This window comes from Dysidea avara, chromosome 2 (genome assembly GCF_963678975.1).
Source record: "Dysidea avara chromosome 2, odDysAvar1.4, whole genome shotgun sequence".
Taxonomy (NCBI): Eukaryota; Metazoa; Porifera; class Demospongiae; order Dictyoceratida; family Dysideidae; genus Dysidea; species Dysidea avara.
Window position 1 is genome coordinate 3,134,197 of NC_089273.1, and position 72,089 is coordinate 3,206,285.

At 35.2% G+C, this 72,089-nt stretch overlaps 2 protein-coding genes across 2 annotated transcripts; both read left to right on the top strand.

The window, feature by feature from the left end:
* Nucleotides 1-3,372: 3,372 nt before the first annotated feature.
* On the top strand, nt 3,373-30,267 carry LOC136246432 (probable serine/threonine-protein kinase DDB_G0271682). Its single transcript, XM_066037870.1, has 4 exons — nt 3,373-3,474; nt 26,261-26,383; nt 26,835-26,910; nt 28,843-30,267. Exon 4 carries the CDS (start codon nt 29,013-29,015, stop codon nt 30,159-30,161), a length of 1,149 nt encoding a protein of 382 aa, XP_065893942.1. The 5' UTR covers nt 3,373-3,474; nt 26,261-26,383; nt 26,835-26,910; nt 28,843-29,012; the 3' UTR covers nt 30,162-30,267.
* Nucleotides 30,268-39,742: 9,475 nt separating this feature from the next.
* LOC136246353 (uncharacterized) lies at nt 39,743-40,585 on the top strand. The gene has a single exon (XM_066037745.1). It carries the CDS (start codon nt 39,743-39,745, stop codon nt 40,583-40,585), a length of 843 nt encoding a protein of 280 aa, XP_065893817.1.
* Nucleotides 40,586-72,089: the final 31,504 nt, after the last annotated feature.

The following is a 72,089-nucleotide window of genomic DNA, read 5'->3' on the forward strand; positions in this document are numbered from 1 at the left end:
GTGGAATGAAAGTCAGGTGATAAAAAGTGCTCTAAATTTTGAGAGTAAGTTTGATCTGTTACAATTCACAAGAGAAACTTTAACAATAGTTAGTTGGATAATTATAATTCAATATGTGCTGACTCAACACCATTAATTTTGTAACAAAGAATTTAGCCCAGCTAAGTCTACAAACTGGCTGTACAATAGATTTATTCATAGTTTGTTTTGTAAATTATGTATGCAGCTATACAAATTTTGTACATGTATTACTAATTAATAAACACAATTAATTCTCTGTAAAATGTATGCGCATAAAGTTCAGTGATAAGTAGCTGAAAGTGGTTTCATTCAATCTCAGAGTGATCTGTTTTTTAAAATTTTCTTGGGGAGGGGAGAATGCTCTCAGACCCCTCTACAAGGCTTGTGCTTTGCATTGCAGGGATACTACACCTCTATCTTATGGCCATACAATTTCAGAAATGTCCAATTAAATTTGGCCATTCTGTCCGAGCAATAATTTCCCCTTAATAATAATAATAACTGTATATTTATTGTATTGTACAGTGTGACATTATCACAAGATTTTAGGTCATATGCAAAAGGGTATTGTCCCTAAGAAGCAAATCAGGTAAAGTGTATGTCTAACTATGATACCATTATTTCTATCCTGGTACTGCACACCCAACTTTGTAAGCAAACTAGCCTGAGAAGCACCAAGGGGACATGCAAATCACTGCAGAAACAGCTTGACTATTCTTTACCAGCAGAACCTCAAACTGAACTCTTCAGTACTAAATGTTGGAATGCTACGATGTTGAAAAGAAGAGCTTGGTATCACCACTCACACTGTGCGCTAAAGATTTTCATGTTTTGTCTGCCTTTCCCATTGTAGAGTATGTAACAAGAGTATCTCTCATTCTTGGTGTTACTTCACAATGTGCTTGATCATACATACATCACAAGTAAATTTTGTTTATTGATATCTCAGTACTGCAACATATTCAGAGTTAGAGAAGTGTTTTTGAAAATTGCTTGATACAAACCACCTTATTCTATAGTATGGAAATTTATTTCAGTTGAAATTTAAAAATATTTATCTACTCTAATAGAATGGCCACAAATAAAAAGAGCACCAATAACAAAAGGATTAAATGAGGGTATAAGCATAAGAAATAATACTGTATGTAAAAACCCTTGATTTAATTTAGATCTTCCATTATCCATCTTCAATTGGAGAGTCGGAGGAATTAGAATTTTTGTGCACTTAGTTTTGAATCAGAAATCACAGACACAGGTATCTGTATCTTGTCCATGTCTTGATGAGCATCCAGAAGCCAAAGTGTAAAATGCATACAGTACACTGAAAAAGCCTAACACTGAGTGTGCATGATGTGATCAGCTACAGTCATTTTCACACATACCTAGAGATCAACTTTCTGTTGTCTCCAGTAACAAAGCAGTAGACTGCCAAAGTTTCAGCCTTTCGTGTTGAATGGTCTTGGAATTATGGCATTACATATTTGGAACACAATTTGCACAGCAACTATAATGCCAAAGAATACAAGGTACTTGATTAATCGAACATTGTACTCATGAAGCTGTGAAGGCAGTACTTTGCTAAATTTCTTCACTACTGCCTAGTAAATCCATTAAGGTATACTGCTTTCCCTATATTCCTCTGTTGTGCACAAAGAAGAAGGTTATTGCAATAAGAAATTACTATACTAAACTTATCATAAATAACTCAGGTACCCTTCACTGTACAAAAATATAACAAAGATGTCTAGCTCCCATGAATAGCAAATCTGATGGTGTATAAGTTTTATTAATTTGAGACTAGTTTCACTGCATTCTGAAACAATTATAACTTTTATGTTACATGCATAGTTTTACTTGGTTTTAAAATAAAATTTTGCATAACCGTATGTTTTTGCTCAGCCAGTCACAGTAATTATTTTTAAATGCAGATCACTCATTTATACCATTTCAGTATAAAGTAATACACTGCTAAGATACCTACAATCTACTATTGATGTAAACCAGAAAGTTCATTTTCAATTAAGTAGCTTGCTACAACTGTATATATAACTGTTTCCAGAACATTAATAGGTTATTTAGTACATTTACCATTAATTTTAGTGTATCCTGTATAGTTTAGTGTATAAAGTCTGTCAGTGTACCCATATATCCATTAAGGCATCTTTTATTACCCTTTGAAATATCTCGGCTTTGTCTCTTAACTGTATGCTTAATAGTTCAAATAAAGTGACCACAAGGTATTGATATTGTTTGTCATTTTAAGATGGTTGTTACGTTGTAGCTCTGTAATTGGATAACCTCAACAATTTTAACAAGCTACAGTAACTCATGATTTTACTTTCACCTTCTCATTTAACCTACTAGCAATGTTTACTTGCTATCCCTTTTTACCTGCTACCTGCATATCACCTAATCATATAGTATGGAAACACTAAATTGTAGGAATCATGAATATTTCTGTTTACTAGCTCAGAAATTATAATATAGCTTCAATGCATCTTGGCAGTGCAGTATGTGTAGTCAAAGTTGCTCTGATCATATTGTCAATGAAATTTTCTGCTGACTAACTAACTAACCAACTAACTGTTGCCTTCAGACAAGTGTTACACTATGGATTGGATGTTAAATATGTTAAGTATCCAAAAGATGCGTTGTTGTTGCCATTAATAGTGTTTTGCAAGGGAACAGTCACTACAAGTGATACCATAAACAAGCATGTTAACTAGTCAGCCTCAACTCTATACTTGTGCCTTTGTTTACAATTTTACAATTTTCTGTGATTTGAAGTATATGATTAACTAATAAGTTATCATTATATTTGCTGAGGACAATTGTTTAGGCCTGTGTCAGATATGCCAGCATAATAAAAAGCATAATAGGCTGGAGAGCTATGCCAGCATAATGCTAGATATGCTAGCATAATGCTAGCATATGCCGTACTAGGTAGATATTTCAAACTGTGGAGCTTAATTAGATTGATGCTCCATAAAAGAGCAAGCAGTCAATGGAAACTGTAAACTGCAATAGAGCACTCAAATACATTGTACATAGCTCCTTAGATCAATACTCTCTAATAGAACAGTCACTTTGTTGTGAAATACTCTACTAAGAACATTCACTGATTAAAATGTTCCAATATGATTGTATTAACCTAGGAGCATAATGCAAGCATAATGGGAACACTGAAGAACATAATATAATTATGTAAAAATTTTGGGAAATTCCTGAAAATATTTTGGGCAGCATATTTGACTCTGCCTACAAGTGTTAATAACTACACTATGACTGCTGTGATATAACTGGCTTATATCAAGTAAAAGACTGTCAGTGCTTTGATGTATGTGTATACAGGTACAAAGGTATACTGGACTACACTATTCAGTGCAGCAGAACAAGATAGACTGCGTCAGACTATATTTACAACTAGGAGCTGATATTACTATAAAGGATGCAGTAAGTAATTGTTGTAAATGTTTATGTATACACTAAACTATTACTTAGTCATGAGCCTTATTTGGTATTAGCTAATATAAACTTTACTATAGTGTGTTTTGCTAGTTATAGTAGTAGTAGTAGTAGTCTTTCCTACACACATTAAGTAATTGACTAAAGTATTACAAAGTAAGGAGGTGTTCAGTAAGATAATGTACATATTTGGAATACTCCAAGGCATATTGTTTAAAATTTTTATAAACCAACTGGTACTATGCATTCATCTCCATTGTCTGTTATGTATTTTTAACTCAAAGCATGTTTTAAAGACTGTATCATTTTGTGGTATAGTAAAATTGCACTTGTATATAAGTAGTAGAGAACTACTGACCTTGGTAATCATATTAAATATTCAATTTATGTACAAGTAATAAATATGTACATTGTAGTACAGCACAGATTTAATGTTTAGGCATGTGGCTACATATTATGCTTTTAAAATTGAGTACTATACATTTGGGAAGTGCTCAAAATGTGCTTTGGAAAAATTAAATTATGCCCATTTTTGGCCTGTTAAATGATGTATATTAGACCATTTACTTTGATTTTCATTCTTAAATATTGCTCTATTCTTATAGCCGGTTAACATATTAGAGAATTTCATTATTCCAAGTGACTACTTTAATAGAGTAGTGAAATTGTGTGACTGCTCTATTGCAATTGTTGACTGTTCTATTATAGTATATCATGTAATTGTACAATTTGCAGATTTTCTCATTGTTAAAGCTTTACAATTGCTTTAAAATGCTGGTATAATGTCTGGTTCCCAAACATACCTATTCCCAAAATTATGCCTACAACCCTTGCAATGTTCCCAGTCACAAGGGTAATAATCTGTCTTCAACTGTGAGTGATTTGTGACGTAAACCCTCGATGCATTAAGACAACAGCTGAATGATTTCCACAGGTAAAGTTTGCCAGAACTGTAGATAAGGAAGCGTAAGGTGAAGCCAAAACTGTAGCACAACATCAACTTGTTTGAATCATGTTTAAGAGTCCAGTACAGCAGGTAGAGGCAGAGAAACACAAGGAGAAATGATTGTGATGGCACCACTGGCAAGATATGCATAAGATAATTATTTTCCCTGCCAGGTGGATAAGTGACTCAGGAAAAGTCTAGCAGTGATGCTATTGTTTGTTTCCTGGTACTGCTAACCAAGCTTTGTAAAAATGCTAAACCAATCTTGCTTCATAGGAGCATAATGAAGTGTGGGTTTCGATAGCATGAAGCACTACAGCCAACAACTCCATACTTTTTTGAGTAGAAAGCTTTAGTATTCTTGGAATGCTACAAAGTTGATAAGGAGAGCTTGGTCTTACCACCTGCACAATAGACTTTCACTTTTTTTTGTTTACCTTTAAAGTAACAGTTCTTGCGATTCTTTGTTTTATGTCACAATGTGACATATGCAACTAAAGATTGTGGCTTAATATATGCATGTCACTATATAACAATGTATTTGATTTATTTAAGGTGTTTTTGAACATTGCATGATGCAAGCCACCTATATATTCAGGCAAGTGAACTTACCAACCTATTATATACTGGTATAATTTGTGCATAATACAGTAGGTGACTGATACATCAGCACTGTAGTATAGTGGACACAATAATTATTCCTTACTTTAAGTTATAGTCCATTGTCAAGAAAATACTTACATGCTGTAATAGAACAGTCAGTAACTACTTTGTAAAGCTGCCAAATGTCAAATTTATATCATGGACAACAATTCTTTTCTTCTAATCATGAGTTAAAGTTAATAATGGCTAAGGCGTATTTACTGTGAACATAAGTAGTTTATACTTTGAACAGCAAATATTTGAAAGCATAATAGGTTGGTACCTAGTTAAACACTGTACATTAATACAGTCACTCTCGCTGTATCCCAGGGGCAGAACCAGCAGCTGGCAAAGGGAGAGACACAAACAGGCTAAGTTGTAAGTGGTTGGGGAGACCAGATTATCTTGTTAGTTGCTGTATTTTTGAATTTTGAAGCAGCAAAAAATCACCTCTTAATAGTATCTCAGTGTTGATTTTGCCATTTTTTCCTTGGCAGATGGTTGTGAAGTCTTAAAAGCTGTTTAAAAGGCTATTAATGTCTTTAAAAGCAGCGAAACACAATAATTATTTTAGAGGTGCTTAGTATGTACGAAGGTGTTGAGTGACAATTTTACGGCTAGTTTGACTGATTTGCTTTGATTACTGGTGAATTTGTAACAATAAATGCTAGTAAAAATGTGCATATTTTCATGCGTTATAAATTGATCTTGGCCTGACATAAAGTTCAGTATTTTAATCAAAAATATAACTAACTATATGGCTACTCCACAAGGTAAGGGGCGAGATTAGGGATGGGGGGAGGCGGGGGGTCATTTGCCCCAAATGTCCTATCGTGGATCTGCCATTGTATCCTGTTTCATACAACTTGGCACATGCATCTCTAGCAACACAAATATACATACGGATAATGCAGTAATGAAAAAATTGAAATATAGGTTCAACATACAGTTATTGCACTACTGAATCTAGCCTGTTGGTGTGGATTTGGTGATGAAGTTACTGTATATACCTGAAGGCTGCTATAGTTTATGCATGTATGAATATTAGTTATAGTAGTCACATTATTTTAATATGTAAGCTATGTAGATGCTGTAGAAGAAAAGCCATTCACAATTCCTAAATAAACAAATACTCAACTACACAAGACTCTTATTGGAGACTCATAGAATATGCCATTATAATTTTGGGTAAAAATAAGTAGTACCGTATTTCTATATTAATAAACCATTAAAAATATTTCGTCGAAGCTAGCATCTGACGAAAATTAATTACGCAAATTTTTTTTTACCAACGTAATATTAGAGAAGTTGAATAAATTCAGTTAACTGCTTTCTGGCAACCTGGATCGAAGCTTGGCCATTGGCGTTTCAAGAGTATGTTTTTGCTGCAGTATTTTAATAAAGCAAGAATGGCCTCCTACAGCCAGGGGTGAGGTGCCGCTGGGTCCTCGCCTGGAGATTTCGCTGCCAGCGATAGCTTTGGCAATGATGCCATGCCATATGATAGACAGCTACTACAGGACCCATTAAATGAAGTATATATATATACGAATATATAAGTTGCATGGAATGAACTTCTAGCTACAGCAATTCCACTCCAGTCCACTCGGCTTGAGTTTGTGACCGGCGGACAACTCTCAGCCTCGCTCTCAGCTGAGGCCGGGTGCAGCCTCCATGGAATGGAGATGCCACACTTAAGTTTCACTGCTTGTTATTCTGCTTCTCCTACATTCAAAAAGGACAGTATAATTTTAACGAATTAATAAAGCTACATAATTCATTGTTAAAAAATTTTCGTCGCTTGAGGACACTGGTGAAAAAATTTAAACACGAAAATTTCACTCGTGAAAATTTCTCACAGCTTAAATACGGTAATACGCCTCTGTCATTTGCCAGGATAATTAAGAGCATAATAGGGTAATATTCCAGCATAATTCTAGCATATTATGTGGATACTTCAAATTCTTGAGGTTAACTTCTGGAAATGGATTGATACTATGTAATAGAGCAGTCAGTGAAATTGCAATAGAGCACTTAAATGCATGATACATAGCTCTTTAGATAGATAATCTCTAATAGAACAGTCACTTTGTAATACTGTAGAATACTCTAATGGAGCATTTACTGATTATAATATTCCAAGATGGTTGTAAGCAATGTTTTTGACCCACAGTAGAAGTATAATGCAAGTATAATGGAAGCTTGAAGAACATAATTAAGGCCTGAGTCAAATATACATTTACCTAAACTGCTTTCTGAATTTTCCAAAATTTTCACCTATTACAGGATGCTCCCTAAAGAGTGGTAGAGTAGTGCTGCACCACTATACCTTGTAAAATACCTTTGATGTGGTTAAAAGAATGTATATAATAAACAAAATCTAATGGCTTTGATGTTGTTAGCAAATTTACACTTTCTGGGGAAGGCTCTGTAGGTAGTATGGGAGAGTGGCTAAGCAAAACAAGTTGGTGCTGTGCTGCTTCTAAAAATCAGGTGCCATGCATCTAGTTAACTCATCTGGAAATAACCAACTATGTATTACTGATTTATTACTTTAAGGTTAAACATACTGCTAGTTTGCCTTCTTATCTAGGTCCTGGTGGAGCCATTTCTAAGAAATAATATTTCTAGTGCTTGTGACATGACTTTAAAATGGACCACAGTGTCTTGTTTAAAACCACTTCATTGCCATATTTCAGCAACTACACACATTATTCTTCTTGTCAGTCCCTCACAAGTGATGTTCTTCAAACCTTAGAATCATCATGGTTCTTCATTGGTCTGATTTTTGGTTCATAGTTTTAACTATTTGGCATGGGGATAACTCATACTTCTATGACAACATTTGAATTCCATGTCAATTAATGAGAAGTTAAGAATGCATAAATATTTAGTAACATTGGATTAAGAACAAGTTGATGTAATGCTACTTCTAAAAACCAGGTGCTCATGCAGTTAATACTATCCCATTCTAACCATATAGTAATCAACCATGTATATATTTGTACTATATATTCATGCTATTGTTATTATTAATTCAGCTAGACAATTAGATTTGTAATTACTGTCATAGTAATTTAGCATATTTCATAATTCATGAATTATTTTGTAATGCGGTAATTATGTTGCTCTACACTGCTAAGGAAGTTTAACTATAACAAACCACTTTAAACAGCAAATTACGTACAAAAGTATCTTCCCAACTGTTTTATAGTATGTCTATCATGTTTTCTCACACAAATTGTTTAGAGAAAGCCTCGAGGATTCCTATCATTTTTGTTCTAATAAGTATGGGTGACGGCTCCATTTCTACCCAAAGGATACACTATCTCTGGTATCCTAAGAGGCCTTTGATGTTGTTTTAAAGATGTTAAACGTCTATAACACTGAAAGGGAAGACCGTTCACCAAGTATATGAATAGTAGCCATACTTGTTTTTCAGACCACCAAGAAGAAACCAACTCAGAGCAAAGTTTACCTGTGCGGAAGTTTAAACAGATTTCATTTCGCCTTTACTTCTTATGTGCAAGCTGCTATTACCATTTATGATTTTGCTCACGTTGGTGCATACAGACAAACATAGGTAGATAGGTACACACACACACACACACACACACACACACACACACACACTAGGCACCAGCCTATTATGCCGGTATAATTTTGAGCATAATAGGTGCCTGAAAGCATCAAGCATAATGCTAGCATAATAGGCAGAATAACTGTCATATTGTAAGCAAAAATGCATGCCACAGAATAAGGTTGACTTACAATAATAAAACAGTCGATTCCACTTACATGGCATTAAGTAATTATCTGACACGACTGTTATTATAGTTTACAATGCAGCCAAATTCTTAATGCACAACAAGCACTTTTTACATTTAACCAGTTGCTCATAAGCCAAAGTTTATTACTATCCATAGAAAGTAACAAAACATTGGAACTGTGGCAAAAAATTTGAGCATAATTATGAGCATAATAGGTAAATATTTTGAGCATTGCAGCATAGCATAATAGGCAAAATTAAAAGCATAATAGGCTGGTGCCTAACACACACACACACACACACACACACACACACACATAAACACACAGCACACACACACAAACACACAGCACACACACACACTTTTCTGAAAACAATTTCAGTAAACCAGGCGTGCGCCCAACCTGGTTTAAAAAATCAAAACCCCAAATCATGAAAAACTGATATATAGTGTACACATGGGTTTACGGTATCCTGTGAACTTAAACAATAGGTTTTTGGTTGTGCAATAATACATAATTAATTTATTGCAATTCTTGGATTTAGTAATTCATGAAATTCTCATAATTTTTTGATTGTGCCTTGTTATAAACAAGCCACTCATTATGCATACAAGTATCTTTTATAGTTTAACTATGTCGTTTTTTCTCACAAATTCTCTAGACAAAGCCCCAAAGCTGCTCTTAATTTTTTTTCGTGTACATAGGGGATATGCCCCCTTTTAGCCACTGTAAGGGATAGGGTAGTTTACAACCTACACCATTGTTTTCAGTTGATAAATGCCTGTAAAACCTGAAGGGAAAGTAATTCACAAAGTCTGAGGAGAGTCACCACGCCTGTATTTCAGACTGCCAAAAAAGTCACCTCAGAGCAAAGTTTATCGGTGTGGAAGTTTAATACAGACTTCATTATGCTTTTACTTCTTTTGTAAAATCTATTTTTATCATTTAATGATTTTGCTCACACTGGTGCATACATACAAACATCTGTAGATAGATACATAGATAGATAGGTACACATGCACACTTTTTAGAAAACAATTTTACTAAACCAGGCATGCACCCACAGCCAGCAGAATCAGCATTCTGCTGGCTGTGGATGTGTTCCTGGCTTAATAAATTATTAACTTTGATAAAAGCACCAAATATGGTACTGTAACAGTATTTGTGATTCATACCAACAGTTAAAATTACCATATCACACACAAACAACTCAACAGATAAAACCAATAGAGAATATGGAAGACATAAAGTGCTCAAATGTGCACATATAAAATATTACATCTTTATTGCCAAGCAACAGATGGGTCGTGTCCATCCATGCAGGTCAGTAGGTCGTATTCTTATGAGGCACTTTTGTAAAGCCATGGTTATGCAGCATGCTATGGATTGTGTTTGTACTTTTATAATGAAATATTGGCACCTACAGAAAAGCAACTAAAACAGTTTGTGTTATCATAATTCAGTTGCAGGTCTAGGATTTTTAAAAGGGAGTTTCTGAAAGTTAGTATAGCTGAATAAGGCATTTGATGACATTTCTCTAGAAAATGTTGCAATTTAGAAGCTCTAAGATCAGATTTTAGACTACTTTTAGTTAGCAATTACAATAAATCCAATGCTTTAAACTGTAAGTACTATAGCTAACTATAGGCAATTGGTGACTATAAGCTGTAGCTTTGATTACTCTATTAGAGTAGTTACTTGACTGCTCCATTAGAGTACCTCGGTCTTTTTTAATGCAGAGGGAAATGAAAAGTGAAATGTTGCTAAGGATTTAATAGCTATAAATGGTTTCAGTTAAGTGCAGCTGCATGCATGCTACTGAAATGCAGTGGTATATAGCTGTTTGATATGACAAATTGTCAGTACAGCAATGTGTATGTATTTAGACTGCCACCGAGCTAAATTTAAAAGGGGATTTCTGTTGAAACCCCAGAAACCCATCTAGATCCACCACTGTAATTTGAAAGATATTCTGACTGCACCTGTAATATTGGAATAAATTCATGTTATGTAAGACCAAAAGACCAAGTTTGTAATTATTACCCATCCAAAAACAGCTTATAGCTGTAAAAAAGTGTGCATCCAAGTAAAGCAGAGTTAACTGCGACAAAAAGTAATGATATCATAATGCGGCCATGTGCGAGGTGTGCAAGTTGTAAAATTAATATTAGCTAATCAGATAATACAATGTTATTGTTAAAGTGTTAATGAGAACTATGTGATGCTGCTAGTTTTTAAGTGTGTGAGCATCTTCATAAATGCCACATAAATTTAATTCTCAATAAAGCAATGTGTATAGATTCTCTGATAGTAATAAATAGTTTGAGTTTGGCCACCTTTCCTTTGTTCATAGCATTGCTGTATACAGGAAAGGCGGCCAAACTCAAACTATTTATTACTATCAGAGAATCTATACACATTGCTTTATTGAGAATTAAATTTATGTGGCATTTATGAAGATGCTCACACACTTAAAAACTAGCAGCATCACATAGTTCTCATTAACGCTTTAACAATAACATTGTATTATCTGATTAGCTAATATTAATTTTACAACTTGCACACCTCGCACATGGCCGCATTATGATATCATTACTTTTTGTCGCAGTTAACTCTGCTTTACTTGGACGCGCACTTTTTTTACAGCTATAAGCTGTTTTTGGATGGGATTTCAATACTTTTTGTTAGAATAAGCAATGCACTGTTGATAACAGTAGGTGAGTTTCCATGGTTTTGACAGAAATCCCAGATTACAGTGACAGAATATTAAAATATAACTGTAATTTTAGTGGCCAGGGCCGCCCACATTGGGGGTAACTGGAGTATTTTTCCCCCTACCACAGCCCAAAAGGGGCCACTTGAATACCTGTATAAAGAAAGATCGATATACTCTAATAGAGCAGTCAGGATCTAGACCCTTCCTTGCCCCTGGGCCCCTCTTTAACTCTTTTCCCTGGGCCCTCCAATTTCTCTGGACGGCCCTGTTAGTGGCATGCAACTGCAGTCAACTAACACCCATTTTAACTAGTAAACCCTTAACAACACTTTGCCTTTCATCTTGTACTGCATTGAAACGATCAAGATACTCTATTAGAGCAGTCACAAAACAGCTGTAACACAGCAATCAATATTTAGCATAGTTACAACTTCTGCTTAGCATCGGATTGTATAGTTTAAATTACTAGCTACTTACAGACTTTACAATATAAAAATATGGCACTTGTAGAAATGTGACTGTTCTATTAGAGTATCTCGATCTACTTCAAGCATTGACTAATTCAAGTGAAGAAGCTACGCCCCTGCCAAGAGATCTTGTGAAATGAAATGAGAATAGTAAAGAAAAGGAAAGTATGTACAGAGACAATAGAGGGGCGCGTAATTATGTCCTGTTGTAAATAAACGTCTTTAAAATTTATATTACTACTAAATAAACGTACCAGAATAGGCTTGTGTGGCTGTTGTCTCCAAGGTTGTCTCATTACTTGTCTTTTCGTGTTGAAGGGATTTAGTCGCAATTGGTGAGTTTAACTATACATGTATTTGTGTTGTAAAACTTAATTGTAAAAAGGCGATTAGCACATATCATGATAAACATGTATTTGTCACAGTAGAGTCTCTCACGAAGTCACGATTATTACGAGACATTGGACCAGGGTAAAAAATTTACTGCTATATTTAGAGGTTGTAGCGTTTGTATATCTTAGTATCTTAATAAATAATCCCCCATGATCACTAATCACTAATAGTACAGTGAAAACTGGTCATTATTCAGGCCGTATGGACAAAATTTTCTAACCTTGCCTTTTAAAGAGGTGGCTGCATTGTGCGGCCTTAAAAAAAGGTAAGAAGCATGCTGTTCTAACTGGCTATAGAGATGGATTTAGTGTATGACAGTGTATGAGACAGTGAGTGCTGGCAGCAAGGGGGCAGCCAATCTGTTAGAGCACCTAAAGCACTGCTTCAGACATAGGCAGTTGACTGTCAGCCCCAAGTGTAAAAAGTTTCACTATTGGTCCTTATAAGCTCCTGATGAAGAAAGTGATGAAGTCATTATCCATAGGATATATTTTTCAGGGTATCCATTTCAGTTCTACAATATAGTAGCCAAGCATAAGATGAACATAACACAGCATTCCAGTAGTTTAGTGGTGACCACAACACTGCCTGAGTTAAACTGTGGTGAGATTTGAGACTACCAGAAGCCCTGGAATGTCTTCAACACATGAAATACCAAATATCTAATGCCTGGCTTTCATCCACAGTGGACCTGTCTTGGTGGCCACTTGTACAGAAGGGAAACAGCTGCCACACAGTTTTGCGAGCGAAACAGCTAGTTGCCACACCCCTTAATTATCAATTTGTAAAATCTTTAGCAAAATTGTGTGTGTGAGCAAGTGCGATGTGGCAGTGCCGTGTATATGGTTGCTGCCTAGCAGTGACACATCACGAGTATTGAAGTCACTATGCGTTACTGTATCATCCATCTAAATACAATCTCTGAATGTGTCATTTTGTGTAGAGAGCAATCTTCCACAAGAAGTGACCTGCAAGTTTCAGTGTATATTGTTAACCATTAATATTGTTCACAATATTGTGAACTATATGTACAGTGAAACCTCACTTAGTGGCCACCTCTTTAATAAGACCACCTCATTATATTGGCCACCTCTAGTAGGTCCCAAATATAGCTAAGCATTACTTATGACCTCATTAATAAGGCCACCTTGTTATTCAGGCCAAATTTTTTGGTCCCACAGCCTGCCATATTAATGAGGTTTCATTGTACTTATGTGAATTTTTATTTTTCGTAACTTTTCTTCAGGTTTACTGATGGGCACTATGAAGCATTGTTGACTGGTACGTGTATAATGTGGTGACTTGAAATGCTAAAACAGTATGTAGCATGTCTTGTATGTACATGTAATGTGTTGTAATGTGTCCACACATCCACACATCTTAGAAATAAATATAATTGTATTCTCTATAAATAGTCAGTTCCATTGTGCCACTGGGTCATAAGTTGGTTGAGTATGGCTCATCCAGGGAACTTGAGTCACATTTTGTCCTGGCTAAGTGGATCTCATCCACTGACAGAATATACAAGATCAGATCACGTGTATAAATTACGGTGGAACTTGTTTATTGCCACCTTCACTCATTCAGCAGGTAACAGTGTATAAATTCTCAATTGGAATTGGCTTTTCAAGAGTGGTTGTCTTTCTATACTAGTGGCCATTAAGATAGGTTGTACTGATAGAGTGTACATACTAGAGATGCAACAATATCCTCCACTTAGTGTCGTTTGATAGTGATGCAATGGAGACTATGTATTATTGCATTTAAATACTATACTATTATATTGCAACTCTAGCACGTATTTATAACAGGAATGTTTGTTAACTGTTCAGACATACTGGAGCCACACCCACTCATCTGGATTCTACAAATGGAGTCATACCAACTTGTTGTCATCATACTTACTCGTTACTCCCATTGTGTTTGGATGAATATACATGCCGTCATGTGAGACTTGCTACCATGGCGGGCCACTGGAAAACATTTGCATAGCAGTTATATTACAGTCATTACTGTACAATTCTTACATTGTTGTTGTGAAAAGTGTTTGGTATTCATGTGTCTCCTCTGTATGTTGTAATTACAAGTGTAATTTTGTGTGGGGGTGCTATAAAATGCAATAATGCATGGTGACAATTGTATTAGGCGATTTTGCACACTTCCTTTTAAGCTAGCTACATGTGCTAATTACTCACAGCTTGTGTCAACAACTGGTAACCGCAGTTGTACTCTTGTGTCATTCTTTAAGTCGCGCCCTTAGAGGACAAATTATGTGGGGCGACTAATTTCAAAACGAAGGATGGTATGCAGCACCATAGATTATATCTATGGCAGCACACTTCTTGGTGGCTATATGTACTGATTAACTACATAGAGCGCTAGTTCATCAATACCCAGTGACCGCAGTTGTGCTCTGCATCATTCTTTAAATTCCGAGTAAAATTCTTAGAGAGCAAATGACGTGGGGGCGACTAAATTCAAATTTCAAACTAGCCATTCTCGATAACAAATGTTTCAATCTGAACGAAACTTTCAGAACAGTTTAAAGACACATTGTCCTACATGCCAAGCGAGTATTGCGGAAAACAACAATCTGGGATTTGTATTTGGCCTCTAGGTCGACTGAGGACAACTGAAACTTCGTTTGGTGCTGAAATCACGACTGTAGGGTGATCATGTATGGTGAAATCGATGATGTGAATCTTGAGGTGATTGAGACTGAAGCGATAACAGGGCGATCAATGTCCGGAATGCACAAAGGAACGCAAGGCATACACCTGCGGTTGCGTCTAACCGCATGCGATAAAAAAAAATAATAATAATAATAAAAATGATACTTCCCCTTTGATGTCGGCAACCTCGATCACGAAACAATTGGCATGGATTTGCTTTACTGCTTGTGTGGTAGTTACTAGTGACACGATGAGTTCAACTCCAGAGTTTCAGAGGGATAGCGTAAGTGACGGGTGGATTACAGGAAGGCCGAATTTGACAACGTTCGTTCTTGTAAAATCCTCAAGTAGTGGTCGCGTCATTTATTGTCTGCGGCGCGCGTTTCTGCTTTACTAGCCGCGCGACTCACTACCGTGAGTCTTGATCATAGCTTCTAGATCAACTAGAAATGGTTTAATAGTTTTAAAAGATTTGAAATATTACTTTCCTTTATAGTTAAAATAGGCTGTTTTCGCTTTAAATTTTTCTCAATCATTATTGGTTCATGGTGTGTGTATTTGCTATGGTTTGGCTGCAAGACCACAAAATTAATGGTTCTAGAAAAAAATCAAGAAGTTATGATAGGCAGTGGAATTTTGTGGTCTGTTGCTGTCGTATGTGGTATGAACCTCCAATACTCACTCTTGACCAGCCCATGCAAAGGATTGTACAATAATAAAGTATCCTAGTACAATACAATGTAACCATCTGTACAAAATTACTGCAGTTACTGTTTTTTGGACTCATGGATAATGATCCATTAACTCAATAGGTGGCATGGCTACTATACAAAGTACAGTAGGGCATTGATGGGGCAAATACTTGCTACTATTCGTTTACACCATCCATGTTACATGTAATGTGCATAACAATGGCCAACAGTACACTGCATTTCTACCCCAGTCAACCCTCCAGTCTGCCAGTTTATACCATTAGTTTTTTAGAAAAGGTGCTTTTAAGTGTCTTGTAAGTGAAATGGAGATCTGCGGAGTTAGCTAGTATGCAAAGAATGTACCGTATATGCACGTACAAATTTTTTAATGTTTACCCATCCATATACATGCCTGATAACCAGAATAAAAAAAGCCAAGTGGGTATGATTTACAATCTCAAGATCTATACACAGTAAGTAGATTTGTACCTGTTGTGCCAGCTTAACTAATTTAAAATAATCAGTTTTTTGTGAGTATACTGCAATAAGCCATTTACAGACATAGTTTTGGAATTATTGGGCATCCAAGGGAATAATCAGTGGACTCTGATGGCTATCTCTTCTTAATATGATTAAACTGAAAGTTGAACCAGAATTATTAACTATGAATATAGACAGAAAAGTTTCTAAAAGATCAACATACACTAAGAGAACATTCAAATACTATAATGGAGCAAGTCATGCCATCTCATGTTAAAATCTGCTACCATTAATTGGAACCGAACACATGATTACCTCTCATTCTGAGCCTTGTATATCTTATACCACTGCAAGTCACTGAGCACATTATTGTCTAAGTCTCTATTATGTACATAGATGCTATAGTCTGCTGTAATATATAGGAACTTACCTAAATGCTAAATATTTGACCTCTGGTTTTTTGACTTCTTTGGTTTTCCATCAGAAACTTGCAAATGTGCAGTGAGAGCAGGAAGGTCATTACCATTATCTGTAATCTCCAGTACTCTCAACAGTGTGGCCAGCTATAATAGTCCAGATTAATGTAGCTACGAATAGTCACACTTTAGTTCAACTTCTTTAATATCTTGTGAAGACCAATATCAAAGAGTCCACTACACATTTCTTCCAATTCAATGAGAATATTTTGGTTACAATACACAAGGTGGCTACTTTATGTATGCAGCAATCTTGAAAACTGAAATACACATGCTCAAGATTTTATTGTTTAGACAAGTAGTAGAACAGCATAGTGTGATAGTTGTGCACTTTTTGATACAATTATGAAACTTTCCATATAAGTTGTACTCCTTGTGACATATTTTTTTGATATAGTACCATTGCATATTTGACCTTTGGTGACATTCACAGCCATTTTTGTATTGAAAATTCACCGTTTTGGCTTTATCTCCCTGAGGCATCATTTTGCACAGTTTCAAATTAAAGGTGTTGCTATAATGGACTGCTCGGCTTTTATTTGAAGTCAATAGGTGATTGCATTCCAAAGTTATGATCATTAATATTAGCAATGAAATTCTATGAATTACTTATTCATTAGTAATTTACACCCCAAGGACAAAGAATTTTTAAAAAATGATCATAATTTGTAGTGGAATGAGATATTAACTTCAAACCAAAGTCAAAAACAGTTATTAGATTAACACCTTTAATTTAATACCATGTATTAACAGTGTAAAATAATGCCTCAGGGAGATAACGACAAAATCATAATATTATTAATTTTCAATGAAAAATGGCTATAAAGGTAACCAAAAGTCAAATCCATGATGGCTCTATATTAAAATAAAATGTCACGAGGAGTACAATTTGTGTGGAAATTTTCACAATATTATTGTATCACAAAGTGCACAAAATGCTTATTTTTTGGTGCTGTACACTCTACTAATTTTAATGGTTCAATCTTAAATAATGGCAAAATACAAGCAACAGTGACATGTAGGCTATGATGAAATAACAGAAAATCATTGAAATAATGTGACCAGGCCTGTGAAAATAGGGAATGTGAACACGTACAGGTAGGCCTGCATCAAATATGTCAGCATAATAAAAAGCATAATATTATACCAGCATAATGCTGGAATATTAGTTTGATATTTCAAACTATGGAGTTTAATTCCATGAAAATAATTATATCGATACTCCCTAATGGAGTAGTCAGTGAAAACTGCAAACTGAAATAGAGCACTCAAATGCATTGTACATAACACCTTAGATTGATACTCTCTAATAGAACAGCCACTTCATAGTAACATACTCTAATAGAGCATTCACTGATTAAAATGTTTATGACTGATGTTGCTAACCTAGGGGCATAATGAAAGCATAATGGGAATGCCTGAAAAGCGTAATAGGTGAAAATTTTGGGAAATTCCTGAAATAATTTGGGCAAACTTTTGAGCATATTATAATCAGGCCTACATTCAGGGTAAATCTCGATGCTAGAACAGATTATCTGTATTATGTAACTTGCAGTATATAGCCAGTTTAATACTGAATTGACATTGAAAATTGTGTGGCTATAGCTTAGTGACATAAAAAGTTAAAACATAGGAATCTTTATGTGTCCACAAGCTGTATTTTCGTAAGACTTATCACAAACAATATTTCGCTTGAGAGTGTTTCACTGCATGAAGATAGTCTAACTAACTTTGTTTCAACTAGTTGTGGCTGGAAAGCTAATTAGCTGATGTTTATGTCGAAATATGCTTCTTATATGCCTATAAATTACTTCTGGAGAAATTTATCAGAAAGGAGTCTTGAGAACTGAAACAACTAGCTCCAGTATTGATGGTTATTAATTAAGCACGTGGAAATAGTACTGTAGGTTAGATACTGTGTGACAATATAAGGGAGACATTTTTCAGGAGTACCGGAAGGAGTTATCATTAGACGTGACCAGATTTGTGACCGAATTTTGGATATCACCCATAGGGGTGCGTGTGACACCTAAAATATTTGTGACTGAATTTTGTAAAAGGAGTCTTAATGTCACATTTTACAAATGGAATATGATTAAAATAAGACATTACTAACATCTACTCAGCTTTACAGTGATTGGATCAGTAGTGAGCATCCTAAATTACACAAAATCCTGTAAAATATTGTACTAGGTGTATAAGTGCTTTAATGGCGACTCATATAAGTGTGGATTTCAAATGTACATTAAGACTGATTTTCCAAATTGGGTCACATTTAATGATCAAATCACAAACTTTATAGTGCAAATCTACTTGTTAATGGTTGTAAGTCATTCTCAATACATTAAATTACAAGCAAATTCTTGAAATTGTTTAAGACTGTTCCCTACTCTTATTAGCAACTCACTAAACATAATTATTTCACGAGTACCCATATTGGTGATTTTCCAAATTCAATCACATTTGTGGCTACACATTTTACTTGTGAGTAAATAAAATGTTGTAACAGTTGTCTCCTTACACTGATTAAGCTGCTGTTTCTGTCAAACTATAGTCGGTTACTGAAGCTACAATCATGGAAAATTTCATATAGTATTGTGCTGTGATATAAAAGTTATGAAGTTTCAAAGTTTAAAGTATGGGTCGAATTTTGTGCATGAAAAGGTACCTTTTGCAAATCCAGTCATAAATTTCAGGCCCAAGCCTATATAACCACAATGATAGAATATACAAATGGATGACATGTTTAGTGCATAGTATGTATTGTGCACCCAGTACCATTGGATTACAATGGCAACAGAGAGATGATGGTATCAAGAATATATGCTTGCCATACCATTACCATGTCTATTGCAAGCACAAAGTTAACAAGGCTTGAGATTTTCACCATAAAAACATTACTTCATCCTGACTCTGACTGATACCTTTTGGCATAAAGCAATATGTATGATGCACCCATCACGGACTTGCCTTTGTCCTCCTTTGTTTTCCATATCTTTTCGCTGATAATGAAAGTAATGGTAGTGCACCAATTGTTTGTGCTCCTATTTCAAAATAATAAAATGAATATTGTTCATGATTTTTGCATCACTCCTCCAGCAGTTGAAGTAAACAGATTGGCTGTAGAGTAGCTTCAGGTATTGTTAAAGTGTAGGTCAGTGCAAAGGGCAGATCATATAGTCAAAGACTATAATATGAAAGGACTGTATTTAGGCTTGAGTTTATTATGCTCCAAAATTTGCCTATTTTGCTTTTTGGCATTTCCCCAATTTTCTTCCTGTTATGCTCATTTATATGTTTTTCAGAATATGCATTATGCTTTTATTTTGTGTTTTTATTCTTTGTGCAGAGAAGTTCTTCATATAATATGTACGGTGTAAATGGAGAATTGTCACTACAACTACAACATACAAATCATATCAATAGCTTGAAATAGGATGTACTCCAGTGTTTATAGGAATATTAGAGCAGGGGGTCTGGGGGGAATATCTATAGTCCATCAGAAGCTATAGACATTTTATTGTCTAATATTTGATTTTTATGTAAATAAAATATTATGCATCATTTCTGATTGATCTTCTGAATTGGTATCCAAAAGACAGCAGCTGCTCAGTGTAGTAATGAACTTGCATTTGCATCATCATGCCAAGAACATATTAGCCTCCTGGGAATGAACACTTGATGGCTCTCATTCTCTGTTGCATGCAAGACTGTTCTATTAGAATGTTTGACTGTTCTATTAGAGAATCTCGATCTTTGTAAAATACTTTCCTGGTTTGATATTAACCTCAGTTTTACCCCATACCTCATGCACTATTTTCAATGTCCAGACATTCACTAGCTATCTGACTCAACACTAACCTTATTATCATCAGAGCTTCTACCGCATTGCTTTCCAATCGAGCTTCCAATAATCATAATCATCATATCAAACAGTTAGACAGTTATTTACTAGATTTAAGATTTATTTTTGTATAAGACATTGCATTAATTGGGTATACAGACTGTACCTTTACCAGTATTTAATCATAAACATATCACATTTTATTCAAAATTAGACGATGAGACGTGTTATATAATACCAAATTCAATGATTGAAGCTCAACTGAAGTGCTTTGCCATGTCTTGGTGCTGGTTGGCACATGACTACACATGTCCTATAAAACTCAAACTCACAATGAAAAATATTCATTTAGTCAAGGAGTGTAAACTTGTATAGTTGCATGTTTTTCTACTCGTTATCAGGAATCATTTCACCAAAACAGGTTAGCCCTTGACTTTGTGACTGTTATCGGAGAAGTTATACTTATTGTGGCAGAAATTTGCCCATTATGCTTAATTATACCAGCATTATGCTTTTCATCCCCTATGATGTCAAAAATTATGCCAGCATAATTGATGCAAGCCTAACTGTATTTCTTATTAATAACTAGTATAGAGGTGTATTTTGTGTTGTACAATTATAGTATCATACATCTGGCACTATTCTATCCTTTTTGATGTAGTGCTATAGTAGTTCACTAATGATGAATAAAGTCTACAAAAAGTATAATAAATACTTTGGAATTTTACAAACTAGAAGGAATCATTACAATAATAAAGTGCTTAGACAAGGGGAATCCATAAATTGAAGTACAAAAAATTAATCCTTACATTAGCCATGCTTATCATGGGCTAATACAGGAATTGTATTTGTACTTCAGCTGATGACTTACCTCAGAGATGGATCCAGGTTTGACAAGAGGGATGTATCATTATCAGGGTAGTAGGTACAGTAGCTTTATAAGCTACCCCTAGAAGAGTTAAGTGTTTTACATATTTCAGGACTGAACTTTTTAATGCAGAGTAGATTTATGTAGCAATATTTAAATCACAGTAATAAATCATACTTTCTAAGTGTTCTATATTGATGAAGAGCTGCATGTAGGGATCAGTATCAGTCACGAGTTTCACTATAGAACCTAGTGTAAATTGTCTTATTACATGCAAAGGACTAAGCTGAAAAAATCCTTGCAGATTACACAACTAAGTGTACCCATCGGTTGGTGTTACAGTGTTCATACTCAGTGGAGGATTCTTAATAGTGTTACACACAGTGAGTCTGACTATTCTATTAGAGTATTTTACTGACTGCTCTATTAGAGTATCTCTATCTTTTGTATAGATCTGTTGACAGAAGGGAACACATGCCTCTTGTGCCTTTCCTCTGGATCTGCCACTGCACTTTGTTTAAGCACTTTACTGTAATAAGCCATTACTAATAAACAGCTGTAAAATTTCTAATGTTTCCTTAACACTGTAATACAGTGCAATAGTACTGGTACATAATTTCAATATATAATTCAAATGTCTCTCATAATTAACACTAAAAGTTTTATTTCTTTAATAAAGACTTGTAGTTGTGTGTATTTGTTGCATACTTGTTGAAATAGTTTTTGTTGCAGGCAATAAACTGAAAGTACATACTGTAAACACCAAGTATTTTCACTGTAGCCGAGACATTCTATGCACCCGGTGCATGTTAAACTGTGTAGAACTTCTGCCTTAACACATACCTAACTGTAGACATCACATTTTCATATAACTAAACCACAATGAAATAAAGGTTTATTGCTATGAACTAGTTACATTTTGTGGTGCTTCCAGCTGGTGTGTGTACTGTGCATCTGATTATGGAAATCATTCTCCCCTACCCCCCACGATTAGAATTATCTTTAATAAGTAGTAGTAGCTACATACTATCACAACTACTCTCAATGATCAATGATAATATAGTTATATTGACCAGTAGTAACTACATACTATCACAACTACTCTCAATGATCAATGATAATATAGTTATATTGACCAGTAGTAGCTACATACTATCACAACTACTCTCAATGATCAATGATAGTAATAGTTATATTGATCAGTAGTAGCTACATACTATCACAACTACTCTCAATGATCAATGATAATATAGTTACATTGACCAGTAGTAGCTACATACTATCACAAGTACTCTCAATGATCAATGATAGTAATAGTTATATTGACCAGTAGTAGCTACATACTATCACAACTACTCTCAATGATTAATGATAATAATAGTTATATTGATCAGTAGTAGCTACGTACTATCACAACTATTCTCATTGATCAATGATGATATAGTTATATTGACCAGTATTAGCTACATACTATCACTACTCTCAATGATCAATGATAATATAGTTATATTGACCAGTAGTAGCTACTATCACAACTACTCTCAATGATCAATGATAATACCAGTAGTAGCTACATACTATCACAACTACTCTCAATGATCAATGATAATATAGTTATATTGACCAGTAGTAGCTACATACTGTCACAACTACTCTCAATGATCAATGATAATATAGTTATATTGACCAAGAGTAGCTACATACTATCACAACTACTCTCAATGATCAATGATAATATAGTTACATTGACCAGTAGTAGCTACATACTATCACAACTACTCTCAATGATCATCAATGATAATATAGTTACATTGACCAGTAGTAGCTACATACTATCACAACTACTCTCAATGATCAATGATAATATAGTTACATTGACCAGTAGTAGCTACATACTATCACAACTACTCTCAATGATCAATGATAATATAGTTACATTGACCAGTAGTAGCTACATACTATCACAACTACTCTCAATGATCAATGATAATATAGTTACATTGACCAGTAGTAGCTACATACTATCACAACTACTCTCAATGATCAATGATAATATAGTTACATTGACCAGTAGTAGCTACATACTATCACAACTACTCTCAATGATCAATGATAATATAGTTACATTGACCAGTAGTAGCTACATACTATCACAACTACTCTCAATGATCAATGATAATATAGTTACATTGACCAGTAGTAGCTACATACTATCACAACTACTCTCAATGATCAATGATAATATAGTTACAGGGGCGGATCTAGGATTTCAGAAGGGGGGCTGCTAACATGGACATTTATATGTGTAGCAAGATAGTTGATACAACTAGTGTGAGAAGCACACTCAACATGCAGAGCATGCTCTATTTAGGGGTCTGGGGGCATGCCCCCACAGGAAAATTTTGCAAATTTGGCCTATTGAGATTGAATTTGGTAGTAATTTTGAGTGAAAAATGATGTCACTTTGTTTATATGATACCGTTATTCCCCTACAGCTTGTCAATATAACTGAAGGGTGCAGCCATGTAGCTAAAATTCAATCTTAGACTAACACCTTAAAGAACTAGTAGTGGAAACATATGGGTATCAGTAGCTGCACAAGATCAAATTTAGTGTTTTGAAGTATAGCATAATTTACAGTCTCATGGCTCAAACTACACTAGTTGTCCAAACAGTAGAGAGGGTAAGTGCGAGTGGAGAGGGCAAGTAGACTGACTCACCAGTGTATGGAGTGCATACATGTGCACTCAGCTGTATTCTCCAGCTAGAGGGGCTCTAGATCTGGTGGCATATCACTGCTTGAAGGTTCTTAGTTTACTAATTTGTTAAGATGCCTTACTGTAGTTATACTGATAGTAAAGTGTCAGTAAACTTAAGTATATGGAACATAATTATTTTACTAAGTTTTAAACTCTCAGTAAAACATCAGTGAATGCGGGTTAACTGAAAAACTACTAAAATAACAAACAATTAACTGTTCCATATACTGGGGATATACCACAGTAGTAAACTAAGATACTTCAAGCAGTGTATATACTCCTAGACCCGTGGAAATTTTTGGAAAATGGCTATCACAAGATTGAATCTAGAAGCTATTTTTAACCAAATGTGGGTACAAGATAAATGAGCTCAGGTGGAAGTAATTTTAATTTGAATGAGTTCAGTTGGAAGTAATTTTAATTTAAAAAACAGAACTATACACTGTTTCTTGTTATTGGATTTTAAGAAAATGTATAATAGTGGATTGTCAAAAAGAATAAAGAGTGTATAGACAGTATAGTTAATTAAGTGTAAGGTCAAGGAGAATATTTAAAACACAGGATCGGATCTACTTCATATGTAGCCACTGTTCTGAAGTGCAGGTTGCTATTTCAATCTAACTTTTAAAATGATGGATCCATCCATCATTATAATTGTTTTTACAACTAGTCTACATACAAATACAACTATAGTTTTGGCCACAACTAACCCCTTTTTAGCACACAATGATCATGACAACATAAAAGCTGCAGTATCATTTAAGCTTAAAGTTGAGCTTCAAGGGATGTGATAGTGCAAACTCCAAAGCTGCTAGATTTATACAAATGTAGCATGGGATTTGATCAAGCAAGGGAAACAAAAATGAACAGTTCTCAGATGTTGCAGCCTTGTGAACTTTATAAAAGCTAAGAAATTCACTATTATATAAGACTACTGTTTTACTTGCAAGAGAAGCATTTCAACACAAGAATCAAGTTTGTAGCAGAGCCTAAAAAACTTAACAGAAAAGGTTATTTTTAGAATAGATTTTCAAGTAATGATGTTTTATACAATTTATGGTACATTAAAGGTATAAATCTTTTACCTGAAGTGATTGGTATATGGCAGGATGTTTGGTACAATGGTGAAGGTAGCAGTGAAAAGGTCTAGAAGAATAGGTTTAATTTCAGCTTACACTCTGGTAACTTCTTGAAAATTAAAGTTTTAATGTTGGATGTCCTATTAGAGTGGTTGACTGTTCTATTAGAGTATTTCGGATTTAGCAACTTCTAAGGTAAGACTTACTCCAAAAGTATAATTTTGAACCCTTTTAGTAACTCTTGGATAAGATTAGTTATTCCCCTTGCTCTTTCCATCTTTTCATTACCCATACATGTGTATAAAATGCAGCTGCACCTGTAGTACAGCTTCTAATAGCTTCCTAGCTTGCTCATTGTAAAATTTTGGAGAGGGGGTGCGTAAGCACCCCAAGCACCCCTCATGAATCCGCCCTTGAGTTATATTGACCAGTAGTAGCTACATACTATCTCAATACTCTCAAAAATCAATTATAATATGATTTTTCCTAATTGCATTTGCTACTGTGATCTTCAATCTCTTTGAGATATATTGGCATGATTAACTGTTGGTTAACTAAATTCTGTATGAAAGTTATGCACCAATACATCAAAACGCTGATTACCTTATCCCATTTTTCAATTAAAAATTATAATTTTGATGATATCACGTGCATCACAACTCAAATTCCTGGAGTACTTTATAGTATTATAATTATATAGAAAACAATATTTGTCCATAGTGTTTTTGCATGTGTGTCATTGTATAGCCTGTATTTGCTGTACAACATGTTTAGTGGATCCTATATAAACAGTAGATCAACAGATGACTTATGAAAAATTCGATACTTATAATTACTGTTGATTGTTTACCACATTAACCATTTGACTACACAACACACTTCTGTGTCTTGATCAGTAGCTGAATTGATATTATCTATTAGCTATGATGTGTTTGGTTTAGTAACAACATTGTCATGTTACTAATGTAGAGGATTAAAGATCGTCAAATAACCAAAAAGACACCACTAGAAAGAGCAGTTGATGACAACAATGTGGACATTGTCTATTGTATTGTCAAAGAATTTAGTAAAGATGTTTCCAGTGTTGATCAGGTATAAACAGTAATAGTCCTTATTGTATCATCCTCTAGCTACATATATACTGATATGTAGTATGTGTGTGGTGTTCCTGTGTGACTAACTGTTGTTCCATCATATGGTTGAACTAACTTGATATCCTATTTCTTACAATTATGTCAGAAGAGATGTCTGATATGTAAAAGCTAATACAGTGTTGTATGTTTTCAAGTCATACAAGGACATATTAGTGTAGACGTCTGTCAACAGCATTGTGTTAGAATTATACTCTCAAAACTGGTAATAAATACAAAGCAACTAGAGGGAATAGTGGATATGTGAATAGTAAAACCAGAGATTACAGTTAGATTTATTGTCACCATCTCTTGACTTCACAAATGCAACTAGCTGTTATCAATGCATTTTAAAGCTGCAATTGTGCTTTAATGTGTGAATAATAACATTGCAAACTTTTGCTGTCATCTAGGGCTACCAATCAAGGATTAACAAGATGATTCAAGATTACAAAAGATCTCATCCAAAATTGATGATGCAAGCACAAGGTACATATTAAGTATCTGACTTCTTTGTATATTATATGCATCAGAAGTCAAATTTGTCAAAATCTTGTTTGCCAGTATATTACACTTCTTAATCTATATAATTTGCAGGCTGAGGTACTTACAGAAATCATGTGATAATAAAATAAAAAGCCACACTGCTACATACAGTAGTAGTAGTATCAACAGAAAATTGGAACAATAAACTACAGGTAGCCACTTGACAGTTATCTTCCAATTTTATTTATATTTAGCTACAGTTAAGTTCTCAAAATATTTATGACCTTCGCAATTTAAATGTTTATGGTTGTTGACTGATTAGCACTGTTTGTATTGATTTGATGATTATTGGTCGATAAATGACAATTTAGAAGTAACAATAATGTTTCCCATTAACTTTGTCCATTGAATAGTTTATTTACTACATATTTAAAAACTTACGTCAACTAGATACCTGACTGCTATAATAAAATATTTTACAATATTCCAATATTTTCTCTAGTGCATTTATGACATGTTATATGTATAGAAAATTATAATTTGCATCAAATTCCTAATACTACAAAATTACAAATCACTTGGTAAGTTTTACCATAGACTTTTTACGAGCTGGGTGGGTTTCCCTTGTCCAGAGCAAAACTGCAAAATAATGCGATTTAAAATAGATTAATTTTAAAAGTGCATGAAAACATAATTCACTTTGATGAGTCCATCATTTTTCCATAAGTGGCTTCCTTATTTGAAATGAAAATTACGCTTAGCGTTATACAAATATTCTACAAAATTTCTCTTTTTCACTTTGACAAACAAGTCAGATTCTAGCAAAGCTGTATTAACACATAATTATGTGTTAACTTGAACATTTCATAATATTATACTATCATCCAATTCATATGGAGTCAAGAAAATAATATTGAATCTGCCAAACGACAATATGACTTACATAGTTAACAAAGTGATCCCTGTGTAAAATTGTCACTGTATAAAAATGGTCATAGAAGTATTTCCACATGTGTTCTTAATGTACAAAGCAATATACTACTTCTAATACATTGGTACCTCTAATCAGAAAACAGCCAACTTGAAAGACAACAACATACACAAGTGTTCTACTATGTAGCTACAAAATTAGAGTAGAAAACTGGATACCAAACAATGAAATACCCCACATTCTCAAACAGTATGTGTTTAATGTTGATAACTATTTAACTTCTTTTATCATCTGAGTCACAAGCTTCTGTACTATATGACTGATCAGTGAGGAACACAATATAGCAACAGACATGGCATTTGATTCTTTCGTAGGAAGTAAACGAGTATACACTATATAGTACAGTGATGTTTAGGCACCAGCCTATTATGCTTTTAATTTTACCTATTATGCTATGCTGCAATGCTCAAAATATTTGCCTATTATGCTCATAATTATGCTCAATTTTTTTGCCACAGTTCCAATGTTTTGTTACTTTCTATGGATAGTAATAAACTTTGGCTTATGAGCAACTGGTTAAATGTAAAAAGTGCTTGTTGTGCATTAAGAATTTGGCTGCATTGTAAACTATAATAACAGTGGTGTCAGATAATTACTTAATGCCATATAAGTGGAATCGACTGTTTTATTATTGTAAGTCAACCTTATTCTGTGGCATGCATTTTTGCTTACAATATGACAGTTATTCTGCCTATTATGCTAGCATTATGCTTGATGCTTTCAGGCACCTATTATGTTCAAAATTATGCCGGCATAATAGGCTGGTGCCTAGCACTGATGTTTATCAGTCTACAAGAATCATAATTTCTGTGTTGTCTATTGACAAATTTACTGCACCATAATATTATTAGTGACATGATTATGTTCAATAGTTGCATGAAAAATATTCCCAGCCTAGTTATTCATAAAAAAAATTATTTTAGTCTATTCTTAATTTTATTTAGCCACACCACAAAATATGACAGCTGGTGTGCAACAGCTTAAAGTGGTGGATAACTATCAACAGAGAATGAGCCAGCCACGTCATCAACCACAAGATCAGCAGCAAGTACAGTAGCGAAGGAGTCAACATCCACAACGTCAATCACAAATCTGGTACCAAGAACAACAGCAAATGAGCCAGTATCAACAGGATCAACCACAAGACCAGCATCAAGTGCTGCAACAGCAACAAGAACAAACCCAGCCACTACAACTGCAGATAAACAATTTGGTGATACAATTCCAACAACTACAAACAACTGTTACAACAGAGCAACAGAAGTCACAATCATTAGAGAGAAGATGTCAATCACTGGAAACAACTCTAGCTTCGGAACAGGAGAAGTCTCGGTCACTAGAATCGGCTCTAGCTTCTGAACAGGAGAAGTCTAGGTCACTAGAAGCAAGATGTCAAACTTTGGAATCTAGTTTGGCAGCTGAACAGCAGAGGTCCCAGGCAAGATATCAGAATCATGAGGAGAGGCTGAAAGAAGTTGAGGACACAGTTGAACAATTGTGGTCAATTTCAAGGGATGAGATCAACCTTACTAATAAGATCATAGGTACAGGAGGATGGGGATATGTCACTGAAGCTAATTTCAGAGGAAGGAGAGTCGCAGCTAAATGTCTTCATACAGTTATAACATCTCAACACAACCAGCAACTGTTTGCTAAAGAGATGAAAATGTTTGCTCGTTGTAGGCATCGCAATCTGTTAGAGTTTATTGGAGCTGTTCCTGATCATCCAGCTATCATTGTCACAGAGTTGATGGACACCAACCTCAGAGAAGCTTTGAGTGATGGAAGTGCCACTCCAAATCATATCCATCCCATCTGCATGCATGTGGCTCAGGCACTATTTTATTTGCATGGCATCCAGCCTCACCCCTTAATCCATCGTGATGTCAGTGCTCCCAATGTCCTACTGAAGGCTGTTAGTACAGGATGGATAGCCAAGTTGTCTGATCTTGGCTCAGCACAGTTTGCTAATATTGCACAGACCCTTGCTCCTGGATGTGTGGTGTATGCTGCTCCTGAAGTCCGTCAAGAAAGTTCTGCTCATAATCAGACCACTAAGATGGATGTCTACAGTTATGGTGTGCTTCTAATAGAGGTCCTCATCAGACAAATGCCTATTGGTAATGTTGCAGATCTGATCACTACTATACAACCAAAGTGGCTAAGTTATATTCCACTGATCAGACAGTGCACTACCAATGAGCCATCCAGGAGACCAACTATGATCCAGGTGATCACCACACTGAATACCATAACTATCTGAACAGCTTTTAAACTGTATTAGTTTATTTTAGGATTCATAGCATTTTTTGATTTTTTTTGTATTAGGTAGCCTTTTTGAACCTTCATTTTTTGTTAGGAATATTTAATGCTGTGAATAAATTTTAATAAACAGTTGTTTTGATTTGAGATTCATAATACAGTATTAATATTAATTATCACCGTTTGCATGTGAAGAGGTTGTTGTAGTCTAAAATGTAGTGTTCTATTATTTTATGTAATATAAGCTATGTTTACAAGAGGTGAAGTGTAATGTATAGTAGTTCTACTTGACAAGAGAACTCTTGAAACTTCTCTAAACTTTGCACTGTTTAGTGCAAATAATGTATGTAATGGACTGGACAATTGAGCATTTTGTGAAGCAAAATTCTGGTGGAGTGTTTGAATAATATCATGACATATGAGAATGTGCTTAATATAAAACTTTGAAGGGATGTTTTTATAAAACTGTTTCACTGCATGATTATAACTTGCAATGTATTACATTAGCTAGAAATTTTCCTCCATTAGGCATGAGGCTATTATGCTCCAAAAATTGAGCATTATGCTTTTGAGTAGTGTTCAAAAATCACTTAGCAATACTAAAACAACACTACTGAAGTTATGATCAATATTGGCAATTTGCAATTGGAAATGTGGTCACATATTATTACACTTAAAATTCTGTTTTAAATTTTTTATTATGTGTTCAGAACTGATTATTATAATTTGTGACCAGGCCTGCAAAAATAGGGTATGTGGACACACAAAATTTGTCTACTTTTCAAACTTTCATGACTCATAACTTTTTGTGTAGTTATCATATTACCATGTACTTTTCAGCACTTACTAAATGTTTAGTTGGTTGTATAATACAAGTGACAGATTGCATATATTCCATTGTAGTACTGAGATATGACTTGTTATGTGATGGTGTGTAGTGTGTGCCCACATGTCCTATTGTTGTAGACCCAGTCACATATATTCCATTGTAGTACTGAGATATGACTTGTTATGTGATGGTGTGTAGTGTGTGCCCACATGTCCTATTGTTGTAGGCCCAGTCACATATATTCCATTGTAGTACTGAGATATGACTTGTAATGTGATGGTGTGTAGTGTGTGCCCACATGTCATATTGTTGTAGGCCCAGTCACATATATTCCATTGTAGTACTGAGATATGACTTGTTATGTGATGGTGTGTAGTGTGTGCCCACATGTCCTATTGTTGTAGGCCCAGTCACATATATTCCATTGTAGTACTGAGATATGACTTGTTATGTGATGGTGTGTAGTGTGTGCCCACATGTCATATTGTTGTAGGCCCAGTCACATATATTCCATTGTAGTACTGAGATATGACTTGTTATGTGATGGTGTGTAGTGTGTGCCCACATGTCATATTGTTGCAGGCCCAGTCACATATATTCCATTGTAGTACTGAGATATGACTTGTTATGTGATGGTGTGTAGTGTGTGCCCACATGTCCTATTGTTGCAGGCCCAGTCACATATATTCCATTGTAGTACTGAGATATGACTTGTTATGTGATGGTGTGTAGTGTGTGCCCACATGTCCTATTGTTGCAGGCCCAGTCACATATATTCCATTGTAGTACTGAGATATGACTTGTTATGTGATGGTGTGTAGTGTGTGCCCACATGTCCTATTGTTGCAGGCCCAGTCACATATATTCCATTGTAGTACTGAGATATGACTTGTTATGTGATGGTGTGTAGTGTGTGCCCACATGTCCTATTGTTGCAGGCCCAGTCACATATATTCCATTGTAGTACTGAGATATGACTTGTTATGTGATGGTGTGTAGTGTGTGCCCACATGTCATATTGTTGTAGGCCCAGTCACATATATTCCATTGTAGTACTGAGATATGACTTGTTATGTGATGGTGTGTAGTGTGTGCCTACATGTACTATTGTAGCAGGCCCAGTCACATATATTCCATTGTAGTACTGAGATATGACTTGTTATGTGATGGTGTGTAGTGTGTGCCCACATGTCATATTGTTGTAGGCCCAGTCACATATATTCCATTGTAGTACTGAGATATGACTTGTTATGTGATGGTGTGTAGTGTGTGCCCACATGTCATATTGTTGTAGGCCCAGTCACATTTATAATTATCTTGCATATGTTTTAATTATCCATTTCCAAATACATACATGTAGAACTGTTCTAGTAAAAGTGTTGATATTCACATGCTCTTCTCATTCTATGTGATTGTCATGTGTGACTACTCTATAATGAGCATATCACTGTTTTCCATGCAAAATGTACAGAGTTTATATCCCTCAGTATCAATCTTACAAAATTGTACCAATTATACCATCATCACGTCCTTTATTATTAACAACGTATTATTCTCCAAATTATGTCAGAAAATTGATATGCAATTAACTAGTGGTTGCTCTAGGTTTCTAGTTTTATGTTAACATTGCTTTAGGGAATATCTTGGGGAAAAGTTGCATGATTATAGCATAAGTTTTGGGCTGTTTTCAAGCCTTCAAATTGAAAAAATTTCTGCAGCGTCTGAGGGTTGTACCCTCGACCACCTTGAGATTCTACTTTATATTACAGCCATATAACAATAGTCATACTGTGCCCTACTTGACCTCCCCTGTCGGTCAGGTCTAGAATTGCCACTGATCACAGGTTAACTACATTTCATTGCAAGGTTTCATGTCACTGAGAGAGTTAGACATCCAGTCACTAATTGTGTGTATGATGGAAATGATGAGTGAGAGGACATGATAAAAATAGTCTATGATATGTGGTATGTAAGTGTCCGAAACAGTTAGCTAGCTATCACATATCAGAGCTTAAATCCATGATCCATGATCTACCACAATCCTAAGTGGATTATTCTATGATCACACCAATGTTCTCAATAATAGTCCTGAAAATTTCATCATGACGGTGTAGGAGATATAAAGCAACATGTGGAGTATTGTAAAACAATTTTGCAACACTTGTGAGAGACATGAGGCATTATGACAATTGAGTGCTAAAAGTGCACCTGCGTATTATGCCTTTGAGAGAAATTTGGCTGATAATAGCATATTAATGGTTTATATATTATGCCATAAATATTGTTTCAGCTTCAAATTATTTTAGCTGTGCAATAGTTCATTTCATAATTCTATGTGACTACTTTAATAGAGTAGTATTATTGCTTGTCATTTGACTGCTCTATTAGAGTATTTCAAATTTTTAACAGAGTTGTGGAATGTCTGATTGATCTGTAAATATCACAGGTTAACTACATTTAACTACAAGGTTTCATGTCACTGAGAGAGTTAGGACACCCAGTCACAATTGTGTGTATGATGGAAATGATGAGTGAGTGGCCGTGATAAAAATAGTGTATATATGATGATTGTAAGTGTCTGAAACAGTTAGCTAGTTACCATATACTTATGTGATCGAATTTGTAAAATCAGCCATATGGTCGTACATGAAATAATTTGAATTTTATTGTTTTAAGGTGATGCTGTTTAGTGCAGGGTCCAGTTTTAAAAGTATTTCAAAAACTTCATTGTAATTCAAGGAATTGAGAATTGATTAACAACTACATTTACACCATAAACCTTATTATTTAAGCATTACTTTAAGCATCAAATGTACCCATATATATGAGTAAGTTTCCAAAAGTCAATCACATAATTATTATCTTGAAATATGTTTGTGTAATGGCCAAGTAAGTAATTTTTAGCTGTGCTAGGCTGACTTAACTTGTAGTGTTGAGAGCTTTATAATTGGCTCCCTTTGGTACCAGTATTGCCAGGATATCATTAAGTCCTTCACACTCATTATACTATTAGTAGGGCTGCCCAGAGAAATTAAGGGGCTCAGGGCAAAGAGTTAAAGTGGGACCCCAGGGTCAAGGAGGGTTCCACTCTGAATCACAACTTCAGCCTAGAAGTCAAAGACCAATAAAAACAGGTCAATACATACTGACAATGACAATAACTGCCCCTCACCAACTATATCTCCTTATATATAAGTTTGCTACACTGGCTGCTCTGAATAATACTGTGACTGCTCTATTAGAGTATCTAGATTTTACTACTCTATTAGAGTATAATTATCCATCTTTTAAACAGGTATTCAAGGGGCTCTTGATGGGCCCCCTTTCAGGCTGGGGCCCAAGGAAAAATGGCCCAGTCCCCCCTCCCCCTGTTGGCAGCCCTGACTCTTGGTATAACAAAGTGACTACTAAGAGAAGTTCCACTACATATAATTTTATCACACATGTATAACTTGAGTTGTGTGTTAGAGCTCTCTATTCAAACCCAAACTGTAGGATAACTACACAAGGATGTATTGTGTATAGTGTAGGAGGATTAAACTCTTATGTTGTATGTGATCATACAGTGTTCAAGAGCATAGTCAGGATTTTTCAAGGAGGGTTTCCAAAAGCACAGCAAAGTTGTCCATGCAGCAGCAGCAGCTGGAGGAGACACCTTTAATGTTACTTTACTTGAACTCAACAGACTGCTATATTTTGTGAATGGAGTAATGTTATACATAGTAAATAATCATAATTTGTAACCAGGCCTGTGATAACAGGGCATGTGGACACATAAAAGTGGACTTGTTTTCCAACATTTCATGACTCATAACTTTTTATGTCACAGTCCTATGGCCATGCAGTTATTATCCCTTATGGCCCATTTAATTAGCTATACAATTGTAAATATATAGTCTATTTGATTGCAAATAGTTTCAGAATGTAAACAATCTATTCCATTACTGAGATATGACATTTTATATGATGGGGTGTAGTCTGTGCCCACACACCCTATTTTCACAAGCTCAATCACATTGTATAACTCCCTAGGAGACATCTATTTAGCTAATACATTGGCTTATACCCGATTTGAGAAAAGGTACCTTTTTCACAGATAGAATTTGACCCGTTTTTTGGACTGTAAAGCTTCATAATGTTTTGATCATGACATATAATTGCTTGAACATTTCAATGAATGTAGCTACAGTATCTGGCTACATTGTGATACTAAGAGCACATTAATCAGTATAAGGAGTCAAGTGTTACATCATTTAGTTTGCTGATATGTCAAATGTGTGGAAAAGGTACCTTTTTGCAAATCCAGTCACATATAATACAGACACTAATCTACTGACAATAGGAGTGATTTGTAAGCAATCAACAAATAGTATAGCGGCGTAACCCCCAAAATTGGCAATATTGTGCACTTTTTCATAAAGCCATGAAACTTTCCACATAAATAGTACTCCTCATGACATGTAATTTTAGATATAGTGCCATCGCTGAATTGACCTTTGGTGGACTTTACAGCCATTTTTGTACAGAAAATTGATCATTTTTTCTTTAACTCCCTGAGGCAGTAATTAACTTTTTTAAACATGGTACCAAACAAAAGATCTTGCTGATAGAAACAACTTGGTTTTATTTGAAGCCAATTGGTGATTTCATTACAAAGTTATGATCATTTTTACTAGCTGCAAAATTTGATAAAATTAATTTACCTGCCCTCAAGGTGTGAATTACCTGTGGGCAGATAATTATGCATAAATTTATCAAATTTTGCAGCTAATAAAAATACTCATAACTTAAGAATGAAATCACCTATTGACTTCAAATAAAAACCAAGTTGTTTCTATCAGCAAGATCTTTTGTTTGGTGCCATGTTTTTACAAGTTAAGTACTGCCTCAGGGAGTTAAAGACAAAAATGATCAATTTTCTGTACAAAAATAGCAGTAAAGGTCACCAAAGGTCAAATCAGCGATGGTACTATGTCTAAAAATACATGTATTGAGGATTACTATTTATGTGGAAAGTTTCATGGCTTTATGAAGAAGTGCACAATTTTTGGGTTGTGCCGCTATACTACAACACATTATTTTACCCTGAATGACAATTTTTATTAGAAGATGATGAACTGTTGTTGATCATTTCCAACACTTCCTTCTCACATTACTTAATAGATATTTTTTTTATATGAATATTCTATTAGAGTATTTGAATAACTTTCAACAGGCCCCATCTGTGGATCCTTATGAATTAAATCTTATTATAAGTTATTGCTCTGTACTGCATGCTGCACTTTTGTGCTGCCAAATTTAGCATGTTAGTACTATTTCATAATAGTGTGTTAAGTTGATATATAACAGAGCAGTCATACAGTCTAATATTTAAAACTATCAGCAGATTACATTCAATGTATACATCTTATTGCCTTATTGCTTCGTAATCATGCTAAAAATTGAATTGCAAAAAAATCTATTAATTTGAGAATAATAAATATACATTTTGAAATGATCAGAGCATGATGAGAGCTATTTGAGAACTCTGAATAAAGAATGAGTGAAAATGTGAGCATAACTCTTGCCTGAGGCTTATATTGGTCACTTTTCACTCTGACAGCATTTGGCAATCAGAAATCAAAAGTGCTTATATAATTACTCTGAAAATGGGACCAGCTTTAGAGATACCAAAATTCAAAAACATATAATATTATTTAGTTAATTGGCTACTATTTAAAATTATCACTAACAAGTCCATTCTGGCATTCATTGTTAATTATATGAGTGTTCAAGAATATTAAGCAATGCTATTACCTATCGTCATTCTTTTTGCTAAAACAATAATTTTTTAAATCCATTCAATAAATTAGTCACATTTGAGTGACTTGTATAGGCAAAGAATGTGAAAGAAATGATATGTGCAAAGTTGAATAAAAGTCAAACTTATCATGACATTTGTGACAATAGAAAAAATGTACTTCAGTTTCGATATTTTTGAAATTTGCTGGACATTCATTAGTTAAATTGTAAGTAATTCTGCCAATATAGCCAGGCTGTGAATAAAGGTGTGTTGTACTTCAACAAGTATAAAGTTGCAAGTCTAAGTCTCAATTTTACATTAATAATTATTTCACATTTATTTCACATTGCAATCATTATTAGGTTGCTTTTCGTTTTTGAATTCGTGATCATGTTTCACTGGTTGCTTAATTAGAGTAGTTTACTATTGTCTGACTGTTCTGTTGACTGCTCTATTTGGGAAACTCGATATTCTCCCAATATTGGGACATACAAACAACTGGGCATGTATTATGAACTACTAAATTTTAGTTGACAATATCAAAAGTTCATAACGTAGACCTATTATACTGGGACAACCATGCAATATAAACTATAATATCAGGAAAATTTTATCAGAAGCTTCTCAGTCAGTAGCTAACTAGAAGGAGATAATATATCAGTCTTGTGTGTTACCTTTATATTGTTGTCAGTCCTGGAAGCCTTTCTGAATAAGGCAAGAAAGAATACAGTGGAGTGTATAAACTAAAATAAATATAACAACTTTTATTCATTGTGCATACAAGACATGCTTAGTAAAGATGCTACAAAAAAATTACATTTTATTGACATCTTCTTTGTTAAATTTTACAAATTCTAAACCCTCACTTGAAATCATGCTGTCCAACACAATATTTGATTCTTCAGACAATTAAACACTACATATACTTAATACCTTGATCTGTAGAATTCTTTATTTCATTTTGACCATAATTGTAAACAGAAGTTATACACCAACATGTTATTTATTTACAAGAAATTGACACTAACAATATGTATAGTGTATACTAGTCAATATCTCTGCCACCGTACAAAAATGAGTAATAATTCACTTTATGTAGTATTAAATAAAACTCTCATCAACTGGAGATGTGCAGATATACCAATCTGCTATATAATTAAATGAGTTATCTAAACATTAAAGTTAGAGAACCTCTCCAGAGCTCTCTTAAAGACATCAGTATTTCCTAAAAATCCCACACCTCACTTGTTCCATTGATTTTTATTTTATGATCCCTACTCAAAATTTCTAAATTTTCCTTATACCTGTTTGTTTAACACAATGATGACTGGTGAACCAATGTGGTATGCTTTGATGTGGTATTGCATACCGCTTTGATGTGGTATTGCATACCGCTTTGATGTGGTATTGCATACCGCTTTGATGTGGTATTGCATACCGCTTTGATGTGGTATTGCATACCGCTTTGATGTGGTATTGCATACCGCTTTGATGTGGTATTGCATACCGCTTTGATGTGGTATTGCATACCGCTTTGATGTGGTATTGCATACCGCATCAAAACAATGAATGGCAGCAGCCACCAGATTACATAGCTATGTAACTTATGCCCTGACTAAATAAATTACCAGATTTGTTAAAAGGGATCTTCCCCACGCACCGAATTTGCCAACTTTCACAATTCATGATTTAAAAAGTTCTTACCTTGAATGTTGGACAATAGTGAGCACCAACATATAGCTCATTAGATAGTGAAAAAAATATCAGATTTGTATGCACATTGTATCTAAGTTATGGTTTTGCAAATTCGGTCATCACAGAGAATGACATAGCCATTGTGCTTAATGTTCAGCTTTGTTCTACCCATTATACAGCATTACAAACAAAGGAACAGTACCAGTAGTGCATTAGCAATCCACTCACTAAATTAAAATCGATTCAGTACAGAAATTGAAACTAAATCACCCTAGTAGTGAATTATATCCTGACAATTATTATAACACCTAAATAATTATTGTCAGATTAGTGAGGATGTTGCTTTACTGTGTTAAATATATATAGTAGACCTAATTACAGAGATGTAGGGTTAGAGAGGTGTTGTATATACATAGGTGAATATTACAACACTATTATGTGACCGGATCTGTGAAAAGAGGTCTTATAGCCTTTCCAAGTACATGTACTTTTCAATCCATAACTTGATTTGTGTGGATGGTACCAACCTGAAATTTGGTCACCTTACACTCCTTACTCCTAAATAGCTATATATATGATCTTGACTGGTTTTTAATTGCAGCAGGAAAAAACTGATTGTGGTTAATAAAAAGTTAGTATTAATTTTATAATACTAATCGTACAGGTGTGGAAAGACAAACACCTGTGAGTCCTGCTCATTACACAAATCACAGTACAGTACAATACAGTACTATACTGAACTACATGACAGTAGTGTAATGAGTTTAGTATAATACTATGACCACTTAGCTGCCTACACTTTTAAAGCAGAAATCATCTTACCTCCATCAAAAGCACGCTTCCCAGACTCATATGAGTATTGTTTCTCGGTACCTATTGTCATAACTAAGCTAAGGCAATGTGGTATCTAAAATACAAGATAAGATACTAAATACTGAAATACCCTGTATTCTAAATGTGTTTAATTTTATTATCCATTCAGCTTTTCTGATAATTTCAAAAACCGGTTATTTCAGCAAGTAACATGTTAACGCTAAGCTACAGACACAGTTTGTTATCCCTTCATTAGCAAATAAATGCTGGTGCAGTGATGTATATCATTCTGCAGGCATCAAAATTTCTGTGTTCTCTATCAACATACATACATGCAATGCACCATAATTATTACAAGTATAGTTACGTAATACTTGATACATTTTAGTAAACTGTAGCTAGTTATTCATAGAAAATTATTGTAATTTATTATTGGTACCATTTAGCCAAGCCTCAAAATGTGATGGCTGGTGTGCAACAGCTTAAAATGGTGGATAACTATCAACAGAGAAGGAGCCAACCGCAACAGCAACAATCACAAAATCAGCAACGACAACCAGAGCAAGCACAACAGCTACAATTGCAAATAAACAATTTAATGACACAATTTCAAAAATTGCAAACAACAGAGCAAGAAAAGTCACAGTTACTAGAGAGAAGATGTAAATCACTAGAATCAGCTCTAGCTTCTGAACAGGAGAAGTCCAGGTCGCTAGAAGCAAGGTGTCAAACTTTGGAGTCTAGTGTGGCAGCTGAACAGCAGAGGTCCCAGTCAAGATATCAGAATCATGAGGAGAGGCTGAAAGAAGTTGAGGACACAGTTGAACAATTGTGGTCTATTTCAAGAGATGAGGTCAACCTTACTAAGGAGATTATAGGCACAGCTGCAGGAGGATGGGGATATGTCACTGAAGCTAATTTCAGGGGAAGGAGAGTGGCAGCTGAATGTCTTCATACAGCCATCACATCTCAACATAACCAGCAGCTGTTTGCTAAAGAGATGAAAATGTTTGCTCGTTGCAGGCATCGCAATCTCCTAGAATTCATTGGGGTTGTTCCTGACCACCCTGCTATCATTGTCACAGAGTTGATGGACACCAACCTCAGAGAGGCCTTGAGTAATGGAAGAGCCACTCCAAATCATATCCATCCCATCTGCATGGATGTGGCTCAGGCATTATCATATTTACATGGCATCCAACCCCACCCCCTAATCCATCGTGATGTCAGTGCTCCCAACGTCCTACTGAAGGCTGTTGACAAAGGAGGATGGATAGCCAAGTTGTCTGATCTTGGCTCAGCATAGTTTGCTAATATTGCACAGACCCTTGCTCCTGGATGTGTGGTATATGCTGCTCCTGAAGTTCGTCAAGAAAGTTCTGCTCGTAATCAGACCACGAAGATGGATGTCTACAGTTATGGTGTGCTTCTAATAGAGATCCTCATCAGAGAGATGCCTCTTGGTAATGTTGCAGATCTGATCACTACTATCCAACCAACATGGCCAAAGTTTGTTCCACTGATCAGACGGTGCACTACCAATGAGCCATCGAGGAGACCAACTATGATCCAGGTGATCACCACACTGAATACCATAACTATCTGAACAGCTTTTGAACTGTATTAGTTTATTTTAGGATTCATAGCATTTTTTTGATTTTGTTTGTATTAGGTAGCCTTTTTGAACCTTTATTTTGTTAGGAATATTTAATGCTATGAATATATTTTTAATAAACAATTGCTTTGATTTGAGATTCATAATAGAGTATTAATCACTGTGAAAAAAGAGGGAAATAAAATGGTATTTCCAGTGGCTTGTTGAATACAAAAAAGCTTGGTATAACCTGTATTATACTAATAATCCCACATAAGGCTTTAGTTAATGTGTTAAACATACTGAAACCATATATGTGATAGTATAGTGTGGGCATTATATCAGATATAAGCTATTTCAAGTATTGTGGTAATTAAACTGAAACCATATATGTAATAGTATAGTATGCATTATACTAAAGTATAACACGAGTATAATATATACAGGATTTATATTAAAGCTTATTTGTATTCAATAAGCCACTGGAAATACCATCTTATATCCCACCTTTTTCACAGTGAATATTAATTATCACCGTTTGCATGTGAAGAGGTTGTTGTAGTCTAAAATGTGATGTTCTAGCTATTATTTTATGTAATACAAGCTATGTTTACAAGAGGTGAAGTGTAATTTATAGTAGTTCTACTTGAAGTTAATCACAAGAGAACTCTTGAAACTTCTCTAAACTTTGCACTGTATAGTGCAAATAATGTATGTAATGGACTGGACAATTGAGCATTTTGTGAAGCAAAATTTTTGGTGGAGTGTTTCAATAATATCATGACATATGAGAATGTGCTTAATATAAAACTTTGAAGGGATGTTTTTATAAACTAGTTTCACTGCATGATTATAACTTGCAATGTATTACATTAGCTAGAAATTTTCCTCCATTAGGCATGAGGCTATTATGCTCCAAAAATTGAGCATTATGCTTTTGATCAGTGTTCAAAAATCACTTAGCAATACTAAAACAACACAACTGAAGTTATGATCAATATTGGAAATTTGCAATTGGTTTTGTGTGGAAGACATTTTTTGCAAATGTGGTAAAATATTATTACACTTAAAATTCTGTTTTAAATTTTTTATTATGTGTTCAGAACTGATTATTATAAATTGTGACCAGGTCTGCAATAATAGGGTATGTGAGCACACAAAATTTGCCTACTTTTCAAACTTTCATGACTCATAACTTTTTGTGCAGTTATCATATTACCATGTACTTTTCAGCACTTACTAAATGTTTAGTTGGTTGTATAATACAAGTGACAGATTGCATATATTCCATTGTAGTACTGGGATATGACTTGTTATGTGATGGTGTGTAGTGTGTGCCCACGTGTCATATTGTTGCAGGCCCAGTCACAAATATTCCATTGTAGTACTGAGATATGACTTGTTATGTGATGGTGTACTGTGTGCCCACATGTCATATTGTTGTAGGCCCAGTCACATATATTCCATTTAGAGGTGTACCGATAATCGGATCGGCTAAAATATCGGTCACCGATACGGCACTATTTACCAATATCGGTATCGGTACAGAACAGTAGGAGGACCGATATCGCTACCGATATATAGACAGTAGCAATAGTTTGTACATAAGCGGATTATGCATTGGTTTTCCATGTGGCTGTTTAGTGCCAGTGGCTTATTGCTCTCTCTGAAACAAACGCTACGCTACGAGAAGCCATATAAATACACGCGATTGTAGTGTTTGTTGCTGAAAAGCTTATCACGGTCTTTACAAATGAAGCAGCTATAGAGTACCTTGCAATAAAAGAAGGGTCACAGGATAACCAAGGAAACTTACTGTACCTGCTCAGGGGCGGATCCAGAGTTTGGAAAGAGGGGGGGCACCTTTCTGAAAAACAGTTGAAGGCTAAAAAAACTTGCTGAAAACCAGTTGAAGACCAAAAAAAAAAAAAGGTCACGACAATAATAGCTAGTTATCCTTACTAACTATATCACGTCTGTTATGTAAAATACAATCCTATTTATAGCTGCTTACCGTAAGCTACACTACCTCATGAATATTGTGACTGCTTTATTAGAGTAATTGACTGCTCTATTAGAGTATCTCGATCTTGTATGCAATTTCTTGAAGGGGGGGGGGGGGGGGGGGGGGGCATTTGCCCCAAATGCCCCATCCTGGATCCGCCACTGCTGCTTTCTCACAAGCCATTAGAATTGTTTTTTTAACAAGCCATTAGAATGCAGAGTAGCTAATGCAGAAATATCCGTTTAAGGCTTCATGGGAGTATACATAAAAATGTTTGTGGGTGCCTAATTGTCTGGATTGCACAATAGAAACCCAAGCTGTATACCACCACAGGCAGAGTATGGCATGCACATGTTGTATAGTAGGTAAATGTACACTTTTAACTATAATGCAAATATCGGATCGGCTATCGGTTATCGGCTTCTTCTGGTGGCATCAATATCGGATATCGGTACATGCCAAAAACTCATATCGGTACACCTCTAATTCCATTGTAGAACTGAGATATGACTTGTTATGTGATGGTGTGTAGTGTGTGCCCACATGTCCTATTGTTGCAGGCCCAGTCACATATATTCCATTGTAGTACTGAGATATGACTTGTCATGTGATGGGGTGCAGTGTGTGCCCACATGTCATATTGTTGTAGGCCCAGTCACATATATTCCATTGTAGTACTGAGATATGACTTGTTATGTGATGGTGTATAGTATGTGCCCACATGTCATATTGTTGTAGGCCCAGTCACATATATTCCATTGTAGTACTGAGATATGACTTGTTATGTGATGGTGTGTAGTGTGTGCCCACATGTCATATTGTTGTAGGCCCAGTCACATATATTCCATTGTAGTACTGAGATATGACTTGTTATGTGATGGTGTGTAGTGTGTGCCCACATGTCCTATTGTTGCAGGCCCAGTCACATATATTCCATTGTAGTACTGAGATATGACTTGTTATGTGATGGTGTGTAGTGTGTGCCCACATGTCATATTGTTGTAGGCCCAGTCACATATATTCCATTGTAGTACTGAGATATGACTTGTCATGTGATGGTGTGTAGTGTGTGCCCACATGTCCTATTGTTGCAGGCCCAGTCACATATATTCCATTGTAGTACTGAGATATGACTTGTTATGTGATGGTGTGTAGTGTGTGCCCACATGTCATATTGTTGTAGGCCCAGTCACATATATTCCATTGTAGTACTGAGATATGACTTGTCATGTGATGGTGTGTAGTGTGTGCCCACATGTCCTATTGTTGCAGGCCCAGTCACATATATTCCATTGTAGTACTGAGATATGACTTGTTATGTGATGGTGTGTAGTGTGTGCCCACATGTCATATTGTTGTAGGCCCAGTCACATATATTCCATTGTAGTACTGAGATATGACTTGTCATGTGATGGTGTGTAGTGTGTGCCCACATGTCATATTGTTGTAGGCCCAGTCACATATATTCCATTGTAGTACTGAGATATGACTTGTCATGTGATGGTGTGTAGTGTGTGCCCACATGTCCTATTGTTGCAGGCCCAGTCACATATATTCCATTGTAGTACTGAGATATGACTTGTTATGTGATGGTGTGTAGTGTGTGCCCACATGTCATATTGTTGTAGGCCCAGTCACATATATTCCATTGTAGTACTGAGATATGACTTGTTATGTGATGGTGTGTAGTGTGTGCCCACATGTCCTATTGTTGTAGGCCCAGTCACATATATTCCATTGTAGTACTGAGATATGACTTGTTATGTGATGGTGTGTAGTTTGTGCCCACATGTCCTATCGTTGCAGGTCCGGTCACATTTATAATTATCTTGCATGAATTATGTTTTAATTATCCATTTTCAAATACATACATACATGTAGAACTGTTCTAGTAAAAGTGTTGATATTCACATGCTCTTCTCATGCTATGTGGTTGTCATGTGTGACTACTCTATAATGAGCATATCACTGTTTTCCATGCAAAATGTACAGAGTTTATATCCCTCAGTATCAATCTTACAAAATTGTACCAATTATACCATCATCACGTCCTTTATTATTAACAACGTATTATTCTCCAAATTATGTCAGAAAATTGATATGCAATTAACTAGTGGTTGCTCTAGGTTTCTAGTTTTATGTTAACATTGCTTTAGGGAATATCTTGGGGAAACGTTGCATGATTATAGCATACGTTTTGGGCTGTTTTCAACCCTTCAAATTGAAAAAACTTTCTGCAGCATCTGAGGGTTGTACCCTCGACCCCCTTGAGATTCTACTTTATATTACAGCCATATAACAATAGTCATGCTGTGCCCTACTTGACCTCCCCTGTAGTTCAGGTCTAGAATTGCCACTGATCACAGGTTAACCACATTTCATTGCAAGGTTTCATGTCATTGAGAGAGTTAGACATCCAGTCGCTAATTTTGTGTATGATGGAAATGATGAGTGAGAGGACATGATAAAAATAGTCTATGATATGTGGTATGTAAGTGTCTGAAACAGTTAGCTAGCTATCACATATCAGAGCTTAAATCCATGATCCATGATCTACCACAATCCTAGGTGGATTATTCTATAATCACACCAATGTTCTGAATAATAGTTCTGAAAATTTCATCATGACTGTGTAGGAGATATAAAGCAATATGTGGAGTATTGCAAAACAATTTTGCAACACTTGTGAGAGACATGAGGCATTATGACAATTGAGTGCTAAAAGTGCAACTGTGTATTATGCTTTTGAGAGAAATTTGGCTGATAATAACATATAATGGTTTATATATTATGTCATAAATATTGCTTCAGTTTCAAATTCTTTTACCTGTGCAATAGTTCATTTCATAATCATTCTATGTGACTACTTTAATAGAGTAGTATTATTGCTTGTCGATTGACTGCTCTATTAGAGTATTTCAAATTTTTAACAGAGTTGTGGAATGTCTGATTGATCTGTAAATATCACAAATTAACCACATTTAACTACAAGGTTTCATGTCACTGAGAGAGTTAGGACATCCAGTCACAATTGTGTGCATGGTGGAAATGATGAGTGAGTGGCCATGATAAAAATAGTGTATATAAATGATGATTGTAAGTGTCTGAAACAGTTAGCTAGTTACCATATAATTATGTGATCGAATTTGTAAAATCAGCCATATGGCCGCACATGAAACAATTTGAATTTTATTATTTTAAGGTGATGCTGTTTAGTGCAGGGTCCAGTTTTAAAAGTATTTCAAAAACCTTATTGTAATTCAAGGAATTGAGAATTGATTAACAACTGCATTTACACCATAAACCTTATTATTTAATCATTATTTTAAGCATCAAATGTACCTATAAAGATATGAGTAAGTTTCCAAAAGTCAATCACATAATTATTATCTTGAAATATGTTTATGTAATGGCTAAGTAAGTAATATTTTTGCTGTGCTAGGCTGACTTAACTTGTAGTGTTGGGAGCTTTAAAATTGGCTCCCTTTGGTACCAGTATTGCCAGGAGCTCATCAAGTCCATCACACTCATTATACTATTAGTAGGGCTGCCCATAGAAATTAAGGGGCCCAGGGAAAAGAATTAAAGTAGGATCCCAGGGTCAAGGAGGGTTCCACTCTGAATCACAACTTCAGCCTAGAAGTCAAAGACCAATAAAAAAAGGTTATTACATGCTGACAATGACAATAACTGCCCCTCACCAACTATATCACCTTATATATAAGCTTGCTACACTGCTCCTTTGAAGAATACTGCGACTGCTCAATTAGAGTATCTAGATTTTGCTGCTCTATTATAGTATATCGATCTTTTAAACAGGTATTCAAGGGGCTCTTGATGGGGCCCCTGGGGCCCCTTTCAGGCTGGGATCCAAGGAAGAATTTTCCAATTCTCCACCCTGTGGGCAGCCCTGACTCTTGGTATAACAAAGTGACTACTAAGAGAAGTTCCACTATATATAATCTTATCACACATGTATAACTTGAGTTGTGTGTTAGAGCTTCTCTATTCAAGCCCAAACTGTAGGATAACTACACAAGGATGTATTGTAGATGGATTAAACTCTTATGTTGTATGTGATCATACAGTGTTCAAAAGCATAGTCAGGATTATTCAAGGAGGATTTCCAAAAGCACAGAAAAGTTGTCCATGCAGCAGCAGCTGCTGGAGGAGACACCTTTAATGTTAATTTACTTGAACTCAACAGACTGCTATATTTTGTGAATGGAGTAATGTTATACATAGTAAATAATCATAATATGTAACCAGGCCTGTGATAACAGAGCATGTGGGCACATAAAATTCGCTTTGTTTTTCAACATTTCATGACTCATTATTTTTATGTCACAGTCCTATGGCCATGCAGTTATTATCCCTTATGGCCCATTTAATTAGCTATACAATTGTAAGTATATAGTCTATTTGATTGTAAATAGTTTCAGAATGTAAACAATCTATTCCATTACTGAGGTATGACATTTTATGTGATGGGGTGTAGTCTGTGCCCACACACCCTATTTTCACAAGCTCAATCACATTGTATAACTCCCTAGGAGACATCTATTTAGCTAGTACATTGGCTTATACATATAATACAGACACCAATCTACTGACAACAGCAATGATTTGTAAGCAATCAACAAACACATTATTTTACCCTGAATGACATTTTATTAGAAGATGATGAACTGTTGTTGATCATTTCCAACACTTCCTTCTCACAATACTTAATGGATATTTATATGAATATTCTATTAGAGTATTTGAATAACTTTCAACAGGTCCCATCTGCGGATCCTTATGAATTAAATCTTACTACAAATTATTGCTCTGTACTGCATGCTGCACTTTTGTGCTGCCAAATTTAGCATGTTAGTACTATCTAATCCAAAACAGCCAAACTGTAAAAAAAGTGTGCGGCCCTGAGAAAGGCTATGGTGAAAAAAGATGTGAAATCCAAGGTGGCAGCCAAGAAATGGCTGTGATGGTAGGTTAATGTTATAAATTTTAATAACCACAATTCAGGTGAATTTTGTGCCAAGACCAAGTGGCACCAAATTCACCTGAATTGTTGTTATTAAAATTTTTACCATTAACCTACCATCACAGCCATTTCTTGGCCGCCACCTTGGATTTCACATCTTTTTTCACCATAGCCTTTCTCAGGGCCGCACACTTTTTTTACAGCTTGGCTGTTTTGGATTAGATTTCACTTCTTTTTGTATTTGTATACCCCAAAGCCGGCCTATGGACGGCTTTAGGGCTTTTTAACCTGTCATTTTTTCTTTACTACAGGAAGAAGAAAAGATAAAGCAGAGTGATTTCTTTGTAACTGACCTCAAGCTCTCTGCAAGGTGATCCTTCTAGCTGATCTCTCTACCGGATGACTTGTTTGTAGCTGAACTCTCTACAGGGTGATTTGTTTGTAGCCGAACTCTCTACAAGGTAACTTCTTCTAGCTGATCTTTCAACAGGGTGATTTGTTTGTAGCTGAATTCTCTACAGGGCGATTTGTTTGCAGCTAAACTGCTGAACTCTCTACAATGTAACTTCTTCTAGCTGAACTCTCTACGGGTGGCTTGTTTCTAGCTGATCTCTCTACAGGGTGACCTGTTTCTAGCTGAACTCTTTACAAGGTATTGACATCTTCTTTGTTAAATTTTACAAATTCTAAACCCTCACTTGAAATCATGCTGTCCAGCACAAGATTTGATTCTTCAGACAATTAAACACTACATATACTTAATACCTTGATCTGTAGAATTCTTTATTTCATTTTGACCATAATTGGAAACAGAAGTTATACACCAACATGTTATTTATTTACAAGAAATTGACACTAACAATGTGTATAGTGTATACTAGTCAATATCTCTGCCACCGTACAAAAATGAGTAATAATTCACTTATGCAGTATTAAATAAAACTCTCATCAACTGGAGATGTGCAGATATACCAATCTGCTATATAATTAAATGAGTTATCTAAACATTAAAGTTAGAGAACCTCTCCAGAGCTCTCATCATTATCTCTTAAAAATCCCAGGTATAGATGACCTCACTTGTTTCATTGATTTTTATTTTATGATCCCTACTCAAAATTTCTAAATTTTCCTTATACTTGTTTGTTTAACACAATGATGACTGGTGAACCAATGTGGTATGCTTTGATGTGGTATTGCATACCGCTTTGATGTGGTATTGCATACCGCTTTGATGTAGTATTGCATACCGCTTTGATGTGGTATTGCATACCGCTTTGATGTGGTATTGCATACCGCTTTGATGTGGTATTGCATACCGCTTTGATGTGGTATTGCATACCGCTTTGATGTGGTATTGCATACCGCTTTGATGTGGTATTGCATACCGCTTTGATGTGGTATTGCATACCTCTTTGATGTGGTATTACATACCGCTTTGATGTGGTATTACATACCGTTTTGATGTGGTATTGCATACCGCTTTGATGTGGTATTGCATACCGCTTTGATGTGGTATTGCATACCTCTTTGATGTGGTATTGCATACCGCTTTGATGTGGTATTGCATACCGCTTTGATGTGGTATTGCATACCGCTTTGATATGGTATTGCATACCGCTTTGATGTGGTATTGCATACCGCTTTGATGTGGTATTGCATACCTCTTTGATGTGGTATTGCATACCGCTTTGATGTGGTATTGCATACCTCTTTGATGTGGTATTGCATACCGCTTTGATGTGGTATTGCATACCGCTTTGATGTGGTATTGCATACCTCTTTGATGTGGTATTGCATACCGCTTTGATGTGGTATTGCATACCGCTTTGATGTGGTATTGCATACCGCTTTGATGTGGTATTGCATACCTCTTTGATGTGGTATTGCATACCGCTTTGATGTGGTATTGCATACCGCTTTGATGTGGTATTGCATACCGCTTTGATGTGGTATTGCATACCGCTTTGATGTGGTATTGCATACCGCTTTGATGTGGTATTGCATACCTCATCAAAACAATGAATGGCAGCCACCAGATAACATAGCTATGTAACTTGTACCCTGACTAAATAAATTTGTTAAAAGGGTTCTTCCCCAAGCACCCAATTTGCCAACTTTCACAATTCATGATTTAAAAAGTTCTTACCTTGAATGTTGGTCAATGGTGAGCACCAACATATAGTTCATTAGATAGTGAAAAAAATATCAGATTTGTATGCACATTGTATCTAAGTTATGGTTTTGCAAATTCGGTCATCACAGAGAATGACATAGCCATTGTTCTTAATGTTCAGCTTTGTTCTACCCATTATTTAGACTATGATATAGCTCATTTAGAGGGTTACTAAATCACTTAGTCACCTGACATGCTCATTTAGTCACCTACACATGTTCATTTAGTAACCAGTCCTCAGGCAATTTTGTACGTGAAAAATAATTATAACACGAAAGGTACACTGGAGTACTTGATAATACTGTAATACAATTCTTCTCCGTGTTCTGCGAATAATTCTGGAGAAATAGTAGACTAAGCGGCATATCTACTATAGCTCTAGCTGTTACTCTGGTTACCGGTCGAATAATTATTTTTGTGGGTGCTGTAAGGACTTCAGGAAGAAACCGTTCTGCTGTTCTGCATTGCTCTTTCATGCCACCCTAATGCTCTGGCTATGAAGGTATGTACTTTAAACCATAGTCTAAATAAGTTAGACACCGCAACCAACGGGAACTAAGCGATTTAGTAACCCCTCTGGCCCTTAGTAGCGCCCTCGCTGCGCTCGGGACGCTACAGCCTCAGGCCATCAGGGTTACTAAATTGCTTAGTTCCCTTGGTCTTGGTGTCTAACTATTATACAGCATTACAAACAAAGGAACAGTACCAGTAGTGCATTAGCAATCCACTCACTAAAATAAAATCGATTCTGACTACAGAAATTGCAACTAAATCACCCTAGTAGTGAATTATATTCTGACAATTATTATAACACCTAAATATTGTCAGATTAGTGAGGATGTTGCTTTACTGTGTTAAATATATGTATATAGTAGACCTAATTACAGAGATGTAGGGTTAGAGAGGTGTTGTATATACATAGGTGAATATTACAACACTATTATGTGACTGAATCTGTGAAAAGGGGTCTTAAAGCCTTTCCAAGTACATGTACTTTTCAATCCATAACTTGATTTGTGTGGATGGTACCAACCTGAAATTTGGTCACCTTACACTCCTTACTCCTAAATAGCTATATATATGATTTTGACTGGTTTTTAATTGCAGCAGGAAAAAACTGATTGTGGTTAATAAAAAGTTAGTATTAATTTTATAATACTAATCGTACAGGTGTGGAAAGACAAACACCTGTGAGTCCTGCTCATTACACAAATCACACAATACTATACCTAGATAATTAACTCTAATAAATAAATCATAATTATACAATATAATAAACTAAATAAACAAATTATAGTCAAGTGTTATAGGATAGTAGCTAGCTATAGTGAATATCAATGTTGAAATCATTAATAGAAGGTGAATTGACAGTATCCTAAAGTAGGTTGTTCAGTTTACACATTATAATTATAAAATTAATCTTCAAGGTAGCTATGCATGCTCACTTCAGTCAGAACGCTTGTAGTTGATATCAATTTGCATAATGTATTTTTAGTTGTTTACACATCTTTAAATATTGTAATGTCACATGTTATGGGGACATAAGTGTATATTATTATACAGTCTTTTGCACTTTCTTCTGTTACACTAGACTAGCAGTGTGCCTATAAAGTATTTACAGATTTTGCGGTCTACATGTATTGTAATTACTAACACCAAATTAGTTCAGTTTTTAGAAAGTTTAAAGCTAGCCTGGTGAGGGAATAGGATGCAATGAGATCGGGCCTACAAAAAAAGATCATGTGGGCACATAAAGTTTGTTTAAATTTCAATCATAACCTTTGATATTTAAGCTATTGCCATTAAATTTTTGGCACCTACGTATTATCCATTTAACTGGCTATATAGTTACAGAATGCAGATATTCTATTCCAGTACTGATATGAACTGTTGCATGATGTGGTGTAGTTTGTGCCCACATGACCGGTCACAAACATTGAGCTATATGTACTGTATTATATTCCATTCATGTGCAAGTTGTCCTGGATCCTGAAAAACAGCTAAAAATTTCAAGTGGATCTTTTCTCAACATTTTGGCCAACCAGATGATTAATGGTGACAGCAAAGGTGTCAAACAACAGACACATACAGTTTGGTAGCTCCATTACATATTCAGGAAGAGGCTGTAATGGACACTGAACTTTTATGGCTTCATTATAAGAAATGTATGGTAAAAATTTAGATTGGCCGTAAATAATATGTCAGACATTTGAACAAAAAAATTGAAATATTTTTAGTGGGTCAAGCAGCACTACAAGTGTGCCAAATATTAAGATCGTGTGTAATAGGCTGTCTCAGCAAAACCTGCTTAGTTTTCACAACCATGCATTTTGAGAATAACAAAATGATGAAGCTATGCATGCTACAAAGAAAAACATACGTAAGCAAGTTTTAATCGAGCCATTACTGAAGGGAAGCAAGTTTCAAATCAATTAAATCTATGTACCATCTTGCTTGCCTGTTCATGGAGAGTTTGAATATCCTCGTTTTGTTTTATTAGCCCCAACAGTGTGCATGCCACATGTGCTTCCTTATGATGCAGCAAAATTGATGTTACTTCTTTATATAAAATTCCTTTATTGTAAGTGACTACAATGATGAAACTATTATATTGATTGATTTGCCAATTCATGAACGTGTAAGCCAAATCCAAACTCTGTAGACTAATGCAAATGAAAGTTATGGCAGCGAATTTAAATGCCTGCAGTTTATTTTCAGTAGAGTTGCTGTATATTTCGATTTCTTTGCTCTTCCTACCATCTAGTGCCATAATTCAAGAACTGCTAACCATAATTTGGACACTAGATAAAACTGAGGAAATAAAATGAAATTCGGAAGTTGTGCGAACCAGACAAAATTCGCTGAGATGGTCACATATTCATACGTAAGCTTGCACACACACAATCACAAACACAGGGATTGTAAACACACATCTTAGAGAAGTCCCTTTTGACCACACTACTCTTATTAGTGCTCTCCTCCATCTCATCACTATCATCATCATCATCCAGTAGGACTAGTAATGTCCCATGACCTTCTGGTGTTCAACTCATCTGTCTTCTCTGTCACTGGACTAGCATGGGTACTTCTACTCCTTAAAACTGGGGTTTGAGCTAGTGGAGTTGAGAGGTATATCATAACAGAAAACTAGCACACAATGCAATGGACACCACCACTGGTTTATTTTTAACATACAGCTTCATACGTAGTTATAGTCATCTGACCACTAGAGGTTTGCATAACTACTAGGGTGTTTATTGTTACAGTAGTGGGAAGTGAGCTGGAGGATACTTACTGATCTTATCACATATATGTATCACAGGTCAATTTATGGCCACTTCCTTTTAGAAGTAGCGCAATGTCAAGTAATTGTAATTGTAATTTTCCTTCACCACACATCTTCCAATTCTATGAATATGGAAATCATAACTTAATGATTCAGAGATAAATTACCCTGAAATTTTCTTCATCCACTAAGCCACACTATTGACCAAATTTCAACCCAATAGCCATTTCAATTCTGAAGTTGTGATTTATCAAAATTGGCATAATATGCACATGGAAGACCCCTTTTCGTAAATCCGGTTACATATACAAGTTATCACTAATTGTAAATAACAACTTACATAGGTCCCCCTCAATATTATACAATAATGCACTAATATGGAAATAGTATAGCATTTATCCCTAAGGTGCACCAAGAACAATTAGCTACTATATAGTTTGTCTTGGCTACTCTACTTTGTTTTAATTCAGCACAGATCAATTTATGGTCACTTCCTTTTAGAAGTAGCACAATGTCAGACAAGTAATTGTAATTGTGATTTTCCTTCACCAAAATGTTCCAAAATAGCACATGAGAGAATTGTGCACTAGTAAACTGATACATTTTAGATGATTTTAATGTTTAGTTTCCGTTTGTAAAATTTAATGAACAGAGTATATACATCATCCTATTGTTGGGACTAATTCCTTATTGTTTTTTGTTCTGGCATTACTAACCAATATCTACAAGTTTTACACAGGTAAATCTCAACTATGCATGTAGCTATCAATAAGTTTCAGTGAACTGTCTGAAATAAGAAGTACATATATTCCTGATGTTGCTTTATTGTGCTAAATATAATAGACTCAATTACAGAGGTGTAGGGTTAGAGAGGTATATTTTAATACTATGTGACTAGATCTGTGAAAAGGTCTTACAGCCTTTCCAATTGCATGTGTGTTTGGCAATCCATAACCTGACTTGTGTTTATGGTATTAGCCTGATATTTGGTCACCTTACACTCCTAACATAGCACTATTCCTGGATGTAATTTTAAAACAATAGGTTAAACATATAATGAGTTATGACTCATCAAACTTAGAAATTTTGGATAGACTATAACACCCCCTTTTGCAGATCTGGTCACATATACATAATATTATACAATTCTGTAGAAGTTGCAACTCTATATACGCAATTTAATTATTTTTATAGTAAAGTGCACAACTTGCAAGAAGTAGCTATACACATGATTTTGACTGGGTTTTAATTGCAGCAGGAAAAAACTGATTGTGATTAAGAAAAAAGTTGGTATTAATTTTATAATGATAATCGTACAGGTGTAGAAAGACAAACACCTATGAGTCCTCCTTGTTACACAAATCACACAATACTATACCTAGATAATTAAATCATATATATACATTATAATAAACTAATAATTTAATAGACAAATAATATTACTATAGTCAAGTGTTATAGGGTAGTAGCTAGCTATAGTGAATATCAATGTTGAAATCATTAATAGAAGGTGAATTGACACATGCCCAATCACAAACGTTGAGCTATATGTATTATATTCCATTCATGTACAAGTTGAGCTGGATCCTGAAAAACAACTAAAAATTAAAGTGAATTGTTTCTCAAGAGGGCAAACATTTTAGCCAACTAGATGATTAATGGTAACAGCAAAGGTGTCAACAACAGACACATACAGTTTGGTGGCTCCATTACAAGTTCAGGAAGGGGCACTGTGCTTTTATGGCTTCCTTATAAGAAATGTGTGATGGTAATAAGTTTGAATGGCCATAAATATTATATCAGACATCTGAACGAAAAAATTTCGAAATATTTTCAGTGGGTCAATCAGTACTACAAGTGTGCCAAATTTCAAGATTGTGTGTAATAGCATCATCCATGAGTTATTAAATGTTTTTGAAGATCCAGCTACTCAATGCGTACATACTATATCAAATTTTGTACTTAGCTATAGTCAGTCAACTGGCATCATCATGTGACCTGGAAATAATGTAGCAAACTTGAAACTTTGTTATTCTAGAGCTCTTGCATAACACAGTAACGTACGTATACATCTAAGACAAGAAAGTTTCAAGTTATAACACATGAAAAAGCTATTAGTAAGACATGCACCACTTTGGGTTACTAATGTCTCACACTACACAGTAGTTCAGTAAAACACTTTACAATGGAAAATAATATGAATTATTATACACAACTTTGTATTTACAAAAATGAGACAAGAAACAGTTTGTATTTGATGTAATTCACAATTCATAATAATAAAAACCACAAACCAGCTAAATACAAATCAATAATACATAAAAGATGACATAATTAAAATAATTATGTTGTTATCGGCTCACTCCAAAATAGATCATGGTATTTGTAGTAGCGCCCAAATGAACTCAAGTGAATTCTAAGGTTCATACGAAGAATGAATGAACATTCAAATGTGGGTTGAACAGTTCAAACTATATTAATTAGATAATGATACAGTTAACTATTCCATAATGATGTGTGGGAAGCTAAACATGTGGTATTTTGGAATTTAATCAAGTTGACTAGTGTTGATGGTGTTAGTGGTGTTACAGGTCATGTCTATAAAGTAAACTGTGAGTTTTAAGGTTTACATGTTGTGCCAGTCACTTGCCTCAGCTGTATAGCCATAGTAAAACCTAGTAACCACACTTGTGGTATTCAATTTTAAGTTTTCTGAGTACAAGTGTTGAGTCAGTACAATTGCACGCGTTGCAAACTTGTGAGACCACATTAATATGCGACATTTATATACAGGAACCATTTCTATTTAAAAGTTGGAAAGATTTGTAAACGTTAGTTAATAAATGTTTGAACCCTGACAATCCAAGTTTGTTTGGGCCCTAGTTTGTAGGTCACTTGCTAAATTTGTCTACAAAGTTTCTTACCAGCCTTAAAGCCACTTTTTACTGTAATATTTTCAAAGTAATCTTTTTCACCATAACATGGAGGGTGATAGATAACATCATAGTCGTCTACCTTGTCTGGACTAAACACACTTAGCTCTCAATATTGTTTGGGATTACTACAACTTGTCATTGAGGGACTTAGTGAGCCGTGACTTTTTCTCTAGTGTGAACTGAGAGATTGTACTAAGTTCTCTAGAGTGAACTGAGAGATTGTGGGGCTGCTTATTATTATTATTATGATTAAAGTAGTTGGTAAAGGCAGAGCCTGTATATCAGAAAGCCTTATATAGACCTGTTTAATGATGTTTACCAGTTACTACATTAGAGTGAGCTCCATTTCAGTTGGTACATGATCAGGTGATGATACAGCAATCATGAGATCATCGAAAATCAAATTTCTGAATATGTGACTGAATTTTGGAAAATCACCCATATGGGCACACTTTACATCTAAAATATTTAATGATCAAATCACAAACTTTATAGTGCAAATCTACTTGTTAATGGTTGTAAACCATTCTCAATACCTTAAATTACAAAAAAATACTTGAAATATTTTCAAGAATGTGCTCTGCTCTTATTAGCAACCCACTAAAAATGAAAATTCTAATTGTTTCATGTGTGCCCATATGAGTGATTTTCTAAAATTCAGTCACATATAATCATCATATTGCCTTTATGAGACAAGTTACAGAATAAAATCCTCTTATGAAGATGGAGATACTCTAAACTCTAATAGAACAGTCAACTCATATAATCTAATCCTCCACAGCTATTGATTCATGGGTATCATCAATGGTAGATCCAGGATGGGGAATTTGGAGCAAATTCCTCCCCCCACCTTGTGCAGGAGCTAGTCATAGCTACATACTTCTGATTAAATACTAAACTTTATGTCAGGCCAAGATTAGTTTATAAAATATGCACATTTTACTACAGTAGCATTTATTACAAACTTTACCTGAAACCAAAGTAAACTAACTGTAAATTGTCATCCAGCATCTTTGTGTGTGCTAAGCACCTCTAAAATAATTATTGTGCTGCTGGCATCATTGCATTCAGTGCCCTTAAACAGTTTTTAAACACTTCACAACCATCTGCAAATGCCAAAATTGCAAACTCAGCAGTGAGACACTACTAAGAGGTGATTATTTGCTGCTTCAAAAATGCAGCAATTATGACAAGATAATCTGGCTCTCCCCAACCACCTACAACTTAGCCTGTTTGTGCCCCTCTCCTTGCCAGCTCCTGGATCTACCCCTGATCATCTACACCATCTTCCCATTCATGGGCATGGTTTTTTTGCTAATGAAATGTACATTGTCCTTTATTCTCCATTCTTTTTTTATAGATATTAAATACAAAATGATTAATAGGCGAAAGGCCTTTAACTATGTCCATATCCAGTTTTCCTCCTGTATTAGTTTAATAACTTAAAGGCTATTAAATTTTTGCCAGATCAGGTAAGTCATTCCATTGTTGGTCATTCCAAAGTTGAAAAGTGTTGACCAATGCTTCTGTTAATTCTTGGTTCAATTGGTGACCCCTGCATGGTGACACCATCTTGTTGTAATGTAAAAATATCTTTTGGGTCGATTTGATAAGTGATTTTAACATTAAACACCTCAATTAGGTCTCCTCTTGTTGTACTACAAAATAAAGTGAGTACAAATCAAGATATTCAAGTCTAGCTTCATAAAGTAGTGTAGAGACAGATGGCATCAACTTAGTGGCCCTTTTTTTGTACCTTTTCTAATACATCAATATCATTACTAGATTATGCAACTGATAAAACCAAAACTTAATGCTTAAAATCTACTACACAATAGTTATTATACACAGCTCAGATCTATTTACTGATGATGTCACTATTATCATCTGATATCTTCAAAGAATACTCTGTTGTCCACAGAACAAGTTGGTTTGGTAAAGTTTTAATTGGCTTAAACTTAGTTACATGGCAACTGTTGTGTTAAGCTGTTCATCAACATCTTGCTACTGTGATGTCATTAGCTATTTTAATGAAATTGTCAGCCAAGACATTCAGATGAATGTTTATGCCCATCACTTTATGAGTGCTTCTTAAACTTCTGCAATGTCACTGTCCATAAATACAATGGTGTCTTGACCGGCTCATCAATTTTATGAGGACCTGAGAATAGGGCACAATACATACGTATTGTTTCATACACTCTATCTAGCAAGCTACATGTAGTGAGTAGTCATATGCAATCCATTTATACTCATTACTGAAACATGTTTGGTTAAGAGATTTAGATGCTTTCCATACTATAATCTTCTATGACACTTGACAGAGCGTATAGGTAAAATGTAATGGGACTCTAGTGTTTCAAGCTTCTTTTCATTTGAGTTATGGAAACCATTTCCCGTATCCTTGTATACACTTCAAGTCACTGAGCCTCTAAAATAGTCTACACTGTGCTGCCATAGTGCTAACTGAAGTTTTAACTATCAGTGCAATTGGAAATCAATGCCTATAATAGGTTACACAAGATCTATCTAACTACTGAATCCTTATGCTTAGCTATTTACAACTACAGTAGCTTATAGCTTATGATGATTCTACTGTATATTAAGATATATACATACTATTACACCTTTAATAGGCTAGGTAACACAACACCAAGGGGTATTGTGGCTGCTCTATCTAAGTATCTTACTGCTCTATTAGAGTAATATACATTGATCTAGTTCTCCTTAGCTGCCTTGGTTGCCTTAGTGGTAAGTAGCAATGCCACTGAACCCTCTCCTGTTAATTCCATAGTCCTGCAACGTTTACCAATGAAATTTTCAGGAAATGTATAAGTTTATCATGCACATTTCCTGATAGGAATTAGGCACATTCATGCATATAATTACCAAAAGCAAGAGTTCATAATATACATATACTAAATACATATATTATGAACTCTTACCAAAAGATAAATTCATTGTGACAATTCCTTACACAATTCCATGTGCATTTTCTTTCATTCAGGAATTACGCACATTCGGGTATTTCTGACTCAAGGAATTGTCATAATTTGTTATGCACGAAACGTCAGGAAACATAATTTTTTTGCACAGTGGTAAATATAGGGACCATGAATACACTGATACAAATAGAACGACTTATATACAATCTAAAGATTGTTTTTATTTTTAACTAGAGATAGATTCGTTCTATGCCCAAGTGATAAAATGCAGGAGTCCTACTGTATGTCTGCTATACAAACAATAGCAGTGTAAGGTCGTGCTCATTTTGTATCACCTTCAAGTTATAATGTTTCGTCTGAAAATATTGTTAGCCATAAACTCCAAAACAAACACTCACCAACAACCTATTGTGAGAATGTTCTATTATTAGAGTATATGTGACTGCTCTATTAGAGTATACATGACTGATCTGTTTATTAATACTTTACAGCAAAAATACTGAAGGTTCCCTACAGCTGTTTAAAGATGTTATTATAGGTGTGTTCAAAAATTTACAGAAAGTAGAAAAAATCCTTGATCTGACCTAGGCAGCTTCGAACCTGCAACAATCCAATTAACAATTGAACGCTTACAGCAGTTTTCCAGGTAGTCAGGACATTTTCTCCTTGTATTTGTATCCATAGGAACTCTAGTGAGTGACTTATTATCTCTAAGTACCCCAAGTAGAACCAAATGGATATTACTTACTGTATTATTTTATAATATTCTTTTTAAAAGTTTTATAATGAGGCCTCATGAGTGTAGGGGTGTAGGGAAGGGGTTTTCTATGGTTTCGGGGATCCTTTTTAAAATTTAGACTTCTAAGCTTGCAGCAAGAACTTTACACAGCACTAATTTGGCAGCACAAAATTACACAGCATAAGTATTGCAACCAAAGTTTGGAAAATCACCCATATGGGTGCATCTGACACCTAAAATATATTTAATGATCAAATCGCAAACTTTATAGTGCAAATCTATGGTTGTAAGCTATTCTCAATGCTGTAAATTTCTTCAAATGTTTTCAAAACTGCAACCTGCTGTTATAGCAAGCCACTAAACATGAAAAGTTTAATTATTTCATGCACGCCCATATGGGCAATTTTCCAAAGTTCACAAAGCCACAATTTATATAGTAGAAAACTTTCTTCCAGGGAAGGATTTGCAGATGGAACATGAGCCCTCTTAAAAACGTGCTTGAAAGATTGATATACTCTGATAGAGCAGTCAGATACATCCTAGCAGAGCAGTCACATTTACTCTAATAGAACATTGATGTAAATATCCATAAAAATACATTGTTGTTGGAGAGTGTTATTCTTTGTGTTTTTTATCTTCATTAGCTAAACAACAAACCAGATATTGTAGCTACCATTATAATTTAATGCATGATGCAAAACTGATCACAGCCTTACACTGCAGCAGTAAAGATACAGTTAGACCTCCTGTATTTTACAGTGTGCGAAATAACTTTTCAGACATGTCCTGTCGTACTGTCAGGGCATTGCAAAACTTGAGTGGACATTAAGCAATTTGACTGGACATTTTAACTTCTATTGTTTCTCCTTTCCTATGTTTCTACCACTTGTATGTTTGTATCAAACACTGGGGCCACCAATGTACTGTACAGCTGATTACTTGTCAACCACTCACTGATACTGATAGTACAGCATTTTAAAGGTAGCTACTGGCCACATGAAAGGGCTTCTATGCAATAAATTGGGCCTTTGTAGGAAAGGAACCATAAGGACTTCAGTCAGGGCTTGCCTTGGAATGATATAGCTATGTGGTCAAACTTTGCTTATGCTGGCAGCTGCCATGGCTTAGAATATATAATGGCTCTATCCCTAATATAAATAGATGCACTGATGTCTTGTTCATTCTAACTTAAAAACTGGTTGTATAGGTGATCATGGATACCACAAGTAAAAGCTACTAACTGTAATCAGGTTATAAATACATTTTACTACTACAGTACAGGTGACTGAGACAAGTAGGCTGGCACAACATAGTAAACTGTTAACCTCAGAGTACATCTTGGGCATACCCTTGTGGTCAGTACAAACCAAAAGCAAATAACTTAATTACATGTCAATACCATCATGTCTGGCCTCCCTCCTAGCCCAATGCTAACACTATAAACTTTGAAAGGACATTATTTCCGGACAAATTCAATGATGACCTGACACCTAGTGTAATTGACCGGAAATTGTCCGGTGTCCGGACGTTATTTCGCACACTGTATTTTATCACTGACTTGGGACTATAAAATGAGTCCATGCTATGCATATTTGTAGTTCGAAATCAGAATGCTTTGACAGTAAGCCATTCCATTTGTATCAGTGGATTCATGGTCCCTTACTAGTGAGATAGCACTTACAGATGTCTCTATGTATTAGTATGTCTTATGCTGTCTGTCTCCACTAGCTATATTCCAGGGGAATTCTATCTGATGCCTGCATTTCCATGCATATGGTAGTTCAATGGATATTAGTATAATTACAGTATGTTATTTTTGCATCAGTTCATGCTACTGCAGGTTATGACACTTCTGTAAACAGACGTAGTTTGATAGTAAAGCACCTATAGAAAGAATATCATGATAATTAGTATTTGTCCATGATAATCATGATAGCAAAATTTCAACACCACCCAGCCCTACACTTTATTAGAACTGACACCCTTTTAGTAGTGATTTAATACACTTTGGTGCTGATATATTATGTAATCTTTGAATACAGTACTCATTTTGACCAAGTAATACAGTGTTGCATACTCTATCGTTTCTCTATGAACTCTTGACTGTACTAATATCTGTCCATCTATGGTGATGCTGCTGCCTTGTAAATCTGTCTATATAAAAGCCATTATAATAAAGTTCTAAAAAGTATGGTGAGTCCTGATATACCCCATGGGTGGTCTGGTAAGGAATAGCAAAGTAACACATGTATAGATGTAATTGAGTAACAGTTGTAACATTAAAATGTCCTCTATAATTATTTTAGGAAAGTAGTTCCCTGTCCTGTGTTTTCAGAAGTGAAGACATTGCAAGTTCTTTTGATATGAAATATAGTAATAATGTGTAGTGTGTTAATGGTGCACAGTATTTATGGTGAGTGCATTGCACATTTAATTAAAATAGATACTGCAGTGATATAACCCTATATACTTAATATTAAGTACTACCAGCTTCTCTTTATAGCTGTGTTAGCTATCCATAAATGGATTTGTTGTCTCCTTGCAGTTGAGTGGTATTATATTCCACACTGTACAGATTTGATCTATCCAACTATAGGCAGTGAATGTCAATCTATTCAACTATTTGCAGTGAATAGGCTTGAGCCAGTTATGCTTTGAAAATTACCTATTATGAGTTTGAGCAGTGCTCAAAAATCAAACCTATTTTGCTAATATATTATGCTTTCAAAATCAAGATTATGCTCGTGCTCTGACTGCTTTATTATCAGGGACAGTTTTAGGGGGGTTTCTGGGTATCCAGAAACCTCTTTGCGGTTGGGCTTACTTCAGAACAGCTGCCCACCCTTAGTAAACTAACTTATTGCTGTATACTTCTACTATAAACTCATAGGAAATAACACATGAATTATACTCATTAATGCTCATCTGCTAAACAGATACTTTTCACTATTGTTGCAGTAAGAATCACAAGAATTTTTGAGAGGATACAGAAAGATCAAGATACTCTAATAGAACAGTCATCTACTATAATAGAACATTCAGTTTAAGCAATAATTACACTAATTCCACAATTCATTTATTAAGATGCAATTAAATTAACTTAGCTGTAATTAGAAATGTATCTTTACAAATTTATGTGTGTATTTCAAAGGCCTTCATTTACTGATATCTACTTAATGACAGACATCGAGGAATACTGTATTCATGTACAAATGGACCAATGAAATTTTTCTCAAATTCAATCTCAAAACATTTAACCTTCAAAATTTGCATGTAATTAATTATGCCCTAATATAGTGATTTGCCCACTAATATAAGGTGTTGTTAGTAGGATTCAGATGCGGGTGTCTGGGGACACAGCCCCTAGATGTTGACAAGGTTATAATTTTATAATGCTTGAAATTTAATAAAACTTACTTTACTGTTTAAAACCTACTATTTTACAGAGTTTCTGATCTATCGATGCTCACTAGCATTTAATATGTCATGTTTTCATTGATAGTTTTGTAGTTAGCTATGATAGATTGGTCTGTTGAATCTTTATAATTAGCTTCAAGTATTATAGCTAGTCATAATTTTGTTTATCAACTCTTTGCTTCTTCATATATAGCTACTTGGCATTTCTTCTTCATTACCACTGTTACCATCACCTTCTATATCCTCTTCTGTTTACTCTGTAAGGTATACTGCTGTGTCAATAACAAGAATTAACAGAACACTCTAACAGAACAGTACTCTAAAGTGGGGGGGGGGGGAAGGGGGACAAAGTCATATGAGGTGGTTAACATTCAGATAGAATCTAAGAATCATTGCCACTGGAAACCCCCTTCTAAAAATACTAGATCCGCCCCTGATATAGTATATCAGCATTTTCTGATTGCTGTATTAGAGTAGGTAACTGCTCTCTCGATCGTGATCTTATATAATTCCATGAAGTGTGAATAATCAGCCAACAAACTGTAAAAATAATAACATTGCAAGTTCTTTTGATATGAAATGTAGTAATAATGTGTAGTGTGTTAATGTTGTGCAGTATTTTTGGTGAGCACATTTCACATTTAATTAAACTCTTGAAAATCGTCCTGTTATGCTGGCATAATGTTTGATGCTTTTGCTAGCCTATTATGCTTGAAATTATGCCAGCAATATCGGAATAGTGAATGTTAATCTGTCCAACCATAATCAGTAAGTGTTTTAATAGTTACCCTGTGCAAGTAATTATACTTAAACAAGTTGTGGGTGGGGCTCCGTAGTGCTGATTCACTCAACCAAAACTAAATTTTCACTACCTTTACTGATAGCTATAAAAATTCAAGTATAATAGCTACCTTATATGCAACTCAATTTTTTCCTGCAGCTTGATTTAGTTATGCTGTTAGCTATCATTAATGAGATATTTAATGAGTTTTGAAAGAATGATCATGATGATTTGCTTAATTCAGCTGCTGCACTGTAAACAACAACAAAACTCACAGGTGATTATATTTTGCTGAAGTGACTGGCATAATTATTAAGAAGGGAGATCATTGTAATCCAAAAAACTATATCGTCCAATACCCCTAGCATCTATCAGCATAATTGTTTTATATCACTGTCATAGAACACCTAGAAGATTGCCAATTTGGTTTTCAGTCAGGTTATTCTTGCAAAACTCAACTTATTACAGTTAGTTACATACTTTCAACTAACATTCTTACCACTTTTATAACTACAATATCAGCTCATGGTGTACTGGTACATGGTGGACTGGTACATGTAGCATTATGTGTGAAATCACTGACCAGTGAAGGTATAACCACACCAATAAGGAGCTCTCCTAAGATAATAACATCAATTTCCATTCAACGGTTAATAGGATAGGTAACAGCAAATTTAGATCTTCAGATCTGGAATTCGAGGTATTGGACTTAAGCAGGAACTTCCCCTATGCTAATTGCGCTAATTATGCCATCATAATTTCGAGCATAATAGTATTAAAAGGCTAGCAAAAGCATCAAGCATTAATAGGATAATTTTCAACAATTTAAATTTAAAAGTGCAATGTGCATGCCGAAAGTATTTCACAACATGAACACACTACACATTATTTCACATCATCTTATAATGTTATTATTTTTATTGTTTCTTGGCTGATAATTCACACTTGTGGAATAAGATCGAGATACTCTAACAGAACAGTCACCTACTCTAATACAGCAGTCAGAAATGTTAATGTACTCCAATAAAACAGTCAACTCTCAAGTATAATCTTGATTTTGAAAGCACAATTTTGAGCATATCAAGCCTAACTTCCCCACAGGCTGTTGTTCATGGTGGGTAATTACAACGTATACCCTACCTCAATGTATAGGGATTTTGTAAGCCCAGAACATGATCAGTATCTAGATGGTGAAAGTCTCAATACAAATCTCTTTTCATTATGGTCAGTATGTTATGTATTTTGAGATAGTCTTTTCTCCATTAATACACACCACCTTTACTTAACACTAAATGTGACTGGGCCTGCAAAAACAGGGCATGTAGGCACAAACTATACCCCATCACTCTACAGGTCATATCTCAGAATTGGAAAAGTATATTTCCATTCAGTAACTTGCATCATGATGCCAATTAAATGCTAACTAAACGCTGAAAATTGCAATACCATAGCATAATGGTGCAAAAAGTTATGAGTGATGAAACTGTGAAAAAGTAGTAAAAATCATGTGCCCACATGCCCTATTTTTGCAGGCACGGTCACAAATTGTGACCATATTATAGCTAGCACATAATTTTCAATGGTTTTCATTCATGATTGATAATCTAAGCTAGTTAATCAGTACACTGTTAACTATTAGAGCTGTGCAATAACAAATTTAGACATACAGTACCTTGATAGTTCCTTTTGAACTTATCTCAATTATCTAACATAATTATCTAGATAATTTAAACAAATACATAATATTATTATAATCAACTGTCAATAATTTAAGCCAGTAAAGTGAGGAAATTACAATTTTGATTAGAACATAAAGAAGTGAAAATTGTTAGTTTTAGCACAGTGTTCAAGTTGTGAGGGAATTGGAGGTGTTCCCTACCATCAGATATCTTTGGTACACAAGTAATTAACTGAAGTTTACGGATAAATAATTTCATCCTTATCTTGATAAGTCTTCTGATATCTAGATAATCACACACCTCTATTAACTATATAGATAGTTGGTTTGTGAATTTTTACCCATAAAATTTTGTGAGGTGTGCCATTATCAAAAATGTTATGTTGCATAGCTAGTGGTTTGTGTAGCTCGAGGTGTAGCTGTAATACATAGCTAGTGGTTTGTGTAGCTCGAGGTGTAGCTGTAATACATTTGTGTGTGTAGTATTATATGATTACTGTTTAATTGTGTAAGTGCGATTACAATTATAAGTGTGATGTCATAGCTTATAATAGAAAGAGCTCACAGTGTAGTTGTATATTTGTGTGGACTATTGGTGGTCTACTTGATCCCCTGCAGGTTATTAGGTATACACAAAGCCTTGATGTAAGCACTGTTAAAACGAGGTGTTACAGGTACACCCATCGTAAAGGTGTTCATGTACACCCATGGTATTTACAACACCCTAGGGGAGTATTGTAGCACTAGGGGTGTTGTTGAACACCACAAATGTCATTTTACTCCCCAATAATAGCTAAGCCACTGTAAGGGTGTTTGCCTACACATAGGCATATTGAAACCCACAATTGGATGCTTCTATTGAAAATTAGGTTATAAGTACAGTTTGCTAACTTCTATAAGAGTGACTTGGAAACAACTATGTGGTAAGTATAAGGTGTTGCAAATATATTATTGCGTACTGCTAATGTGCTTTGTTGTTGGTAGTCATTGAGTATAAATTGAAATCAACATGAAGGTTACTGGAATGCTATAGCAAGCCTACATTTCTTTTCAACAAAATGCCACCATGGAGAGCACTAGAACACCTTTATAGCTATTCCTAGAACACCCTTAGGGAGTGTTGCAATGCCCTTGTAACTAGAGTTGCACTGATATGCATTTTTTCACATTTGCCGATACCGATTATTTGCCTATTCCTTTAACCGATATGCCGATATTTACCGATATTCTTCATTTCTTCAGAACAGAGGAGGAGGAGCAGAAAATCACCTAAAGTTTATGCGTATAAACTGCATTTGTAATGATAATGTAATCAATGTAATTAATTACGTGGGCGGCCGACTTTTACAATGTTTTACAGTTTTGCTACTATCTCCTTTCATGGAAAAGGAAGCCAAGTAGTTATAAAACAGCTAATCAAACAGTGTTTTAGTGGGACTACAGACCCTTTGTGAAGAGTGATCAACTAATTGCGTGGGCGGCCGATAAATATACACAGCCTACTATAGCCTTGCAACCACACTTGTGCAAACAAACAAACTCAAATAGTTACAAAACAGTTACAACAAACCACTTACTGCTACATTCACCACCTTCTTTACTTTCACCTGTTCATTGTCATCAACTTAACGATTGATTGTGGGTTTCGGTTAACCGGCAAGTTATTTCCGCTTCGTTGCCGATACCGATACTTGTAAAATTAGCTAATATCGGTTGTTACCTATAATTCAACCGATTATCGGTGCAACTCTACTTGTAACACCTTTTAGTTGCTCTTAGAGCACCCCTGGGGAGTACTACAACTCCATTCAAAGGAGTTTAATTTAAACAGCAGTTAGAACTCCCCCAAAGGTGATAAGATTACACCCCATTTTTAACAGTAAGGGGTACCCTAACAACTCACAGTGGTTATTACGTAACAACTCACAGTGGTCATTACGTTTTGGCCATTCCAATGGAGTGAACCCAGCAGTGGAGTACCTGGTGCTACCAAGCAGTGAAGAACTAATATTATGTTACTGGATATGCAAAAAAGGTAATTACATGTACTTGGCTACCCATAATTTCATTTTCTGAATATGGTATGAGTTTGAAATGTGCTTGTGCAAGGCCGGAGGAGACAGTCCGGTTGGTCAGGCCTGAGCCGGACCAATAATCTGGAGTTGAACCAACTAGCTGACCAGCTCGAACTAGCTACATTACTCTCATGCAATCTTTGGACGATCACATCTACATGTAGCTACTTACATTTTACAGATGTTATTGAAAATGCATGACACGAGTAGTTACCTAGTTTCTCAGCCTAACTAAAGCACAGAACTACACCTATAGTACCTCCAATTACTTTACGGTATAGCATAGCATTCGTATCGTTTCGTACAGAAATGATTGTGGGTTCTACATACAGTATCACGTGTACTGACAGTTGGCATTTATCACGTGTAAGGCAGGTGCCTTCTTTGATTCTAAACCAGCACACTATCACAATTCAATCTTCATAAAATAATCATTAGCAATTCTTGGCTTGTCTCTCTTGGCTTCTTTTACTGGGCGAAGGGCTGGCAGTGACAAACCAGATGACTCATTCCGCGGCAAGAAGCTGTACACCCATACATTACATGGTGGCCATCTGGATGAGATGTTGAGTAGAAATCACTCCCCACTCGTCCTGTCGAGATAACGAGCAAACTCAGTCTCATCCACATTATCATGCCATTTTCGAATACTGATTGGTCTCGTGACTGTCCACCAGTATATTTACGTGATGATCCGTTCACTTCATACAAACCAGTATAGTAGTATAATGTATTTTTGTAGCTGTGTAGCGTTTTATTGTAGCTGTGTGAATTCACTGTATAGTAATTATATCTAGCTACTATGCTGCATGGGTTCCCTGTGAAATTTGGGGGGAAGTTGCAAGTTGCTAGCTAGTTTTACTTTAAAATTTAGCATCAATTTTAAATTTTAAGGCATTTTCAAGCCTATAAATTGCAAAAATTCTGCAGCTCCTGGGGGTTGCACCCCCAGACCCCCCTTGAACTTCTAATTGCTAGCTATAACTAAATGAACCATACAGCAAGTTTCATGCTGTGTCCCCTGTATGTCAGGTCTACAATTATACATAGTATAGAAAGTCTGAAGAACAACAGATAGGCTTGAGCATATTTATATAGCTAGCTAGCAGTGAAATATCACTAAAATTGCATATCTGAGTGTCTAATATTCAAAAATTTCCTGTGGGGGCATGCCCCCAGACCCCCCTAGAATGCTCATGCTTTGCACTTCGCAGAGTGTGCTTTGCACACTGTGCAACAGCTCCTCTCTCATTGGCATGTATATAGTAGCAATTTCAACATTATAGTCAATGGCCTGACCAACTCAATTTTCCCTCCTCCGGCCCTGTTGTGGTCACATCATAACATACCACTTTTGTTTGTTGTGAAAATAAACTTATAATAATTATGAAGGTGACAGGTTAAAACATGAGTTCACTTGTAATTAGTCAAAGTTGGGAATTGGGAAAGGTTATCAGTCCCTTTTTTGTACATTTGGCCAAGCTATTCAGGCAACAGTCTATTTAATGGTCCAAAAATACACTACTAGAGTTCCAATAGCAGTAAGACTATTAGTAGAGCGGCATAGTGTGCATTTCATGCACTTTTTGATACAATTATGAAACTTTCCACATAAATAGTAATTATTGTGACATTTATTTTTTGATAATATAGAGCCACTGCATATTTGGCCTTATGCAACCTTTATAGCCATTTTTGCATTGAATATTTATCATTTTTGTCCTGAAGCATTAAATAACACTGTTAAAACATGGTTTCAAATTAAAGGTGTTGATCTAAGAAACAAAACAACTTTTGTTTGAAGTGAATAGCTCATTCCACCACAAAGTTATGACTACTTTAATTAGTCGTAAAATTTGTTGCCCTTAGGGTGTAAATTACCTGATGGGCAGTAAACGTCATAGAATTCCATGGCTAATATAAATTATCATAACTTCGGGATGAAACCACCTATTGATTAAAACCAAGTAGTTTCTGTCAGTCAGACTTTTAATTTGTAAACAGTGTAGCATAATGCCTCAGGGAGATAAAGACAAAAGTGATGAATTCTCCATTAAAAAATAGCTGTAAAGGTCACCAGAGGTCAAATCTGCAATGACTCTATATAAAAAATAGTTATCACAAGGAGTACTATTTGTGTGGAAAGTTTCATAATTGTATCACAAAGTGCACGAAATGCCCATTCTTTGTGCTATATTTTTTATTATGCCACTCTAAGTGTGTATCTATTCTTAGAATTGTTTATGTACATGCAACGTGATAAGTCACAGGTTTTGTGTTGGCATATATAGTAAAATGGCTTGTATGTATATACCCCCATAGTGTTGTGTATGTTCTGACTGTCTGCATTAGTCACATTGAAAGGCTGGTATGTATGATCTCAACAGTCACAGTGAAAAGTTAGTGGGTACGACCTATAGAGGTCCTAATGGTTTACCATCAGTCACAGAGAATAGATCTGTGCCAATGAAAATATGAGGGAGCATTAATAAGGAATTGTTTAAGGTCTCAAGCCTCCCAATTGCTAAGGTGTATACATCAGGCATCATGCACAATATTTTAGAGAGACTATGTCTGTTTTTTCTACCATCTTTATCAATATTTACTGGATTGATGTCAATTTATATATTTGAGGTGAAACATTGCCACTATCAGAGGAGGGCACCACTCAGGGGATCCCCCAGCAATGCCCATGTATGGTTTGGGAGTTGTTCCTCTAATTAACACTTTATCAGATGAATTTGTCAAGCAGGTTTGGTATGCTGATGATGTCATAGCTTGTGGATGTTTAGCTGATGTTCAACGCTGGTGGAATCATCTTGTTTCATGTACACTGTATCACAAAATCAAAATAACTTGTTCTGTTTCAAAAGGCATAAATTCTACCGTTCATTTTGGGGGATGGTCATTATTCTTTTAAGACTCCACTTGCAGCTGCCATGCAGTGTTGAGTTTTGGAGATGCTCTGTCATTATAATGCAGATACGTCTTGGTGGGGCCTGGTGAAACAGAATGTTTCCACACATATGACACAATGTACCATTACCCCTACTACCTTTCAAAAAGCTGCAAAGAAGATTCCTAATTGGAAAACCCCTGATAGTTTTCATATGGCTACTGGCAAAACCATTTAACATCTATGCATTTAGGCTTTATTATATATTACTATGATCTCATTACAAGTAAGGGGCAATCTTCAGCCCACTTTCCATCATTGTTGACTGGACATATTATGTTTTTGATCATGAGGTGCCAAGTTAATTGGCCCATTCCAAGTAATTATTGCCCAATAACATGCTCATCCACAGTTTGGAAGCTACTATTTAGCGTTATCAAAGATACTTTTCATCAGCATCTTACACTGGGAAAGTAATGATCATTGCAATTTGTGAAGTTTTTCATAGTAAATTATCAAACATCTTAATGATCCTACGTGCATCATGCCTTCTCCTAAATGGCTGGCTTTCAACTTCAACTTCTCCAATGCATTATAGAGTTTCTATGGGTACAAATACATGAAATTAACATGGAGACAACATCCTGACCACCTGGCAGACTCATGTAAGTGTTCAAACATAGCTATAGATCGGATGGCTGCAGGTTTAAGGCTGCCAAGTGGATTTTTTATTCTCCTTTCTCTGACTTATCAAACATAATATCTATAAACAGGCTGTAGGATCAGGTGTCATACAGATCTTCAGCACTCTTGCTGTAAAGACATAACAAATAAAACAACTCAAATAAATTATTGCAGCAATCACAAAATGCACAAAACAAAATTCAAAAAATGGTGCCAATTTAAGCAAGTGCCACATTTGGCAGCATAGAATTGGAATAATCCCAAACAATCCCATCTGTGTACTTCTTGTGAAGACTTACATGTGTTATCTATTACCTACTCACAAATTACAATTCATGTACACAATGTGCACAAATACAGTCAAGACTCAGGGGCGTACGTAGCAATTTTGAAAAGGGGTTTCCACTAAACCTAATTGACTGTTATATTAGAATAGTTTATATTACCTGACTGTTTTATTAGAGTATCTCAATCTTTTCACCAAAATCACAATTCAGAACAATGCTATAAGTGTTGTTATCATGTTCAAACTATTATTTAACTAAGATAAAAGTTTAAAATGTGTCCTGTGCCATGACAGATTCCAGATTCTGGAAACCTGAAGTTTCAATTTCTTA

What these genes read in the sequence shown, in the direction of transcription:
- LOC136246353 (XM_066037745.1), top strand. Translation starts at nt 39,743, where the DNA reads ATGGCTGGTGTGCAACAGCTTAAAATGGTGGATAACTATCAACAGAGA.
- LOC136246432 (XM_066037870.1), top strand. Translation starts at nt 29,013, where the DNA reads ATGAGCCAGTATCAACAGGATCAACCACAAGACCAGCATCAAGTGCTG.